Raw genomic sequence first — 72089 nt, forward strand, 5'->3', positions numbered from 1 at the left:
TGTTTTCCAGAAATTAAGAATACATGTCAATTAATAATTAATTGAATGCTAATGGGTTAATACCATTTATTGTTTAATTGTCCTTTAGGAAGTTTCTACTGTTTTTGTGGATGATAACTGGTGTTATCCATAACACAATTCTCTTATGAAACCCATGTTCCTATACATCACTATTCCCTTCATGATAACTGGATTTCCAGGATGCAAGTATTAGCCTGAAGTGATATTCAGACTACCCCAACGAAGTTTTCTTTGCCAGGCAGTGCTTTCATCCTGCCATTGCCTTCTGAATCCAGTCAAATGTGTCTTCTGGCATCATCTTTTTGATTGAGCCAGAGTGAAGATCCTTCAAGTTTTGTCTTTTCTGAAAACTAGCTCTAGCTACTATGACATCAGAATGTCTCCACCAAAACTAACCTTTCTAGCCTTGCACTTTCTGTACCAGTGTTACTGTACTGAAACGTGTGCCACCTTTTGCCTCAGAAAGCAAGCAATAGTCATAAAATTCCAACCAGCACAATGAACGATGTACTGCTGTAAATCGTCCAAACAAGTGACAGTTCTTCATTAGTATCTTTCCGAAGACAGAAACCGCTTATTGACCACAGCATTCCATTGCCTGTACTTCTGCAAAGCTTCTCAGTACAATTTTTAGTGGAACACCACATGCTTTGGGTGATTCAGTCTGTTGTTCCAATGCTATTTCACCCCTTCTGTCATTATCTTGAAGCCTGTGAAAAAATTCATATCCCTCATATGTGACTACCTCTCAAACGAAATAGCAATACTAACCAATGCACATCACTGCTCTCTTTGCAGACACTTCCACGCAATAATGACACAACCAAATGCTGGTTACTGTGTAGCACTAAAATTGCGAAACCATTCCAGAAACAGCACAAATTAGGCACAGTATTGCCACATGAATACTCTGAAGGACAGGTGTGGATTTGAATGTCATTACTTCATCCAATGTTACCCAAACAGCACTTGTAGCAGAAAGAATACTGTGCCAATGCTGTGAGCTTAGAATCAAAGTCAAGTCAGGCTACCCCAAAGTCTTCCCTCTGTTTATCAGAACCCAAGGGAAGATGAGGGGGTGAGAGAACTGACCTACACCACACCACCCAAGTGGCACCCTAGCTGATATCTAGTACATCAACAAATGCCAACAAAAGCGAATAAAAACCATTTTAAATTCATTTAAACAAGGGCGTACCATGCATGATAAATATCAGGTCATCTGGATGCCCAATTGTATGCTCGGTTTTGAAAACTAACCCACTGAGAAACATCAGAAAGGATTTTTTACACCTAAACAAATGTATACCCACATTAACTGAGGATGTAAAACAAACAGATAAGTAGCTTTGTACAGCCAACTTCAATAGTTTTCAGTGCCATTCACACATGGCAATGGCAATAGTTCTGTTACATTTGTTGTACCAATCTTCACTTTTGCATACCACTGATGAAAGTAAATTATCAGGAGCTAGAGCTAAAATCTGTGTCTTTGACAAGAGAAGCTAGTGTTGAATGTTTCCTGCCTTTTCATCAAAACATCCTAACCAGCACTTGATGACATTTCTCTTAATGTAATATTGTTGTTACATAGATCAAGTAGACCACTAGGAGATGCCAACTTCCCAGAATCCGGTGCAAGTAGAATACAGTGAACATTGCCTTCCTTACAGTACAGCAATTCTGTGAAGTACCAGAATACCTAGAGGTCATAACTGGCAATTTAACAGTGGGACAATGAAGCACTTGTTTTGAAACTGAAGAGTTCTGACTGTATACTCCGCAGCTAAGAGCTCAGTTTCATGAGTGATTGAACAATACACGAACACTAAAGAATTACCTCCATTAGTAGAAACAGAGTTTCTTATCTAAGTATACATATCACTCACTGTAGACATAGCAATAAACTTACTCATAACAACAAATCTTTTCTTATTTCACAATTTCAGTGTTTAATAGTTATCTCATAATGAAAATAACTTTATGTTGCCACATAATATAATTAGCACTGCCAATCAGGCAAACATGAAACAAAGCATCAGAAATAAGCTTAATAAACCACTATATTACACAAACCATACCTGACATCCACCAAGCCCTCAGCAGTACATCCTGGACGTACTGCTTCCAGCCTGCTCTGCAGAATAGATGACCTCGTCTGCACACTGCAAAAACAATGTTAACTGTTAAAGCAGGTTTTTTCAGTGCAGCAACAGAAAGAGAAATTTTGTAGAAAAATCCGAAAACTCAGTTTAAGGAAATCCCAGTTTAAGAAGTGGTACCTTGCAGCTGCGGTTCTGAAGATTTAGTGAACAATGAAAAAAAATGGGACATGCATTACACTGAAGTGTCACGAATATACAGGAAAGTTCTGCTGGCAAGTCAAAAATAGCTCATTGCATATTAAAGCTTTATTCAATTTTCTACAGCATCTACATTAGCTATGGGCAGGTAGCTCTAATGAAGTGTAAAAAATACAAGGAAAAGCAGTATCAAGTCTTTTCCCCCCACGGCAAGCTGCCTTCCCAGCACTCAAAATGCTCAAAACAATAGTATGGTATGTACCTTACACAAATCACTTAATATCCACAATACAATTGAAATTATCACAAATCCAAGACAAACACCACCAACATGCACGTTTCATGGACATTTCCCTATCAGTGGATTCCCTTTACACTTGTAACTGCATTTACTGTCATCCACGTAACTGCCTTGTTGCAAGTGCAGCTTATGCCCTTGTATCATTGCCATTTATGCCGTTACCACCCTCTCATGCATAATAAATTATAGCCAAACATACATAGCGTCACTGTTTATGAAATATTCAACAGCTCCACCGTGTTTTATTCGTACATGATCATTAAACGAGAAAGCAGACAATCTGATCATTTCACATACAGAATGTGTGTTAGTAGTTCGTCGAGTCGTGGAAATGTGGATGCCAAAAACTACAGACCAACTGCACTTCACTTCAGGCGTATACATGAACAAAATGTGGTATTATGGAAAATGAAATTCCTGATGGTTAAATTTCACTAGACGACGTTCGGATGAAAAAGAAAAATATTGTCTTCTGTCAAGGAACAATCCTTCCCCCAAAATTTATTTTCAAGCAAACCTGGGCACAAAAAGTACGATTTAAGCTCAAGGTAAATGCTTAAACCTGGCATACCCAGCATAATTAAGCCCTCGGATATAGCAAAATTTTTATGCGTCACATGGATTGGAGAAAACTTTTCAAAGCTCCTGCTTCATTCACAACACGAACAACTCATGGTAAAATACTGGGATCAACTGACAAGCAGGGATGCAGTTTTCCATCCTGGGCAGAATCTATGAACGCACTACCCACAATATCAATGTTTTGGTTTTGCATTTTATCCACAAAGTCAACACAGGTTGTGAATTATTGCACCAGGTCCACAATGTACATTGATCTCTATATCAAATATGGAACATTGACAATAAGCAAAGCTCAGTATCAGCAAAAACACTAATATTCTGCCTTAACATTAGTCACACTTAGATTAACTGCACTGAGGTTCAACAGCACAACCAATACTGCATTAATATACTACAGAAAGACAAAACACAAAACATGGAAAACAGTAACTAACAGATGGAGAATGGAAGCAGACAAATATAAATTCACCATTTTATAGCACAAACACACTCCCAAAGCAAAAATGGGACACTGTACCTTCATTCTCCGTACATACCACAAGTGGCTCCATTTGAGCTGACAGACACAGATTTGGGTTGGCTTGGTGGCAGAATAGTTTAGATTTTGACACAGAGTGTAAAAATCTGAAATGAAAAAATTCTATTACCTCCTAAACTAACTTAAGAGGCAACAGTTCCTATGTATGTTACACTAAAATAATATTCCACTATTAACATCCAGTATCTAAATGTTCTCCAGACACAAATTGTCTTAACACAGCGATCCCCCATTTTGGTAGCTGCAGCATCTTGATGTCAGCCTGTTTCATCGAATATGTTACAGCACAATATTCTGGTGCAAGATGGTAACATCTCACATGCCACATTGTACCAAGGACATAAAAAATAAACATCCTTGCTAAAGGCTGATTTAAAGAAGTACTGCCCAATACCACTTTACAGTATGAAAAGATCTATACTTTCCCCAGCACAATAAAAAATTGTGATGTTCAAATTCTACACACTATGAAATATTCCTATCAACTGTCTGTGGAAAACAAAAAATACTGCTGAATATCCTACTGTTTCTATACACTACTCATCAGACTCATAGCATCTTAATATTACAGTTATATATGCACCAGTACTTACAGGAAGCTGTGACTCATTCCACATACAAGCCTGTCGCTTACACAAATGACACTACAAATAAATATCATTACAGGTAATATCATTAATTCCATTGTTTGGATCTGGAATATCAACTCGAGCAACCTCCTGACATAGCCAAGACCTCAGACTAGGTGACATTATTGTCTCCACTAAAAGAGGAAAAGGAACAAAATAGGTTAACTGATAATTCATCCAACCTAATGTAGAACTATGGTTTCAGTACACTGCGTCACAACATCCTCAAAAACAAAAAAGATAAAGCATGCTTTCACTGGTGGTAGAAGAACAGCGTAATGATGACAAATGTAGCAAACATCTCAAATAAATTTTAACCCCCCCCCCCCCCCCCCCGCTTTCTCACAGGATTTAAACGATATTGTAAACACAAACAAAATACATCTGGCACTACAGATACTTGCAGAAGCCTACAAAAGGCACTTCGAAGACTATACCATTGAACCACGTCATTTGCTAGATAAGCAAAGACAGTTAAATGGACTGTCCTGCTTCTGCATGTAGACGTCACATGCCATGTTATATCACACATCAAATCAGAGGTCCAGTACTGTTGGTTGGACTCAAGAACAGGTACCTGTTCATTTGCTACACATTTAAAGCCAAATCTATGGTAAGCATACTGTACCGAACAAAGATCTCCAGCCATTCAGGTAGATTACAGCACGGGCAGTCATTCTCTGAAGAGAAAGAAAAGAAGAACATTAATTTTCGGTGAGACTTCAAACAATGTATTTTAAATAATAATTCTTACATCATTTTGCAAAATTCCAAGAGATTAAAAACTATCAGTTATGACGTGTTCTTAAGTATGTGGCAATTAATTTACTGCGATGGCCATATATTTTCACATTAAATCTAGTAACACTACATAGAGCACTTTTTTCTGATTTGTTCCGAAATGCTTTCAAAGAAATAGTTGAGTTTATTTTATTGCGCATCATATGTATTTGGTCAAAGCAGACGGGCGGGATCGGACGCTTCCGTATTTAAAATTATTTGGTAACGAAATTCTATGTGGCATGAACAAAGGATAGAGTGGCATAGCCAAGTAAATATGTAACACGTGTAGCATATCCACAGCAGAAGTAGACGTTCTAAACTTAAGCATGAAATTTAGGTAGGATAGTGTAGCCTTAAACCTGTTTCCGGTGGCCCGATTTTGAATTAAAACCATATTACAGATTCAACATAGCGAACACGTGGAAAGGCAGTACACGTAAAATGGCTCCCGCTATTCATATTAAACTGCATACGAAACGGAAACCATTTTCTCGATGTTTATTTCACTGGGTAACACTTCTGTTCCGCATCGTGCTTAAACTCTTGCGGTCCTGAACATAAGTAAGTAGTAATGCTAGCAATCTACCACGATCCTAAATCGGAAATAACCACGTGTTTACCTATGCCGCTTTAAGCTAACGTACTGTGCACAAAATGCAGGCGTCTGTGCAGGGAAATACGTCACAACATAAAATACCAGATACATGCTACTTAAATCGACTAGCAATGCATTCTTCATCACTCAACAGACTCTGCCGTCTTAACTATTTGTAAAATACTATTTGCAAACGCTTACCGTCAGCCATTACAGATGTTCGATTATCAAACACTCAAACAGCAACTACACCTGATACAGCAAGAATAGAACTGCGCTCGTTGTCTCGCCTGAGTGACTCATCATTGCTTTAGCTGTGCCAACATATACGACTTTCTTACGCCATATTTCGTGGTGTAATCGATTACATGCTGGATTATTTTGCACCAACAATAGGTAATGAGCATCATAAACAAATTCGACAACAGAGCAAAAAATAACTGATGACAGGAAATTCACAGAACATGAAATTCTGCTTTAAAGACTTAAACCCAAAAAATATCCGTAGCGGTAACGGAATAATAGTGAAGTATTTTGTCGATTGTTCTACCAGTTTCCGAAAAATGGTACAATTATCAACATTTCCTCAAAAAAATTGTATGTAACGGAAACAATAGCAATAGTAAAACCATTTAAATAACGAGCAGTGTACGAGAGATAATGTTATGGCCCGATTAAATTTTATGTACCGCAGCCACGACGTAGTGTGATGAGGCCCATGTTGTCAGCGACCCTTGAATGCAGGAAAATATGTGGCATTTGTGTTAATTTTTCGTATACCCGCAAACGATTTCTTATAAGATGTTTCGTTGACGAGAATAATTAATTTACTGAGATGACGATGGTTTGCCCAATGAGCTATTTGTAAACAAAGGCGTGAGTGCTGATACATATGACAAAAGAAAATTGTGCATTTTCTTTTCTCGAAAGATCAAGAACGACCAACACGGGTGTAATCGACAGATAAGCACCATAGAGGCCACTGACAAATTTCTTAAATACAATCCGGCGTGGGTGTCATACGATAGCGTGAGAAGGAAGTTTATCTGAAATCGGCCACGTGACGACCCTCGCGCTGTGGAGAGAGATCTTTGTCTAGACCACCGAATTCGCGAAAATGTTGCTAAGAAATAAGATTGCTATGATACATCGCAACGTATAAGTTCTCGGGTATGAAGTACGATACAGTTAACTGTGTAGTTTTTCTAATAAGAATTAACTGACACATATACAAGACCTCTTAAAATTTTGATGATCTGCGTTTTATTTCAGATTATAGTGGAAATAGGGATTTGTGGAAGGCACTCTGCGGAATATATGGTTTCAATTTTACAATCAGGAAGGATTTGTACAGACATTTGAGATCTTTCCATGAAATCGACGTAAATTAAAAAGCAAATAATGAAATAAGTTAACATGCCAGTATCTTACAATATGTTTACGTACAGTGTTTCCCTCGATCGCCACTAGAAAACGCATATGCCAGCTCCTCAAACACTACTAAAAGAAATGTGATACAGTATTATAGTGTAATGTTGGTTTTTTGTTTCAGATGTATATAATTTATAAATTTTATCAGCACGTGTTTCCCACTCAATAAATAACATGCTTATAGTTTTACATTTCTTACCACACTTTTAAATAATTGTACACAGAGTGGTGTTTTTTTACATGCGTGCCAGAGAAGAGTTAAAACGGAATGAATCTGAAAAAAAAACAAACAAGAAATGTAATTTGATTCGTTGGAACAAAAATGGAGAAATCTGCTCTGATCTTACGCCTTCGAAGATAATATACATAGGACAAATTGACTGAACTGTTTCAGATATGAATATGCTGGGTATCCAATACATTTAGTGTACTGTCACAAAGTCTTTTGTAATCAGCTGCAGTAAATCAAGCTCACTAATGAGTGTGTCTGTTTTTTAAAAGAATATTCACATTGTAAGGCTAATGTCCTCCCTTAATATTAATTATTAGCGTTACAAAAATTTTAAGATTTGAGTAAGTCCTAGCAAGGCTGTAAAGTTCTAAAAACTTTTATGATCTACTGGCTGTGTCATAACATCAGCTTGTTGCTCATTTGTGCTAACATACATTAACACAACTTCTTCACAAAAGCTTTCCCCCCCACAAGCAAAATTTTGACATATATATGCTTAAGTTTGATGGAGCTGTGGGGTCTTGCAAAAGATTGTTACGGGCACATTACCTTCATGCAGTACAACAGCTCTTTGACTGCCAGAAACACTATGTTACATAGTACTGTGCTGACAGCCTTCACTATTCGTCATACTTAAGGCTAAAACCCCCCCATGAACCATGGACCTTGCCGTTGGTGGGGAGGCTTGCGTGCCTCAGCGATACAGATGGCCGTACCGTAGGTGCAACAACAACGGAGGGGTATCTGTTGAGAGGCCAGAAAAATATGTGGTTCCTGAAGAGGGGCAGCAGCCTTTTCAGTAGTTGCAGGGGCAACAGTCTGGATGATTGACCGATCTGGCCTTGTAACATTAACCGAAACGGCCTTGCTGTGCTGGTACTGCGAACGGCTGAATGCAAGGGGAAACTACAGCCGTAATTTTTCCCGAGGACATGCAGCTTTACTGTATGATTAAATGATGATGGCGTCCTCTTGGGTAAAATATTCCGGATGTAAAATAGTCCCCCATTCGGATCTCTGGGCGGGGACTACTCAAGAGGATGTCATTATCAGGAGAAAGAAAACTGGCATTCTACGGATCGGAGCGTGGAATGTCAGATCCCTTAATCGGGCAGGTAGATTAGAAAATTTAAAAAGGGAAATGGATAGGTTAAAGTTAGATATAGTGGGAATTAGTGAATTTCGGTGGCAGGAGGAACAAGACTTTTGGTCAGGTGATTACAGGGTTATAAATACAAAATCAAATAGGGGTAATGCAGGAGTAGGTTTAATAATAAATAAAAAAATAGGAGTGCGGGTTAGCTACTACAAACAGCATAGTGAACGCATTATTGTGGCCAAGATAGACACAAAGCCCATGCCTACTACAGTAGTACAAGTTTATATGCCAACTAGCTCTGCAGATGATGAAGAAATTGATGAAGTGTATGACGAGATAAAAGAAATTATTCAGGTAGTGAAGGGAGACGAAAATGTAATAGTCATGGGTGACTGGAATTCGTCAGTAGGAAAAGGGATAGAAGGAAACATAGTAGGTGAATGTGGATTGGGGGGAAGAAATGAAAGAGGAAGCCGCCTTGTAGAATTTTGCACAGAGCGTAACTTAATCATAGCTAACACTTGGTTCAAGAATCATAAAAGAAGGTTGTATACCTGGAAGAACCCTGGAGATACTAAAAGGTATCAGATAGATTATATAATGGTAAGAGATGGATTTAGGAACCAGGTTTTAAATTGTAAGACATTTCCAGGGGCAGATGTGGATTCTGACCACAATTTATTGGTTGTGAACTGCAGATTGAAAGTGAAGAAACTGCAAGAAGGTGGGAATTTAAGGAGATGGGACCTGGATAAACTGAAAGGACCAGAGGTTGTAGAGAGTTTCAGGGAGAGCATAAGGGAACAATTGACAGGAATGAGGGAAAGAAATACAGTAGAAGAAGAATGGGTAGCTATGAGGGATGAAGTAGTGAAGGCAGCAGATGATCAAATATGTAAAAAGACGAGGGCTAGTAGAAATCCTTGGGTAACAGAAGAAATATTGAATTTAATTGATGAAAAGAGAATATATAAAAAGACAGTAAATGAAGCAGGCAAAAAGGAATACAAACATCTCAAAAATGAGGTCGACAGGAAGTGCAAAATGGCTAAGCAGGGATGGCTAGAGGACAAATGTAAGGATGTAGAGGTCTGTCTCACTAGGGGTAAGATAGATACTGCCTACAGGAAAATTAAAGAGACCTTTGGAGAGAACCACTTGTATGAATATCAAGAGCTCAGATGGAAACCCAGTTCTAAGCAAAGAAGGGAAGGCCGAAAGGTGGAAGGAGTATATAGAAGGTTTATACAAGGGCGATGTACTTGAGGACAATATTATGGAAATGGAAGAGGATGTAGATGAAGACGAAATGGGAGATAAGATACTGCGTGAAGAGTTTGACAGACCACTGAAAGACCTGAGTCGAAACAAGGCCCTGGGAGTAGTCAACATTCCATTAGAACTACTGATGGCCTTGGGAGAGCTAGTCATCACAAAACTCTACCATCTGGCGAGCAAGATGTATGAGACAGGCGAAATACCCTCAGACGTCAAGAAGAATATAATAATTCCAATCCCGAAGAAAGCAGGTGTTGACAGATGTGAATATTACCGAACTATCAGTTTAATAAGTCACAGCTGCAAAATACTAACGCGAATTCTTTACAGACGAATGGAAAAACTGGTAGTGGCGGACCTAGGGGAAGATCAGTTTGGATTCCGTAGAAATGTTGGAACACGTGAGGCAATACTAACCTTATGACTTATCTTAGAAGAAAGATTAAGAAAAGGCAAACCTACGTTTCTAGCATTTGTAGACTTAGAGAAAGCTTTTGACAATGTTAACTGGAAAACTCTCTTTCAAATTCTGAAGGTGGCAGGGGTAAAATACAGGGAGCGAAAGGCTATTTACAATTTGTACAGAAACCAGATGGCAGTTATAAGAGTCGAGGGGCATGAAAGGGAAGCAGTGGTTGGGAAAGGAGTGAGACAGGGTTGTAGCCTCTCCCCGATGTTATTCAATCTGTATATTGAGCAAGCAGTAAAGGAAACAAAAGAAAAATTCAGAGTAGGTATTAAAATTCATGGAGAAGAAGTAAAAACTTTGAGGTTCGCCGATGACATTGTAATTCTGTCAGAGACAGCAAAGGACTTGGAAGAGCAGTTGAACGGAATGGACAGTGTCTTGACAGGAGGATATAAGATGAACATCAACAGAAGGAAAACGAGGATAATGGAATGTAGTCAAACTAAATCGGGAGATGCTGAGGGAATTAGATTAGGAAATGAGACACTTGAAGTAGTAAGGGAATTTTGCTATTTAGGGAGTAAAATAACTGATGATTGTCGAAGTAGAGAGGATATAAAATGTAGACTGGCAATGGCAAGGAAAGCGTTTCTGAAGAAGAGAAATTTTTTAACATTGAGTATAGATTTAAGTGTGAGGAAGTCGTTTCCGAAAGTATTTGTATGGAGTGTAGCCATGTATGGAAGTGAAACATGGACGATAACTAGTTTGGACAAGAAGAGAATAGAAGCTTTCGAAATGTGGTGCTACAGAAGAATGCTGAAGATAAGATGGGTAGATCACATAACGAATGAGGAGGTATTGAATAGGATTGGGGAGAAGAGAAGTTTGTGGCACAACTTGACTAGAAGAAGGGATCGGTTGGTGGGACATGTTTTGAGGCATCAAGGGATCACAAATTTAGCATTGGAGGGCAGCGTGGAGGGTAAAAATCGTAGAGGGAGACCAAGAGATGAATACACTAAGCAGATTCAGAAGGATGTAGGTTGCAGTAGGTACTGGGAGATGAAGAAGCTTGCACATGATAGAGTAGCATGGAGAGCTGCATCAAACCCGTCTCAGGACTGAAGACTACAACAACAACAAGCCTAAAAATTCTGATTCCGTTGACAACAGAGGCACTGTAGGCTGTTTCGTAGATGCCCAAGAAACTCTGCAACCCAAAACTTTGAAAAGACAACCACTTGTGGACTTGTATGTCCTCTGTGACCAGCCCAGTCAGAGTGAACATAACCAATTATGGTATCAGTACAGTTTTTATCCTCAGCACACAACAAGCTCATTTTATGGTTCACGTAATTTAATGCAGCACAAATTTTAAAACATTCCATAAACACAGACTAGCTTATGTTTAGTACCTGGTCACAATACTTATAGCTACATGAATATCTAGTATGGAACCTAATGTGACATACATCAATGATCCCATTAACTTTTTACATCAGTTCTCAATGTCTTCTTTTTTCTTTTTTTTTGGTTAGCAGACGAGCCAACACCGTGTTACGAATGGAGGCCGAAATGCATGTGTTTTAGCTCACACTGGCTGGTCTGAGGAGGGAAGAACTACACTGACGTGAGGTCTGGAACATGACAAGGAATGAGAATTCAGAAAGCGGACGTAATTAGTTTGATACTTAATTTTAATCCATTAATGATGAAAGTCGCTCTTGACGGTACATAAGTCACAATATTATCTGTTCAGAATACATTCTTGAAGAAATTATAGTAACTGAATATGGCGCCTTGTAAGGTCGTAGCAAATGACGTAGCTGAAGGCTATGCTAAACTGTCATCTCTGCAAATGAGAGCGTATGTAGACGGTGAACCATCGCTAGCAAATTCGGCTGGACAACTGGGGCGAGTGGTAGGGAGTCTCTCCAGACTAGACCTGCCATATGGCAGCGATTGGTCTGACATATACTAATGGACTGCGGCCGATTTAAAGGCTACCACCTAGCAAGTGTGGTGTCTGGTGGTAACCCCACATTCCTCCCCTGCAAATCAGCGGATGATTGTGGTATAAGGCCTCGGCCCGCCGTGAGGAAGACCCCATGTTGACGTATGCGACGAGGTGGGGAGCCTAACAACAGGAGAGGCAGTGCCTCCCACACCCTGTCATTTGGACTGTGGGGAGCTAGGGAACGCCTGAAAACCTACTCCAGGGTGCACGCCAACATGCAGTGTATGTGCCCGTAGAGAGACAGGAGGGACGGAAGGGTCAACCTCCATCGGCCCGGGGCACCCGACAGGCGAAGACGACATATGGTCCGGAGCGGGCAAGGGTTCCATGTTGGAGGACAACTGGTCACGGGGAGCGATCAGCGGCGTGTGACCCAGGGGGGCGCCTGGCGGATGCAGCGACGCATCCACTGTGGGCATCCCTGGCAGGAGAACAGGCGGCAGTGGTGGCGCATCGCCATGGGTCAAAATGGAAGGCAGGGTCGGTAACACATGGGGCTGAGGCGAGCCAGTAGATGCGTCCCCAGGGCGCTGACCGTACAGCACCATCGCTGAAAGCAGACGGCAAGCGACAGATCCCGTGCGACGGCAGAGGCGCAGCTGATTGAGATGCTGGCGCACCTCACCAGAGGCCCCCAAAACCAGGTACATAGTGCGTCCGAGGCAGCAGAGAATGCGCCCTTCGAGCCAATGCCGTGAACCATGATAGTGACGGTAGTAGACAATGTCACCTTTGGCAAAAGCAGGTGTCTGCCCCTCAAAGGAACCGGATGCGGTGGATGTAGCAAAGACATCAAGGTTTGATGATGGCAACCGTGCAGCAACTTAGCCAGCGAGCGACCATCTCGGGGCTGAGAGCAATACGAGGACAAAAAGAGCAATAACGCATCCTCCCGAGAATGTGACTCTTTAAACTGAATCATCTGTGAATTGAAAGTCTTGACGAATCAAACAGCAGCACCATTTGACTGTGGCGAAAACGGCGCGGACATCAGATGTTGAATACCATTGGCCTTGCAGAATGACTGAAATTCTGCAGACATGAATTGTGGGCCATTGTCGGAAACAATTGTCTGTGGAAGTCCTTCAATGCAAAAGATAGCAGATAACACCTGTATGGTGGCAGATGATGTCTTGGAAGACATCCAGGCAACAAAAGGAAAATTCCTGAATGAATCTATCACAGCCAACCATCGAGCATTCCAAAATGGACTAGCAAAAACGATGTGTAAGCGTTGCCAAGGGAAAGTGGCTTTTGGCCACGCAAAAAATTTCTGTGGTGGTGCTGATTGTTGTTCGGCACACACTATGCAAGAAGGGCACATATTCATAATCACAGGATCCATTCCGAATCAAGTACAGTGCTAACGAGTAAGTTGTTTCGTTCTCACTATACCCCAATGTCCTCGGTGGAGAAGCTTTAAGACAGAGGACTGTAACGAACGTGGGACCGTGACCCTGGACTGATCATTATCAGAACACAACAGCAAAACACCACGTTGAACAAAAAGTCTCTCCTTGTGAGCAAAATGTCGGCCAACCAACAGGTCCCTGGTCCATAACTTTGACAAGGGCCATTCTGTAGCAACAAAATGCAGAACGGTAGCAAGGACAGGGTCGGCAGTTGTGGATGTAGCTACACGACGAAAATCAATTGGAAATGATTCAACCACGTCATTGGTTTCCGAATCAATGAACATGCAAACAAGTTCGGAAGAATCGAATGCCCTATTCTCATCAACAGGGAAACGGGACAATGCATCGGCGTTTCCATGCTTAACAGTGGACCGATACAAGATATCGTAGTGGTACTGCAAGAGTAAAATAGACCAGCGAATGAATTTCTGTGCTGTACATAAAGGTACAAGCTTGTTTGGATGAAAAAGTGATGTCAAAGGTTTGTGGTCTGTGATTATGGTAAAGTGACGACCATACAAGAAGTCATGAAACTTTGTAACACCAAATACGAGAGCCAATGCTTCTTTCTCGATCTGTGAATAATTACTTTGCGCAAACGAGAGGAATTTGGACGCAAAGGCAATAGGGCGATTGTGCGAGCCATCTTTGTGCGCCGGCCGGTGGGACCGAGCGGTTCTAGGCGCTTCAGTCTGGAACTGCACAACCGCTACGGTCGCAGGCATGGATGTGTGTGATGTCCTTAGGTTAGTTAGGTTTAAGTAGTTCTAAGCTCTAGGGGACTGATGACCTCACATGTTAAGTCCCATAGTGCTCAGAGCCATTTGAACCATCTTTGTGCACGAGCACAGCACCCATCCCGGAATCTGATGCATCCACCATCAACAAAAGGGGCTTCTGGGGATCGAATGGCGTAAGGCAAGTATTGGAAAGCAATGCCGATTTCAACCGGCGAAAGGCACATTCGCATTCCGTCGTCCAGACGAACGGAACACCTTTACGGCATAAGCGATGAAGCAGAGCTGAAATGGAAGAGACATGCAGCACATATCTGTGATAATAGTTGATTTTTCCCAGCACACACTGTGGCTGCTTCAAATTCTGCGGCGAAGGCAAGTCTTGTATGGCACGGATGTGTGTGGGACTGGGATGTATGCCTTGCGCATTGAGTACATGGGCCAGGTAAGGCAAGTCACGAGCAAGAAACACACATTTGTCCTTCCGTAAGCGAAGACCATTATGTCGCAAGACCTGAAATAATGTTCTGAGATTGGCTAAATGATCTTCTTCCGTCTTTCCGGAGATCACAATATCGTCCAGACAGTTTGCTGCAGTAGGGACCGACACACAAACAGTTTGTAGATATTGCTGAAACAATACAGGGGCGGATGCACACCCGAATGGCAGTCATTTGAATTGATACAAACCAAGATGCATGTTAACCACCAAAACGCGCTTAGATTCTTTATCCACTGGCATTTGCAAGTACACATCTGCTAGGTCCAACTACGAAAAATATGTGCCTGGGCACAGTTTGTCAAAAAGATCTTCCAGGCGGGGTAAAGGAAAATTTACAATCACTAGTTGTGGATTCACTGTTGCCTTGTAGTCCACACAAAGTCTCAATTTTCGGAAGTTTTTGGCAAAAATACTAAGGGTGATAGCCAGAGAGAAGCCTGCACACGTTCAATTACACCTTGTGATTCCAAATCATGTAGGCATAATGTTTGCGCGCTCTGAAATATTTCAGTTGCGCATTTACTTTCAGTTCCAGATATGCTTTATAGTTCTTAGTGCAACCGAGGTCCAGTGCAAAAATGTTTGCAAATTCTTCACATAGACGAGAAACACTGTCTGAAGCCATAGTCTGGTTCACTGATAGGATCTTATTTATTATAGACAAACAACTGAAATAAATCGAAACCAAACAAGTTCACTGCAGAAGAAGAACAAAGGACGTAAAATGACAAAAAATGTGTTTGTCCTTTGTATGTTGCAAGAAGGCTGCACTGTCCTAACACAGGGATCTGAATAGCTAGTTATTACAAAAGTTGCGGCACACAACGGAGGTGTGCCCAGCTGTTTGAAAGTGTCGTGATTGATCAGTGAAACTGCAGCTCCGGTATTGAGCTGGAATGGTATCACTTTGCCGTTAATGTCCAAGTTGAAAAAAAGTTTATTTTCCAGCTGACGAAAAGAGCGACTGTCTCACGCAACGTGAACGGACACTGGTACAAAATCACTTGCGACTTGACGGGAGTTCCGGCGATGTCAATGCACACTATTTGTAGTATGAACACAGTCACTGTTAGAGAGAGTGGCACTGGGCAGAGTGGAATGAATGACATGAATTTCCATGGGCGAAGTTTCGTGAGCCTGAGTATCCCTGGTTCGGTTCCGGCTCCGGCGCGAAGCAAAGGGCCTGGAATGGTTTTGAGTTTCCGATCTGAGCTTTTTCTGGCAAACAGTCTGAACATGTCCTTTTTTATTATAGTAAAAGCAAATAGCTTGGCATGACAGGCAATTCTCACGTGAATGTTTAGTAGCACACCACAGGCATGATTTGAGCACTGTATTTGCTTGCCGGCGCGGCACACGTGGCTGAGAGCCTGGCGGCAGCAGTGCGGCCGGGTGCGAGGGCTGTTTACTGCTCTGTGCAGCTCGCCCGGCAGGCCGATTAACCTGACACATGGCTGGCGAAATTTCGAATGATTCTTAAGCAAAGTCAAGTGTGTCCTGCCTATCCAATATGTCCATCACTTGTTGAAGACAAGGATTGACTAGTTTCAAAATCTGTTCCCTTAAATGAACATCAGAAACGTTCTGTGCAACTGCATCACGTACCATAGTATCTGAATATGGGAGTCCACATTGACACTCAAAAGCACAATCCCTAGTAAGGCCTTGCGAGGTTGCAACCCACTCTCGCTTAGTATGACCTCCCGTACGTTTTGTATGAAAGAAGGTATACCGTTTCGCAACTACATTGACTGATTGTTTGAAATATGCATCTAATGCAGACAAAATTTCTTCGTAGGACAGAGTTGCTATGTCACGTCGGGGAAATAAATTGACTATCACACAGTAGGTTTGCACACCGACGGACGACTAAAGAAAAAGCTGCCGCTCGTTACTTTGAATTCTGTAGGTGGCGAGATGGAATCCAAATTGGCGTGACCACTCTGTCCAGCTTTCCAGTGCAGCATCAAAAGGTCTGAAGGTTGGTGCAACTGTGTGTTGTGGCTGCATTAGCGGTGGAGCGGCGGCTGCCGCATCGTTTTGCATTGCACGTTGACCCTGGATGAGTTGTCCAAGGGCATCCAGTAATGCCTGCGTCTGCTGATTCTGTAAGCGATAAAATTCGGACAGTACATCTGGAGATTGTGGTGAAGCCATTACATTAAATCAGGGCAGTCTCAACGACATATGTCAGTATAGGTAAAACACCATTTTTACTCCTCGTCACCAATTTTGGGTTAGCAGAAGAGCCAACACCGTGTTACAACTAGAGGCCGAAATGCACGCGTTTTAGCTCACGCAGGCTGGCGTGAGGAGGGAAGAACTATACTGACATGAGGTCTGGAACATAACAAGGAATGAGAATTCAGAAAGTGGACGTAATTAGTTTGATACTTAATTTTAATCCATTAATCATGAACGTCGCTCTTGACAGTACATAAGTCACAATATTATCTGTTCAGAAGACATAGTAACTGAATATGGTAGATCGTAGCATATGACATAGCTGAAGGGTATGATAAACTGTCATCTCTGCAAATGAGAGCGTATGTAGATGGTGAACCAATGCTAGAAAAGTCGGCTGTACAACTGGAATGAGTGCTAGGATGTCATTCTAGACTAGACCTGCTATGTGGCGGCGCTCGGTCTGCAATCACATGATGGCGAAACGCAGGTCCGATGTATACTAATGGACCACGGCCGATTTAAAGGTTACCACCTAGCAAGTGTGGTGTCTGGCGATGACACCACAACTTTCATATTATTCTCTTTTCAAACCACTTTATTACATGATAATTGAAACAGAAGTACATTAATATATATCAAAAACTTTTAATACTTTTTCAAGACAGGAACCTTCACAATTAGTAACAGTACCCTTCAGTAAATTTTGAAAAATTTTCATTTCCAAAAAGTTCTTAATCAGACCTTAATCCTTAATTCTGAAGTTATCACTTGCTAACATCTGTAAGGCATCCATTCCAATTAGGGAAGTTGAAGCTATCAGCAGATCATCAATGTAAACAAGTGCGTTTTATTGCTCTTTTCAGACTTGAATACAAGCAGTCCTCATAACCCCTGCTCACAGATCCTAACTCAGCTATTGCCTTTTTCAAATTTAACATCCATAATTTGAGGGAGTGCTTTAAACCATACAGAGCCATGGATCGAAGCAGCTAAGCCTAAATGACAACAGGTTTCTCACCCAAGAAAAGCTAAATTGAAATGGACATACGTGTTTCTACATCTGAACAAATTTATGTACAATCTTGAATTAAAGTAGCAGGAACTTGAGTTGATTTACATGTATTCCTGAGGTAACTGGAGTAGTTGAGATACATTTATCCTGTAAAATCTGGATTCTTCTTAACTGTCAGCCTCCAGATTCTTCTTAACTGTCAGCCAGCAACATTTTGCTGAGTTCTATAGCCTTCTACAGGTTATTCTCTCTAAATTTTACAACAGAGACCATGTTACAGGTATTGTTATTTCAATGATAATGTATGTGAAAATGGGAGAGGGAAGGAGAAGATGTCATGTATAAATCCATCATTCAACCATCACTTGAATATTGTTTCTTGTTGTGGGAACTTTTCCTAAGTTAATTAACTGTAGGGACAGAAAAATTCAGAGAAGAGTTGCTGTGCTTGTCTCGTGTTTGCTTGGGCAGCATTTGAGTGTCACAGGAATGCTCAAGAAACTGCATAGGGAGACTTCACAACAAAGACATCTAAGCAAAAGAAGCCTTACTCTTAAAATTCCATTAGCCCTACTACATGTTCCAAAATGAAAACAGACATGTGTTATTCCAGCATAAATACAACATAATGAGACTGCCCTCAAAATTAAAATAACTCAGGCTACATCTACATCTACATCTACATTGATACTCCGCAAGCCACCCAACGGTGTGTGGCGGAGGGCACTTTACGTGCCACTGTCATTACCTCCCTTTCCTGTTCCAGTCGTGTATGGTTCGTGGGAAGAACGACTGTCTGGAAGCCTCCGTGCGCGCTCTAATCTCTCTAATTTTACATTCATGATCTCCTCGGGAGCTATAAGTAGGGGGAAGCAATATATTCGATACCTCATCCAGAAACGCACCCTCTCGAAACTTGGCGAGCAAGCTACACCGCGATGCAGAGCGCCTCTCTTGTAGAGTCTGCCACTTGAGTTTATTAAACATCTCCGTAACGCTATCACGGTTACCAAATAACCCTGTGACGAAACGCGCCGCTCTTCTTTGGATCTTCTCTATCTCCTCCGTCAGACCGATCTGGTACGGGTCCCACACCGATGCGCAATACTCAAGTATAGGTCAAACGAGTGCAGTGTTGTAATGACACTCTTTGTATATTACAGTAATATTACTTTTCTGGTCATTCATTTAAAAGGAATGATTAGAGAATATTGCTTACCATTCGGAACGTGAGTTAGAATGTTAACTTTCCAAGAGAATTACACAGAAAAGAAATATAACAATATACAACATTTTCGTTAAGTAAACATTTAATCAGTGACATAAATGTTATCCAATAGTGAATTATCTCTCTGACCATGATGCACAACTAGTCAAACTAAATTGTATCATACAAAACATATGAATAAATGACCAAACAACAGAAACTTTCAATGCAGTCTTACAAAAGATTGATTAGAAAGATGTATGTAATGTGAAAGACATCAAATCCAACAAGGTGAATGTATTTATATACTGGATACGATGAAGCTCTAACAGCTGCTTTCCCAGTGAAATGACATAGTATGGATCAAATAAGCCCTGGATTATAAAAGGAATCAAAATATGAGCAAGGGAAAGGAAAATGTTTGAAATGATAAAATAGGACTGACTTTGTATTGGGAGAAACACTGTACTGTACTCAAGAAAGTGATCAAAAATCTCTGTATACTGACTGAAATCAACACCTGAGATAATAAAATTAAATCTATTGAGCAATAGCTAAAGGAGAAATCAGTTAAGCAGTGTGGTGACTTTAATAACAAAGAAAGTAGTCCATTAATACAAGATAGCCAGAGAGGCAATGTTCTTAACAATCACTCCCTTGAAGTAATGAGTGTTGATCGAAATGTAAGGTTCCCTTCATTTTTACAAACAGACGACATTGATTTTTTTCGTAGAAATTTACACTGTTAGAAAGAAGAAACTTTTTAGCTCTATTTTTACACTTAATTGTAACTTTTTCCATGCATTTTTTTAGATGGTGCTCCAGTTTCTGATTCCCCATGCCGTAGAACTCCGCCACCAACCCACTGAGGCACTTCACCTCTTCTTTCACTTCATTGGCACTCCAGAAGTGGTAGCCATCTTCATGATCCTTTAACTTGGGGAATAAGTGTTAATCGCTAGGCACATGGTCTCCACTGTAAGATGGGTGGGGCATGTAAGTCCAACTAAAGTTTGTCTTAAGTTCTTGGGTTTGGTGGGAGACATGAGGTCCGGCATTATCGTGAAGCAGCATTACACCCACTACCAGTTGCCCTGTCTGGTGGTTCTGCATAGCTTGCCTGAGTTTCCCTACTGTTTCAATATAACTGTATGAGTGACTGTTGTCCCAGATTCCTTGAAGGCTAATACCAGTATCCCCTTACAATCCCAAAAGACAGTCATCAAGAATTTGCAGGCAGAAGGAGTTTGTTTAAACTTCTTTGCATCTGTTGACCCTGAGTGATGCCACTGTTTGGATTTTTCTTTCGCTTTGGGAGTGAATTAAGCACCCACATGGTGTATTCCATGACTACGGAGTCCAACAATCGGTCCTTATCTTCTTCACACTGTAGAAGAAACTGGTCAGCACAGCAAAGTCATATATCCTTGAGTTCTGCCATCAGAATACACAGTACCCATCGAAGGCAACAATTGTGATACCCCAATTTTTCCCTCAAAGAGCTTTCAACTGTACCGTAAGAACTCCCAGTAAAATGTTTACAGGTGCACTGAATGGACATACACTTGTCACCATACACGTGCATCAGCTGACAATGAATATCAATGCATGAAGTCCCTTACATGTGCAAAACCGAATTATGAATGAATATTGCACTTCCTTTGCTGATGGCTCTTTAGCCAATACAGCTGCACACAGCAGTGTTGACAGTTTTTCCTATCACCTTCCAGTGCAGTTGGAGATCTTTGGGAACGTTACTTCAGGATCAACCCTCATAGTTCATAAGATCTGCATGGAAAGTTCAATACTGCAATTCCATCTCCAAATTTCTTCTTGCTTCCCTATACCCCTTGCTCAATATACAAACTGAACAACATACAGGATGGGATACAATGCTGTCTCACCCCCTTCTCAACCACTGCTGCTCTTTCATGTCCTGTGACTCATAGCTACAGTCAGGTTTCTGTACAAGTTATAAATAACTTTTCACCTTCTGTATGTTATCACTGTTACATTCAAAATACCGAAGAGTGTATTCAAGTCAACATTGTCAAAAGCTTTCCCAAACTCCACAAATGCTATAAATGTATGTTTTCCTTTCTCTAACCTGTCTTTTTCGACAATTTGTAGAGCTGGTATGGTGTCACATGCTTTCTACACTTCTCCAAAACCCACACTGATCTTGCTGAAGGTCGGCTTCCATCAGTTTTTCTATTCTTCTGTAAATAACCCACATCAATATTTTGCAACAATTACTTATTAAACTCTTAGATCAGTAATATTAACACTTGGCAGTATCTGAGTTCTTTAGAATTGAAATTATAGTAGTCTTCTTGAAGTCTGTCTTGTATATCTTGCACACCAGGGAAATGAATATTCAAAGCCCTTATCATCACAGTATAATTTCATATTGTAACAGTACATTACACCTACATCTACATCTAATCTCTGCAAAGCACAATTGGGTCCATAGTGGAGGATATGTCCAATGTACCAGTTATTACCATTTCTTCCTGTTCCATTAACATGTGAAGTGTGGGAAGAATGTCCTATCTGGTATGGGTCCCACACACTCAAGCAATATTCCAGAACCAGTCACACAAGTGATTTGTAAGAAATCTCCTTTGTAGATTGGTTGCACTTGCCCTGTATTCTATCATAAACTGAAGTCTCCACTGCTTTATCCATGACTGAACCTATGTGATCATTCCATTTCATACCCCTACAAAGTGTTACAGCCAGGCATTTGTATGAGTAGGCTGACTCCAGCAGTGAATCATTGATATTATACTCATAGGATGACTCTCCACCCAAATCAGCATGCTGCGTCCTCCCTACCACAAAGTCCTCAATCCAGTCACATAATTCACTTGATACCCCATATGATCATACTTTTTGCAAGTATAGATATGGTATCAAGTGAAATGCTTTTCAGATGTCAACAAATACTGCATTTACCTAATTGCCTTGATAGAAAACTTTCAGTATGTCATTGGAGAAAGTGTGAGTAGGGTCTCACATGATTAATATTTCAGGAATACTTGCTGGTTACATTGATGGGACCATCCTGTTCAAGATATCTCATTACGTTTGAGCTTCAAATATATTCAAAGATTCTACACAAATCAATGTTACCTCCCTTCTTGTACATGGGTGTGACCAGTGCATTTTTCCAGAAACTGGGCAATGTTTCTTGTCAAGTGATCTACAATAGATTATAATTAGAAGAAATGCGTGGTGGTGGTGGTGGAGGGGGGAAATCATCTGAAAGTTCTGTATAGAATCCAACAGGGATTCCATCGAGCCCAGGATCCTTGTTCATTCTTAATGATTTCAGCTTTTTCTCAACATCAATGACAGTAATACTTATTTCACTCCTCTTTTTATTTGTACTAGGATTATACTGGGGTAATTCTTCTGGGATTTCCTTTGTAAAGGAACATTTGCAAAAAGAGTTAAGTGTTTCAGCATTTGCTTTTCTACCCTCAGTTTAAGTTTCTGTCACATTCACTAGCGACTCGACAATAAGTTTGGTGCCACTAACAGCCTTTACATATGACCAGAATTTCTTTGGGTTCTGTGAAAGATCACAGGTCAGTATTCTGCTATGGAGCTAAAGGCTACATTACCCTCTACACAGCCAAATACGTTTCATGCTGTATCTCACTATCTATAGCCCTACGCTTCGATTTACACATTTTATGCATTAATCTCTGTTTTCTTATGATTTTTTATGTAGTTAACAGGACATACACAAATATTTCTGCTTGTTTTAGTTGTTCTTTGTTCTTCGGTAATCATTGTTGCCACAAGTGCAAAATGGTCACTGATACAATTTCTGATGTGAATCTCATCAAATGGGTCAGATCTACTTGTTGCCATTAGATCCAATATATTGACATAATGAGTGGGGTTCCAAACCATCTTTTCTCAGCAGGTTTCAGAGAAGGCATTTAGTAAAATTTCACAGGACATCTTATCATGCACACCACTAATTAAACTGTAATTTTCTCAATTAATTGTTGGGAGATTAAAGTATCTGCCAATGATTACAGTATTATTGGTGAACTCATACATAAACAAACATACAACATAACTAACACAACATTAGTACTGAATATTATTTTGTGGACCAATATTGAATTCTCACATTGAATCAAATGCCTGCTGTCTAAGCCAGTTATTTGTCGTGTTTTGAGTACAGTGTCAGACCTCACACATGTGCTAGCAGTCTGTTAATTATTAGTAACTGTAAACCCAAGTGTATGTAACCAAGTGTGGCAGATGGGATGTCTGTCTGCTGCTTTTAATTCCTCTGATGTTGATGAACTGTCATTGTTCATGAGGTGTTCCCTTCCTATGAGTGTACTGAACAATTTAGAATAAAGTGGGACATTACTATTTGTACTCTTTTTTTTTGTAGTATGGTGTACAATTCTTCAATTTTCAGTCTAGAATTGTATCTGATTGCCTTCTTTTGCCAACTAAGAATTGTTTTCTTGTTTGTCGGGAATTCTCTATTACAGTATTACACTATTAGATTAGAGAGGACAGCAGAGAAAGGCATCTTTTCTACACGAGAGAAGAGAATACTAACATTGTCTTCATAACTAACTGTGTACTGACTGCTTCAAGGTGATTTTCACTTTGATACTTGAGTGTGGCTAAGTCTTTTCCAGCTATAACATATATTGTGGCATATACGTATAGAGTGGACACATACAAAATACCACTTCACAACAAAGCTGCTAATCAATCAACACATGTAATAAAAGTAGAAGCAGCATGTCCCCATATTTCGCTATAGCTGTGCACCCTATTTGTGTAGCACTGTAAGGGTTATATGGTATGGTAGCCCTTTCTTCCCACATCCATGAAAGTGGTTTTGTTTTGGAACTGCATGAATAGGTTTAAAAGATATAGATGCCAAATGAGAGCTTCATATCAATGCGATTATTACAGAATGGTGCAAAGCAGCTGGGAATCGAGTGCCAAAGTTTCTGTGACTGGCCAGAGTGTTCCATAATGGCTTAGAATGTTTTGGAATACTGTAAAGTCTTCCAGAAGGTTTGAGAATCTTCCACAATGTTTCAGTACATTGTAGAGCAATATTGAACATTTCATCACCCTGCTTTGTGTTGGAGGGGATCTCTAGGTCACACCCAAACCTCCAGATGTCAGACACTGAGATCAGTACGAAACATTGTGTGTCGATAAAGTGTCAACCAAAACATCGACTTAGTTTGTACTGTATGCTACCATCCAGAAGAAGATGTGTAAACAGTCTAGGCAAACAGTATCTATAAGCTCTAAACATGAATATCTCTGGAAGGTGAGTTGGTAAAGTGTCAGATCATTCTAGTAAAGATCATGAGTTCAGAACCCTCTAATGGCAATTTATTTTAACAGATGACATGTGAAATTGTTATATGGGAGAACATATTTCTGCTATGTAAAAGGATTTTTCAGAGTATGTAGCAGTGTTTTTTTTGGTAGCCCGCTTTTCCTTCGTTAGTTGAAAGTAGCAAACCTACAGAGTTCATTTTTATAAATAGGTGTGATTATCCGTACATATATACACTATAGGTTTAGTAGTTTGAACTAATGAAGGTCAGTGCTACAAACTCGAAAATGTCCTTTCCCTATCCCTTACACAGGTATGTCTTGCCTATACTCTATACTTTTGATTTTACTATTAATTACTGTTCATGCATCTTCTATTGGATGACAGCATACATCACAACCAAATCAGTGTTTTGGTTGATACTCTATCAACACGCAATGATTAGTACCAGTGTGTCTGACATCAGGAGGTTTAGGCGTGTGAGAAGTGTATATATAGGCAATGGTGAGACAACTGCTGCATGAGTTAACATCTGTCAAATTCTTCTGGATTCAGTAAAAGTTATGGACTCTGACCAGACACTCATTATGTATTCATTACGGTAGTTAGCAGCCTTACCAGTGGAGTATTCAGGTCGGCTCGAGGATAAAAGCACATTTTCACCTTCTCTTCTGCATCACACAATGACTGACTTGTACTGGATAACATATTAGTGATCAAAATAAACCTCATACAAATAATGCAGTTGACTACTGTAAAGTTGTTGTTAATTGTATATTTAATGTTCAGACCTATTCCGCTGTAAGTGGTCAATGGTGAATAAACTGAATAAACTAAACTGAAACTGAATTGGGTGTTCATGTCGTCTACATTCCTTTGAGCAGTGTATGATGCAGTGCACTTGTGGTGATGCCAGATGCAGCTCAACTATACTCAGTGCTGCACAAAGCTCAATAGGAATATTACAGACAATCAGAACAACAGGTTATAACCCAAAGAAACCATCATTTCAAGCAGAAGTAACTTTATTTCTCTAGACAGTGATGATGCCCCACTTCTCACAAACATGAAGTTTGTCATGGTCACTTATATTCTATGTTCTATGATGGCAAGGGACTTTCTGATCAGTCCAGTAATTTTACTCAGGATTATTACTGATAACACCACAGAAAATCTTGTATCCTCTCACTGTGTAACTGTATTTTTGGAAATCTATTATGGTCAATCAAGGGAAAGTGAAAATGAAATAATGTTAAGTGGAAGTGGATTGTTCAAGATAGTGAACTGTGTAGTAAGTGGCATTTTAGTGTGTTGTGCAAGATTAACATTTATCAGGATGCTGTTATGTAACAGCAGAGAAGATACTGCCTGTGGTGAACTGACAAGAAAGAAACAGAGCAGTGAAGAAATGAAACAAATCAAGAGTGTGAAGTGTGTTTAGCTTCAAAACCTAAGAGAATGAACAGACTGAGAGAAAACAGATGAACAAAATAAATTAGGAATGAGGATCAAGTGAGACACTCAGCAATCTGACACGGAGAAACTGCTGAAGAAACAACATTATGAAACAGAATAAGTATGGTTACAATGAGTTAAGTTCATGAAACACATCATTCACAAGCACAGGAGCAGTATATTAATGTATGAGAAATGAAAAGGAGATGTTGAGATTATAATTTGGCAGATGGATCATTCCATTATGATACCACTTAAGACTACAGACACAAACAAATCACTTGCATAACGGATCAAGTGATTCAGGTCTGTGGCACCAAGAAATACTTTAGTGAAACACCAGGAATGTGTTCCTTGAGCAGAAAATTTCAATTAATACCACTGAAGGTGTCTTTACAAGAATTATACGATGTCTGGGGAAAATACCAAGTCAGAACATTTTCTATAAAATATGAGAGCAAGCAATACCTCCTTTGAAATAGCATCATTTTGTGCTACTTACATGATCAGTGAAGAACATAAATTCATCACTGTTTTCAATTAATGGGGAACTGTCATGGAGTGAGATCAGACCATTGCCAAACAAATATTATACATTTTTGAACGAATATTCCAGCGGCAATGAGCAAATGGAAATTCCACTGCTCACTCTATTTCACAATTTTACCATTTTATGTATGAACATTTTGCAATGTTCCTGAATGTTTTAGGATGATCTAAAATATTTTGCAATATTCGTGTTGTTCTATAAAGAAATGTGTAACAACCAAGTAGTACACAAAAACAATTCAAGTAACACAAATATGGTTTTATTCATAACCTGTAACAATAACAGAAATAAGTCTCAATCCACATGTAACAAGACACAGAACAAATGATGTGAGTGGTACAACTAGAAGAACAGAGAGGATCACTCAGTGTTGATCTGCCCATTTATATGCACAAGTCCCCAGCAGATGGTGCACTGGAGACTGCATGGTACCCAAACCTCCCATAGGGGGCCTCCAGCGGCTGCCCTGGGCTGATACATTTGACGACTAATTCAAGCACACATGCACAGTAACATGATCTCTCCATAGTCATGCTAACTAGTAGCAGTTTACAGAATACTTCATTTCAAATTAGGTTACTGTAATTTAATTAAGTGGATTTAACAGTACTTAGAAATAGTACGACTTTCTTTGGGGAGCTTGTTTGCCAGTAGGACACCTTGAGATCAAGTATACTGAAGTATTTTGTATTGTAATACTTTAAAAGCTGTAGGTCCAAGATGTCTGGTCTCATGCACACTGTTAAAAAAATCTTATTGATACCTCTAGCATCAAGAACTAAACTTACAGACCCATCTGGTTTACTTACTGGTAATATAGTACTCCAATAGGGTGAAAACGAAGAGTATATAATTTCCCATTTGATCATATGATTGATCTCGTCCCTTACTGCCTCTCGTTTTGCCCATGGAGTAGGATATTACATTACACAAAATGTTTCATGTGGTTGAACTTCAAATTTATATTCATAGTGTTTGATTACTACAGACTTCTTACTGAAAACATCTGCATACTTAAAGAACAACTTTGAAAGTTCTTGTCGCTGCATATCATTGAGCATCAGTGATTCACGTAGTGTATGCTCTACCAATTTGTCACTAACATCAGTGTTTGCTTCTCGTTTGGGATCAAATTTGTAAAATTCAGATTTGGAAACGAATATTGTACTGTTACATTTGAATCTGGTGTGTTTTTATTACTTTTATCAGGTTTTTTGACTAAATCAACAGAAAAAATCTAATCCTTTATGTAAAAGTGGCATTTACCATTACCTATGTCAATCTGTGTTCTGTATGTTCTAAATGTGTCCGTGCCAATATGACAACGAGAAGCTTGTGAATTATAAGAAAGTTGCACTTGTCTGTAAAATGTTCAATTTGTAATGGAATATGTGCCTGATGTGTCAGCAATTTTGTATTACTGCCTGTAGCAGTTCACACCTTGCAATTCTGCACAGGATAAGTTGGAAATTGCCTCTCTTCTTTAATTCACAGAAAAATGATTTTGACATTAGGTTTGTATATGAAACTGTATCTAAAATTAACTGTGTGTCAATATTAATTATTTTCAGCTTAATAATTGCTTGTACTTGTTGTCCCTGCATATTATTCATTATATCTAACTCAAGCTGATGGAGAGCATCCTTGACGTTCCTTGTTTGTCAAATCTTATGAAACAAGTTTGTAGTTTTCCTTTGCTGTACAGCATAAAGCATGTTGTAGTTGGCACATGTCGGCCACTGCTGTGGCTAACTGTTTGTTTGCATTTGGCGTACGGCATTGTGATGGTGAATTGTAATTTGAACATGTATTGAAATTACTCCTTTTTCAAAATTTCTTTTAAATCTTATGTATTTTCCATTCCCATACTCTTTACTTCTGGGTATGTAACTGTACTGTTTTGCGTACCATCACCGCTGTGTGTTTAGATTACATTGCATGGCCTGATGTACGTAACTATACAATTGTGCCCGATTTTCTGTTGCTCTATTCAGAACAGGTCTTTCTTGATATATTAAGTCGATAGGATGAACCACTGACAGAAAATATGCAGTGTCATGCTCTGGCATTGACTAATTTTTCTCTTATGTTCCATGCTAGACGACTTTTCAAAATTTTTAATATTTCTACCTGTGATATTGGTTTCATCCAGTAGAGTGTCTTGCTCAGGTATTCGTGTAGACTACCTTACTTGGCAATGAATGATGCGGGGTTGAAAACCTCGGGTGTCAGTCTGTCCTGTACTGCCTCAGACCAGTATTTGTCAAGGAAAGCTCATTCAAATTGTATGCAAGTGCTGGAATGTTTGGCTATTTCAGTTTCCCATGAAAGTAAATAACCTCGTGTATACGCCACAACAAATCTGATTTTCTGTGCTTCTGTCCAGTTGCATGGGAATACAGAAAAAAAGCACTGATAAATACTACCTGATTCTTTCTTTTACCTTTGGTAGTGAATGTAGGAAACTGTCGATGTATCAGCAAACCTTCATCTGCAAAAATTGTTGATAGACATGTGGCATTTTTGGTCATATTTATGTTGTTATTGTAGTTACCTGTAATTCCAGTTGGTAATTGCTCAAGTGTTGGAGTTGTGGTTAAGTTTACATTTAGCGCTATACTACTTCATTTATGGATAAATACCGACAGGTTGTGGTGTGCTCCCTAGCCTGTGGCTTATTTACATGCATATTGCAAGATCTGGTAATATTTTCTTCTAAAAGATTGCAGATCCTACTTTCCATGGCTTATAGGCTAATGGTCAATGTTTACCTTGCTCACTATTTCATTTTATTTTTTCTGAATAGCTTGTTCTACTACATCTATGTATAACTTACAGTCAGTTACTAACAAATGTGTAGAAGCCGGTTAATTGGTAGGAACATTTTGCATGATGTGATTCTTCTCTAATTAGTAAATATAACAAGTGTATTGTTAACATTTGATACCTAAGTGTTTATATACGATACAATTAATAGAGAGACTAGAATTGATCCATGTGTTTAATATATAAGAGTCTAGGTAATCATTGAAATGTGTCAAATAATCATTTTTAACAAAGCTGAGGATTGTTAAGAAAGTATAAATATTTACAGTCATGTTGGCAATGATCATGAGTAACTATTAACAACCCCATTATTACGAGTAGTTAAGAATGTTATAATTGGCAGAGGAGCTGGGATACAGTGTAATTATGTAAACTAATCTTGTATTTTGTTTCAGAGTTGGCCCGTTTGTTGAAATAATAGTCCATTTTTGAGACCAGTACAAAGAAAAAGTGAGTAACACTACAAAGGACGTAATGATACTTATCTGAAATTGCAACTTGGAGAACCAACTGTAAGTACAAAAATTATTTACATTTTTATTTTTTGAAATTGTTTCTCATCTGCATTGTCATTATGGAGGAAAACGGGGAGGTGAACAACAATAGGTAAGTTGATGGTAAGGAGGAGGTTAATGGAAACTTGCAAAGCAGCATAGATATTATTGATAATAATGTAGTTGATCGAGAAAATGAAATCGAAGAGGATAGTGATCACAGCAGGGCCAGCGCAAGGCACTGTGGCAGGACTGTCATGTTTACGCCGGAGGAACAGAGAGGGAGAAGCAGTTTGGCGTACACGACAGTATTCTTATGAGTGAAGCACTGCCAGCATGTTACGCACTGTGTGTTTACTCACAACTAATTTTGCAGAAGACTAAATCTAATTTGGAAATTCGAATGCAGCGTTTGATACTGCTGTTACATGTTTAGCCTGAAGCAATTTTGCTAAGCTCTTCAATGGCAGTTTCCAAGTGTTTTATTCTTCCCGAATTATGGAAAAAAATGGTTGAGCATTGCTACAGTCAAAGATGTCCAACACCTACAATGGCTAGAAGTATTCAGAATGGTAAATACACTGCAAGTAATTTCAAGGGATGAAGTCATTGCTAATAAGCCTGGCATAAGTTGGGTTTTGACGTATTTTTGAAAATTTTTGCTAACCGTTGCTGAGTGATAGCCGGACATTTTGGTTTCTGAGCCATGAAACACCTGTCTCTGCATGCATGAACAACAGACTCTGACCAGCACTTTTGTTTGACAAAACTACTCACACACTATCTCTTTGCCAATATTTATTTACTGTATAATCCATGAGAATCCATGTTTCATTTTAGTTAACTACTGGTTGCTAAGATTCTGATGAAAACCTGAGAAGGTATGGTCTTTTAGCAACAATGCCCTCTTGTCCACACAAAACAAGATGTTAATTTTGACACCTTCTAAAACGAAAATCCATAGACAGAATATTGCTTCTAAGGGTTTCCTAGCTAGCTTTGAAACTCATTTCTGTTTGACAAAAGTTGTGCAGCTTTCACAAAGTTCATATTTCCTTCTATTGTTCATAATGCCATAGAAATTGCTGCCTGATAATACATTTATCCATATCATCAGTCACATACTGATTGTGAGCTTCTTCTTCTTTGGCGCTAGTTTAACTGTAGCCTCGCTGTACCTCGTCATGTGACCTGCCGCGTCAACACTTCGCCTTTCTAGGCAATAGGTATTGTTGCGTTCTCTGCAACGAAAACTACAGAATTCGTTTCGGTAGTTGTTTGAGGGAGTCAGGACTAGACAGAAGCACTTTCATTGCGTTTCGTACGAACAGAATAATTTGTGTGTCTGAATTTCTTGCAGCTTGGGATGTAATAGGTAAATGCTTTTCGTATACAGGGTGTTTCAAAAATGACCGGTATATTTGAAACGGCAATAAAAACTAAACGAGCAGCGATAGAAATACACCGTTTGTTGCAATATGCTTGGGGCAACAGTACATTTTCAGGCGGACAAACTTTCGAAATTACAGTAGTTACAATTTTCAACAACAGATGGCGCTGCAAGTGATGTGAACGATATAGAAGACAACGCAGTCTGTGGGTGCGCCATTCTGTACGTCGTCTTTCAGCTGTAAGCGTGTGCTGTTCACAACGTGCAAGTGTGCTGTAGACAACATGGTTTATTCCTTAGAACAGAGGATTTTTCTGTTGTTGGAATTCCACCGCCTAGAACACAGTGTTGTTGCAACAAGACGAAGTTTTCAATGGAGGTTTAATGTAACCAAAGGACCGAAAAGCGATACAATAAAGGATCTTCAAAATATCCACGGGTGTGCTGCCGGTCTATAGTGTCCAACGGGCACAATATTTCGGCGATCATACATGTCGCCATCATCAGGTGAACTGATGGACTGAGCTCCTGTGAACGTGCCGGCACGGAGATCCGTACGCTATGGCTGCTCAGAGAGAACTGGGTTCGGTCGCGGCAGCGGCCGATTTAAATACCCTCCGCCCGCGGCGCGCTCCCTCCGCCGTCCGCGCCCCGCGCCACGGTCGCGCGGTGGAACAGATTGCGACGGCGTCTGAGATGACGTCGGAGTGATGGCTCTGTCCGCCGTGGTCGTCACAACTATACATTTGCTCGATTTACTCTTGATTAACCCGATCGCTGGTTCCCAAGCCTTGCTAAGATTATAGCCACAGTCACGGTTTATGAGGTCGTCATTGGTGCGAATTTCGATGGCCTCTCTAACAACGCTGTCCCAGTATCTCAACGTCTGTACCAGAATCCTCGTGCGGTCATATTCCATGGCGTGATTTTCCGACAAACAATGTTCAGCGACCGCCGACTTGCTCGGATACATCAGGCGAGTGTGCCTCTGGTGTTCACGGCATCGATCCTCGACGGTACGCATCGTCTGACCAATATACGACTTGCCACATTGACACGGAATCTGGTACACGCCGGCCTTCCTCAAACCGAGGTCATCTTTGGCGCTCCCCACCAGTGCACGAGTTTTATTTGGAGGACAAAACACAGTTCCGACCCGGTGTTTCTTCAGAATGCGATCGATTTTCCCCGAGTGCGCCTGTGTATGGAATAAATGCAGTGCCTATCAAATACGCCGGGAGAAACTCAAGAATCACAATAAAGGATCTGTTTGAAAAATTTCAACGGACTGGGAACGTGACGGATGAACGTGCTGGAAAGGTAGGGCGACCGCGTATGGCACAGAGGGCAACGCGCAGCTAGTGCAGCAGGTGATCCAACAGCGGCCTCGGGTTTCCTTTCGCCGTGTTGCAGCTGCGGTCCAAATGACGCCAACGTCCACATATCGTCTCATGCGCCAGAGTTTACACCTCTATCCATACAAAATTCAAACGTGGCAACCCCTCAGCGCCGCTACCATTGCTGCATGAGAGACATTCGCTAACGATATAGCGCACAGGATTGATGACGGCGATATGCATGTGGGCAGCATTTGGTTTACTGACGAAGCTTATTTTTACCTGGACGGCTTCGTCAATAAACAGAACTGGCGCATATGGGGAACCGAAAAGCCCCATGTTGCAGTCCCATCGTCCCTGCATCCTCAAAAAGTACTGGTCTGGGTCGCCATTTCTTCCAAAGGAATCATTGGCCTGTTTTTCAGATCCGAAACGATTACTGCATCACGCTATCTGGACATTCTTCGTGAATTTGTGGCAGTACAAACTGCCTTAGACGACACTGCGAACACCTTGTGGTTTATGCAAGATGGTGCTCGGCCACATCGCACGGCCGACGTCTTTAATTTCCTGAATGAATATTTCGATGATCGTGTGATTGCTTTGGGCTATCCGAAACATACAGGAGGCGGCGTGGATTGGCCTCCCTATTCGCCAGACATGAACCCCTGTGACTTCTTTCTGTGGGGACACTTGAAAGACCAGGTGTACCGCCAGAATCCAGAAACAATTGAACAGCTGAAGCAGTACATCTCATCTGCATGTGAAGCCATTCCGCCAGACACATTGTCAAAGGTTTCGGGTAATTTCATTCAGAGACTATGCCATATTATTGCTACGCATGGTGGATATGTGGAAAATATCGTACTATAGAGTTTCCCAGACCGCAGCGCCATCTGTTGTTGAAAATTGTAACTACTGTAATTTCGAAAGTTTGTCTGCCTGAAAATGTACTGTTGCCCCAAGCATATTGCAACAAACGGTGTATTTCTATCACTGCTCGTTTAGTTTTTATTGCCGTTTCAAATATACCGGTCATTTTTGAAACACCCTGTAACATACAATTAGTATTGTGCATGCATGTTACTCATAAGTTAGAATTTTTCTCATTCAAGATTGCAGAATAGCAAAATATATTTTTCTTATGATCTGTTACTTCAAAAATTGACAAGTCAGCAAATAAGCACGTATCGTCCCAATAGCTAGAATGAAAATAAAGCGAAGAAAAGTGAAATGATATGGCGATGACTAATTTGTTACCCCTTATTCCATGATCAGACAGGAAAGAACCGACACCTGGAACTTACAACAGTGTCGAGTGTCAGTTCTTTGAAATGAAAAACCACAGTTCAGCGAGTTAATATATTTTGACCTGCATTAGTACCCATCAATGTCCCGGTGTGTATTTATTACGTTATTATGTTACTCCATCTCCTTATTCTTCCTCTCTCCATTGTCTTCCACCCAACTCTTTGAGCAGTTCACCTGTGTCTGTAGCGAAATTTGGCAATTCAATTTCACGTGGCTCAGTTATTATGACTTCATCTCCTGAACAATGTATCCTACAGTAATATAATTTTCCATTCACATGCAGTGGGATATCAGGAAATTGTCTGCGAAGTGTTGCAAGTAAAGTTAGTACACTAACATCAACAGTTTCTATACAAACTCACCCTCTTCCCCTTTCTGATTTGGACAAATAGTCCAATTGTACAGTAACAGTCTAACAAACTAATTTAAACACGTAAATTTTAACCAGAAACAGTAATTTCATAACAGAGGTGAATGGAAATATGTAGTTGTGAAAAAAAGTCACGAAGAAAATAATTATAGAATCGTAATTACACTAATGTGTAGAAGTCTGTTAATTGATAGGAACATTTTACATGATATGAATCTTCTGTAATTAGTTAATATAACAAGTGTATTGTTAACATTTGATACCTAGGTGTTTATACACGATACAATTAATAGAGAGACTAGAATTCAGTCATGTGTTTTTAGTATATAAGAATCTAGGTAATCATTGAAATGTGTCATTTGTTTTAGGATGGGAGTTTTATTTGTTAGTTAATAAAATAATCATTTTAAACAGTGCCGAGGATTGTTTGGGATTGTTAAGAAAGTATAAATAGTTACAGAGATGTTGGCAATGTAGGTCAGTCTTGTTTTGGTATTTGTGCAAGCTCCTTTTGTATTGGAAGTATTGTAGGCTAATGGAGTAGAACTCTGATTTTGTTTTTAAGTATAATAAAAATGATTAAACTTAAGGCAGGATTGAAGTAAATTAACTCTCCAGTAGTTAATTTACAGTGACTGTCAATGTACTCAGGACGTTGACTGCGGCAGATGATGAGTAACTATGAACAACCCCATTACTATGAGTAGTTAAGAATGTTATAAGCTAGAGGTACACCTTCATGGTTTGTTTATTTTGTTTAACAACATGGCAAATTTTTTTACTGTCAAGCACAACTCATTTTGTGTTGCTTCGATATACGTCTTCACATCTGCAATTTTCTTTATCTGTTGCTCTACTAGTTGTGATGGTCATTAAAAGAATCTACCTTCTGTTTGAACTCCGTAATGTTATTTTTAACTTCAGAAAGTACTTCAAACTTTGCTTGTTTTTCATATCATTCAATATTTCGTCAATTTCAATGTGAACATTCTTGGCTAAGTCGCTGAACTTCTGTGGGACTGACTCGCAAATACTTGTTTTTGTTCTTGTTTCATTGTATTTAGATCTTATGTAACACTTTTGTTGCTAGTTTACTGTGTTCATATCTTGTGTCAAATTATCAATTTCAGTATTCGTATCTTGTTCCATATCACTGAAATTGGTGTGCACATTATCTAATTTCATGTTTATGTTAGGTAATAACTGTCATAGCAGTCCATCAGTTGTACTACTGTGGGTACTGTCAGCTTTGTAACACGTTGTCCAGATTCATATTTGTATTGTTCTGTTTCATTCGTAAGCAGTATGTCTCTCTGGGAGCTGCATGACATTTGTCTTGTCAATTGTAAACATTGTGTTGTCAAAGTTATTCTGCTGTGGAGTGTCGCTATCATTTGTCACACCTGGGACACTCATCTCTGACCTACTTAAACTTTTTGCAGTAGACATGCATGGCACCTGAACTTCAATTGTTCGTTTGCACAAATCTATACCACCTCAGCCGATTGTGTTTTCTCTGTTGCTATCATCAATGGGCATATTTTTCTGCCATGTATGAATACGCAAAAATAAAAATTTCCCAAAAATGCTAAAATTTCAAATGCTAATTATTGCACTTAATTGTAATTTACATGATGTCAAATCCTGTTTTACATCTATTATGATATGCAAACTATTGTGTCATAATTCTTTATGTTTCACTGACAGCATGTAACACACTGGAAAATTCCAATGAATTTTCCACAATAAAATTCAAGGAAGGGAATAATAAGGACAAGCTATGTATTTACATTAAAAGAGGTGCTACCAAGTCTAAGCATATAAGCAACTTGCAAAGCCATCCTATCTTTGCTGCGCCGAACAAAACTGCTTACTCTGGAAAATTTCACATAACCAGGGTCCAGTTCTTATTTCTCTCCAAAATTTTGTTCCTTTTTACTTTACTTGCTCCCCGTGTGATTAATGTAAACAGAAAATACAGATGATTAGTTTTTGTGACTAATAACAATGTCACAGAAATCTCTTTCTATAACAATAGTTAACAAACCCTACTTACACAACTGGCAGCCTGAAGTAGTGGCACTTATCTCACCAGTTTTATTATAACAATAATAGAAATGGAAAAAATTAATGGATAGTACAATTGCATTTTTTAGTAAATGATCTGTGTGTACGAAATTGTGCTAGTCTTCCTTCAATTTACCTTGCGTCCCTTCTTTTTTTGTATTTTAATTATGTCGTATTCTGAAAGCTATTATACTTCTGTTTATCTTATGAAATAGGACCGTGGACTTCTTCTCACATTTCATTTCAATTGTAGATGCAGGCAGCTGACTCCAAGGACACCAGTGCCTTTCAAGATGACGGAAATCCTCCCAGCTGCGCTCCATTTCACTTCAATAAAAATAATTAATGCTGTTATTAAGTCTTCTCTTATTCCGAATCACACATAATACAAAGCACTCATTGCACATCTTACTTCAAGCAACACATTGAAGCAATTCTGCATACGAGAGAGTGAAACAAAAAAAATGTACAAAGAAAAGTGAATAATGTTTTTTTGTTCATTTGTCTGCTCCTTACTGACCACTCATAATTAATGGCTTTGCTGACATACATAGTCAGTCTTTGCTTCTGTCATAATCAGTATTTCATTTTTTGTTCTTTAATGTATTCTAACTTTACCACATCCAGAACATCTTTCACCATGTACCTACACACTGTTATCCTGACAAACTTTTGAAGGCATGACCTCAATTAATTAAAGCTTATGAGCTTCCATGCAATCAATCGAATGGTATAAGAACAAACAGAAGAAAAACAAAGATGTATTTGTCTTTATAGTTGTTGTATTTATGTATGAATGAATAAAGTCAAAACTAGAAAATTATTCACAACACAGTAATATAAGACAACCAGTCATGCAAACTAATCCTTTCCACAAACTGCTCTCTGCACATCGCAGTTTGCTGCACTGATACTGAAAGTGTTTCAGTTCTGTGGCAATACTACTGGAATAGACATATTAAAAGGCATTGTCACTTTTTAAAGTTTCCAGCTTTCTCTTCTTGCTACCTTTTGACTGAGTGCCTGGTGTGTATTTTTTATTACACCAGTAACAGATTTGTTGCAACACACAATAATTTTCAGAATGTTTTCAATCATTTGATCGTCACACAAATTAGGCTACTCAAAATTTGATGAAAAATTACACAATATCAATCCCTCAGCGTGTCTGGTTATACTCCTGCAATATGGGCTTTTCATAATAAAGATGAACAAGTTTGAAACAGTGATATAGCTGTAGCCTGCATTGCAACCTTAATGATAAATGGCCTTATGCCAAGGAAGCTACTTCTATCTGAGTACCTTATATGCGTAACAAACTCTTCAAAAATGTAGACAATCAGTTTTTTCTGCGCTTAAAAGTATTTGCCTGATCGATACATGTCAATGTGACCCAGCCAATTGTTGGCTTTCCAAAGTGGTCTTCAAGAAGATCAGTGTGAAATTTTCCAGGCTAAGTGGATTTCACATACACAATATCTGTAATCTCAAGACTGGAACATGTAGGCAACTTCAGAGCAGATAATGTTTCTTTTGTAAAGACTGACATGCCTCTTGCCTCCCCCTCCATTTATCAAGATGAGCTAGAAAGTATTTGAGTTAATGAGCTGCTCATCTGTCTTTAACAATGCAAAATCCAGGACGGTATATTGACAATTTTATGAAAAGGATGTTGCTACTCACCTTATAGTAGAGATGAGTGGTGCAGTCAGGAGGAGCAGGGCAGGGTGGGGCAGGGGCGGGGGCAGCGTGAAAGGAGAAGAAAGAAGACCGTGCGCACTTGTGGAAGAGTGCTGTTTAAGTGCTGTAGTGGGATCAGGAAAGGGGATAGGAGGGTAAGGATATTCTATGGTGACATGACAAGCAACAAGCTGTCTGCATCAATGGTCACCAACAAACTATGGCCAAGAAATAGCTGGACCACCCAGTTGTGAGCATGCTGCCAACACAACCTCCTTCATTTCAAGGACTGCTTCACAGTATCTGCCAAGTGGATTCTACCCACCAATACCAGCTTTTCTGAATTACACAGGTGGGAACTCTTCCTGCAACATCTCCTGTGTCTTTGAAACCCTCATAGCCTCAACCTGGGTCAGTCACCTAAAATGTTAACATCTGTCTTTGTGAAAGTTCTTTTAGTATTCAATGCAATAACATTTTTGTTTATGAAGTTCATGCTTGCTAATTATTTGATCAATGTGTAATCATAATCAGTTTGAGTTTCAAAATATCCAATATTTATTGGTCACAGCAATAATGAGCCATCCCCATTGGCTACACTGTCTCCTACCACAAGGAGTGTGTGCTTCTTGATTGCAATAGATCTGGATCCTGTCAGGAAAATGATTTATTTAGACAGACAAAGATACCAATACTGCTTTCAGAAGAATTTCTTCTCTTGGCAGACGCAGTAGCTTATTTGCTTTATTTATTTATTTTCGTTGGATCAATACACAACATACATTTTATGGATCCAGTCAAATTTGTATTGCAAGAGTTGAAGTAGTATAATATGCTTAATAACTAGCATTTAGCAAATTATGACTGTATACATCACTATTTGAGTACCATACCATACCTTTTAATTACAATTTGCTTACGTCATCTAAAAGTTCTGGTTGGTTGGTTTGTTTGTGGGATTAAAGGGACCAGACTGCTATGGTCATCGGTTCCTTTTTCCAGAACTTAAAATACCCACATAGAGTAAAAACGACAATGGAAAAAAGACAGACGACACAGGACAAGAGAAACTTAGACAAAGACCAGACAAGACGAACTAAAATCACACAGAGTGTGATGGTGGTTGGCCAACCATAGAGACAAAAAAAGGAAAAGCCAACCACCGAGAAACATATTAAAAAATCAGACTAAAATCGTAGGCCATAGGCCAGAATCAACACAAAAAGACAAACACTTACATTAAGCGAGAAAAGCCCCCTGCCCGAATAAAACGCAAAACTAAGCCCGCCATAGCAGTGTCATCAGTTAAAAGGGCAGGGAGCGTATCAGGCAGCGCAAACGTCTGCCTGAGCACACTTAAAATTTGACAGTCCAACAAAATGTGGACCTCTGTCAAAGCCGACCCACACTGACATAGAGGCGGGTCCTCATGCCGCAGTATAAAGCTGTGTGACAAGCGGGTATGGCCAATGCGGAGCTGGCAAAGGACTACTGAGACCCTGCGAGTGGCTCGCAGGGATGACCGCCACACAGTCGTCGTCTCCTTGACAGCACGGGGTTTGTTAGGGGTGGTCAGATTGTGCCATTCAGCGTCCAAAAGCATGAGAACTGCACGGCCTAAGACTGCCCGCAAATCAGTCTCCGGGAGGCCAAAGTCCAGAGATGGATTACTGGTGGCCTCTTTCGCCATGCGGTCTGCATGTTCGTTGCCGGGTATCCCAACATGGCCTGGGGTCCACACAAGTACCACGGAGCGTCTGCAACAGGCAAGAGCATGGAGGGACTCCTGGACAGCCATCACCAGACGAGAGTGAGGGAAACACTGGTTGATAGCTCGTAAACTGCTCAGGGAGATGTTACAGATAACGAAGGATTCACCTGAGCAGGAGTGGATATACTCGAGGGCACGAAAGATGGTGACCAGCTCAGCAGTGAAAACGCTGCAGCCAGCCGGCAAGGATCGTTGTTCGTAATGGCCCCTAGAGTTAGAGCATAACCGACACGACCAGCAACCATCGAACCGTCAGTGTAAAAAACGCCAAAGCCCTGATACACGCCTAGGATGGAATAAAAGCGGCGGCGGAATGCTTCCGGAAGGACAGTCCTTCGAGCCCCGTGCCAATTAGAGCCAAAGGCATGGGTGAGGCACACACCACGGGGATGTACGCAGAGTGGCCCGGAAAGGAGGTGGAAGAGGGAAAACCGCAAGCCCAGAGAGAAGCTCTCTGATGGGGACCGTGATCGTACAACCCGACCGGGGCCGACGTTCTGGGAGATGGACATGCGCCTGGTAGAGCCGTAAGAGGGTAGATCGGTCGGCACCCCAGCTGGTGTGGCTCAAGCATCGCAGAGCATTTAGATGCCACCAACACATCTGTATAAGCTGCCGAATATGAGGCAGCCAAGTCAACCGGGCATCAAAAACCACTCCCACAAACCTATGTGTGTTCACCACAGCAAGAAGTTTGCCAGCAAGATAAAGCCGCGGCTCCGGGTGAACAGTGCATCGCCGGCAGAAAAGCGTAATGCAGGTATTTGCTGCCGAAAACTGGAAGCCATGCGCTACAGACCAAGACTGCGCCTTGCGGATAGCGCCCTGCAGCTGACGTTCAGCAGCTGCAATGCCAATAGAGCTATAGTAAAAGCAGAAGTTGTCAGCACACAAGCAAGCTGAGACAGACGGTCCCACCACCACAGCAAACCCGTTAATTGCTATTAAAAACAGGCAGACACTTACAACAGATCCCTGTGGCACCCCGCTCTCCTGAACTCTAGAGGAACTATGGGAGGCCGCAACTTGCACACAGAAGGTTCGATGCGACAGAAAATTTTACGTATACAGTTGCACAGAGATATTCACTTATGCTGTAATAAGTTCTTTATAACAGTTTTACATTTATCCTCATTTTCCAGCTCTTTGATATGTTTTGGTAGTGCATTAAAAAGTTTGATGCCTTGATTACATACATGTTTCTGACTTCGGGTCCTTGTTACAGCTTGACAGATCTAGATTTATCCCAACTACACTATTTCCTTCTTCCAATTTAGTGATTATTTCTTTTGTGTATTCCAGTACAACTGTTTCGGTACTTCTTCCAACTTGAAATCCATGCTGATTACTGTTTATCGGAATGTGGATATTAAGATAATGTGTGACACTATATTTCATTAGTACCTCTAAAACCTTAAGAGAAAGTTGGGAGAAGTGAGACAGGTCTGTAGTTTTCTATTTTATGCTTATCACCCTTTTTCAACAGGGGAACGACTTTAGAAATTTTCAGTTTCTGTGGAAACACGCCCTCAGCCATTGACAAGTTTGCTATGTGCACCAGTGGTTTCGCTATTTGATTAGCTGTTTTCTTTACTAGTATTACTGGCACCTCATATACTCCAGCTGACATCTAGGACTTGAGACTTTTAATCACTTTTAAAACTTTCTTTTCATTTGTTGGAACTGCCATCATGCTGCTGGTTGCCTTGGGTGCTTCCATCTTAATCTGCTCCCCAAAATTCCTGCTTAATGTCTGGTGTACATTTAAAAAGTAATTTATATAACTAGGCATGGCATATTTATCTACCATTTTATTCTCCTCATCTTTTAGAATAATTTCCTTGTCTTTGATAGGCACCCCAGTTTCTTTTCTCACAATTTCCCATGCTGTTTTAGTTTCATTTCTGGACTGTTTTATGCCCATATCATTACTTAGCAACTTTGCATTTGCAATTACTCTGTGGTATATTTTCCTTTACCTTTTAACGTATTCTATAAAATCAGTATCTGTACACTCCCTCAACTCTGAATTCAGTTTTTTCATGTTTTCACATGATTTCTTAATGCCAAGAGGCATCCAAGAACTTGACTTTGTGTATCCAGTAGACTTGACTCTGGTCAGTTTCTTTGGAAAACACATCTCAAAGTTCATCATATAAATCAATGCAAATATACAATATGCCTCATCTGTACTTGTTTGTTTCATAACATCTAACCAAATTTTATTTTCTAAGATACTTAAGAACTGTGACAGCTGTCCACAGTGAAGTTTCTTTTGTATATATTATTTACACCTTGATCTTCCTTTGACCTTAAAGGGATTTCTATGGTGAGAGCACTGTGGTCAGATAATCCTAAATCTATGTTTGTTACCTCTATGTCAGTTGCTGACATATTTGAGAAAATGTTATCTATGAGGCTATTGGAGGTGTTTGTTATTCTAGTTGAATTGTTTATGTGTGGTCACAACTTCCAGTAGGAAAAACAACAGAAACAAGAAACCTGTGGTACAACAGGATTTTTGGTATCCGGTCATAATGAAAACTCCACGTTAACAGTGTTAAACGAAAGGAGAAATACCATTGGTGCTCACTCCCCTGTTCTAATGATTATGACTAAATGTGCAATGCCTCAAGAAAAAATATTGTGAACTTTAAATAGCAGTAAGTAACACCCGACCTGATGTCTTGTTTATTACTGAACATTGCTGTAAGGACCATGATTTATTAGTATTCATATTAATCCATTTAAACTGGCAAATCATTAAGAGTAGGAAAATTGGAAAAGGTGGTGGAGTCAGTATTTACCTTGGACAAGAGTTAGAATTTAAAAAGAGATGTGAAGTAGAGAATTTAAGTATGGAAAAGTTTTTTGAAGCAGGTGCTGTCCAGCTATATGGCCTGATGAAAAAAGTCAGTCATAACAGTGTATAGGTCACTATGTGGAAACATAGAAGTCTTTTTTGATAAATTAGAATTGTTGGTAAATACATTTTACAAAAAAGAAACTCCAGAATGAGATTTTCACTCTTCAGCAGAGTGTGCGCTGATATGAGATACTGGCAGAAGTAAAGCTGTGAGTACCGGGCGTGAGTCGTGCTTCGGTAGCTCAGATGGTAGAGCACTTGCCCGCGAAAGGCAGAGGTCCTGAGTTCGAGTCTCGGTCGGGCACACAGTTTTTATCTGCCAGGAAGTTTCAAAAAGAAACTGATTATTCTTTGTGGTGATTTCAATATTAATCTTCTAGTTGAAAGTCAACACCTCAGAAGGAAGTTTAGGAAGTGCCTCTGCTAGTTAAATCAGACGAACAAACAGATCACGAGGCTGGACAAGAACTTGCCAGCATCAGACATGGATTATATGACAAGGTCATCTGTGACAACAGTTACAGATGCCACTTAGAGAAGCATAATGAACTTGTGTACCATACATACTTATGATTCACTAGCGTAGCAATTCTGCTCATAATATTCAGTAAGCTTTCATGTGGCAATAGTTGTCTGTTTTAGTTACTTTACTTTTTGAACATTAAAAAGAACTTTTTGGTGCAAAAGCGATACTAGTCCAATTTCTTCAATTCATTAAATAGGGAATTATAATTGCGTTGGTAGTCTAAATAAGGTTGGATGAAGACAACACCAGTTAATGAAGTTCTTCTATTTCAGGAATTAGTGTTTTACTTTGAAGTATGAAAAATGTAACTTATTTGGTTATTGCACCAATGCATTCATCTGACTGTGCATTTGAAGCAGGAACAGCAAAAGTGAAAAAAATGGTCCTAGTATTACGGTACCTAAAATTTCTGTTGTTGCAGAGGGTATTAACCATGTTATACTAAATTTCATGTTCTTAACAAATTGCCCTTAAATGAATTGCAATTTCTTCCTACATGGGGTTGAAAGTGATTGCCAACACCTCCGTGAGTTTATGCATGACATATGTACATCAGCCAAGATACTTCTCAGGAACTACTCTTCTACTCTATACAGGTTTTCTCAATTCACCTGCCAGTTTCAGTTTTTATAATGAACAGTGCATTGTATATGGCATAAATGTAGACATCAAGCTATGATACAAACCAAATTGCAGTTTTTAACCACAATCATTACTTCCATATCAGATTTGTTGGCTGTGCAACAATTTTTTCACCTTTCAAACTTATCTATACCTGGGTCTGAACTATGGATTGGTTTGTCACCACAACCACAAAAAAGGAGAAATTAGTGAGCTTGCACACTGAACCCCACATGTAGTTTCTGATAATCAAATTAATTTGGCTCTGGCACTTCAATAAACAAAGCTGATTTAGAGGAACATGGCACACTGATAATCTCAACAATTATTGATGCTAAGTGACTAATCATGAGTGTCATTACTGCTACAAGAGCAAGATCAATGTGAATCCAGGCATTTGGGTCAGTTAATAGCCTTTCACAAGGTCAGCAGTCAGTGACTTTCAGGAGTGGCTCTAAACTGGCAGAGGCTGGTAGCACCACTTCTGAAGGTTCTACAGAGTAAGATAACCATAATACACTGATCACTTTATACAGAAACTCTCAAAATGAATACTTCAACTGTTTCACTTTATTATTGCAGGTGGCAGAATGAAAGCACCACCAGGTGATCCATCATGTCTAGAAAGTTACCGGAAGCATCCATGCAGTACTGTAAATACATATTCCATCTTGTTATGCAAGTATTCCCTTAGGCAGATGAAAAAAACATTTACACAGGCTAAAATATCATTAACTTTATGAATGTGTAAGAAATAGCTTTTGGACCAATGTTACTGGAGAATGGTGAAAGTTTTATGAATAAATTTAACAGCTAGGGAGGTGGTACTGAATCTAGTTGAGGAGAACAATTTATGGCATAATATGACTAAAAGATGAGATCAATTTATAGAACAACACTGCAGCACAGTGTATAGACCTGCAATGACGACAAACAATGTATTACAGTGTTCACAATACACTTTTTTATGGGACTTCAGAGGATACTTACACCTTTCAACAGCAGTGAAGCCACTGTCACTACAAAATACTCAGTCCAGTTAATACTGAAAATTAGCTATGTATTTCAGTTGAGGCTTGTTAGTTACACATAATAGGATAAAGATGTGAACAATGAAGGTGAAGAGAAACATGTACACAAATTATTTACCTTATTAACACCACTTGGATTTCCACATCACCATAGAGGTACCAAGAATGATGCGTTACTCTATATTTTACATGGTGAGTTCCCCAGTAGGCCTATGAACCATGGTAACACACAATCAAGAATATATGTGTTTTGAAGATACAAGAAAATACCATGTATCAGCAAAATGTGTCACCAAATATGAATAAGAAGGGACAAAATTAAATATTTTCAGATGTTATGGCTACGTTGAAAATCAAATACAAAGTAACTGGCATTAACAAGCCTTGTGACCTACAGGAAGCACTAAAACATGTGAGACAGGGATGAAAAGGATTCAATGATCATTAATGGCAGAGCAAAAGTTGTCTATAAAAATCCAAACAACAATGCAAACAGGGTTCCAAAAGGAACTTCTGAAAGAATTCCACATGCAGCAAGTGTTTTTTCTTGTAAGCATTCCACACAGGCATGGTCTAAATGAAGCCTGGCGTGTTAATAAAGACTAACAGTACAAACAGAAAGTTCAAGAATACACATAGCTATGTCTTCTCCTGGAGCTACAAGCTCAGAAAAGGAACATTTCATGGAACATGTCCTGCACAGGAATGACTTTAAAAAACCATGCTGTGCAAACGAATGCCAGATAGTATAAGCTATCCAAGAAAAGAAATACAGATCAATCCCACAGTCAACAATGAAAGAAACAATCTATATCAGAATGACAACCACCACTGACTTAGGAAAATGAAGGAGAAACATCATCAGCCCATGTAGAAGAAGGCATCACTGATACCACCAGAAAAAGCATTATCATTCACAGAGCACATGGCAGGAAATTGGGGGAGGAGGAGAAAGAACCAAGAAACACAAAAATCTAGATGACTAGGTTTTCTGCACCAGCCTCAGGAGGGGTGGGGGTAACAAAAATATAGATAGAAATACAGATGTTCTACTATTGAAGTTTAACACTACAGTATACAGTATGCACGGAGTGAAACAGATGAAACAGAAGTAACAGTAGCAGCAGCACTAACAAATTTCAATATTATAGTACATGAATATTATTTAATAACAAACGGAACTATAAAAAGGTGGCCGATTTTTGTAGGCATGAATAGAAGTGTGGAGGGACTGCAGCACATGAAAGGAGGAATTGCATTCCATGATCAGCGGACAAGTGAAAAGAAATGTAATAATTTGAATTAGCAGTAATACTGACAATGCTTAAAAGAGAAAAGTGTTTGACATCAGGGCTAGGGTTTCTGAAGGAGCTAGAACTGTTCTCACCCATGACGTCAGTGAATTCTCTTGCATAATGGCAGCAGGTGATCTAAACATGAACTCATTGGAAGACAACTGTGATATTGAAACAGCCCTACAAGGTGCAGTCAAATTACAGACACACAGATCACTAATTATCAATTTACCACATTACAGTCGAGTTACAGGTCTTAAATAGAGCCACTGCAGACGGCATTCACGAAGATACAGGAAATTACAGACCAGTAAATATTACATCAACATTATCTAAAACAACACAATGTAATTAAAGCCAATAGTTTATTTTATAGGAGAAATATGCCCAGCATGGCTTCAGGAAGTGTAGAACTACCAGAACAACAACAGCTGTCTGTTTAGTTTTTGTAACTAAGGCACTAGGTAAACAGACATTTGTGGCATATTTCTTGAATATTCAGCAGCCTTTGTGTGTGCCACAACATTACTACTAGATATTGTCCTTGACTGTGTACTGGGGAAAGGAGCTGGTATAAAATTATCAATGGAAAATGAAGATGTGTGGAAAGAAAAGTGAACAGCTCTATTACAAGTATCTGTTAAAATTTTTAATTTATTTAAACAGTGTAAATCCTAGGTCAGAATATAAACATTATTATGGAAAGGATACATTGGTACTCACTGTGAAGACTAATCACTGAGATCCAGATAGACATGATGGAAAGACTGACATATCAGTTTTCAGCCAAAACCTTCTTCAGAAAAGACACACACTGAAGTCCCTATTCCACAATGCGCCTAAACAATAGACCTGTGCACCAGCATCCCAAGCGTGTATATCTGTAACTGCAGGACGGTTCACGTAGACCTATTACAACATCCTAGCGTTCATGCTCAGTAGATAGTGGTAATGCACGAAATGTGAACAGATGCGTCATCCGTTTGAATTATTCAGAAGAAAATGGATATCATTACTTATTAAGTAACAGTTATTCTCTCATGTAGGTTACTACCGTTCTGAATTAAAGACTAAACAGTTAGTTTTATATTACGACACTCAGTTGCACAGGTACACGTATTTATACAACATTTTGCACATGGAGTACCCATCTGCGTTTGGAGCTATTGCCCTGGTAGTGACAGTAAATCTTCAGATTAGGGCAGAACGACGACAAAAATAGAAAGCCAGACATCGAGTTCAATCCTGGCTGAAAAGAAGGGACAAAGTCAGGGGATTATATTCACTGCTTATGAAAGAACTGGGGGTCTAAGATCTGCACGAATTTCAGGGCTTCGTGAGGATGGACATGACCTGTTTCGAGAAGCTGCTGTCTATAACAGAAGATGGAATTACCAAGTGTGACAGTCATGAGGAAGGCTGTCTCACATTCTCGAAAATAAGAATTAAATCATATGCTTATACATTTTGTGATTTTACCAACCTAAATCATGAATAAAATACATTATGTTTACAGGCAACTGGGGAATCTTAAGAGTCTGGCTTGTAGCCACAGAATAGCACAGCACACTATTTCAAAAGTCTGTGTGGGTGCTACTCAGTTTCGCAGTCATCTGTCACACTAAGTGAAACTGCAAGGACTTTCTCCCTTTCACTGCCAGTTTCCCTTCTCTGGCATGCTGAAATAAAGGACGAGATGCAATCTAATCAAATATGAGCTTTCATAAGATAAGGTATTACGATACAAATCGAAAATCACCCTGTAACATTACACACATACTACTCGGAAAGAAATGATTTTCTACTACCTTATTAGGATACAGTGGGTCATGCATACACCTTTCCTCACTGTATGCCTGGTTTAGGACACTTAATGCCTCTTTGCTCCATTTCATTTCTAGAATATGAAGCTATTAATGGAAAAAATCCTTTTGCAAACAGCTAGTATGAGAGCATCTACTGCAAAAAAATTCAGACGTAGCAATCATGTGTACACACGTCTGCTTTGGTGAATGAGTGCAAATTTCTTTTTTCTGATGAATGCTTTGACTGAAAGCTTATATATAATAGTCTTTTCATCATGCCTACCTGGAAATCAGGATGTCATCTTTATAGTGAATAGCAATCTATCCTTTCTATTCTAAGTTTGAATTTCTTTCATTCCTCGTCTTACACATCTGGTTCTGTAGGACAAAAAGGAAGAGTGAATCTCCAAGTCATGGAGTGAGTCAGTACATCAAACTGACATCCGATAATTAATGATGGAAAATTAAAATGTACACCAATTCTATCTAAACAATATTCTGCTTGTGTATATTAGCACAATCAACGTAGTAACACTAGAATCAGTTTAATCATTCTTCAGCAATTTCCCAAGGATGTGTGCGAGTACTTGACCTACTACCTTTCTTTTTACATGCAAATGATGTGCCTCAAAGTAGGTGGAAATACTTCATTTCTAGTAATTTCAGTTTAACAGTCGACTTACAAACAAAACATTCTCAAAGTATGAAACTGGGAACAGTCACTTCAATAATATTTATCTTTTATAAAATATTAACAAATCCACACGTAAGCAAATACATGCTACCAAAACAATTTGAATTCTTGGATGTGGTATGGATATGTACTCGAGATGGGACAATAATAAATAACATCTGCCGTGAATTGAGTTCAACAAAATTTCTGATGACAAAATGTCACTACATCATACACATGGACGCTACTAACAGCGTACCATGGGCTACTTAATTCACAACTATTTTATGGTATCGTGGCCTGTGGAAGTTCCACAAATACACTCATATAAACATACGTGAAGTTAAAAAAGAAAGCTGTAAGATATACTAAAATATGACTTTTTAAATATACTCAATGGCATAGATTTAAGGAACTAAACGTTAAGGCTAAAGGGCACTTTCAGTGACAGCAGCTCCCGCATTGTGCGCAGATGTTGGCAAATTGTGAATGTTGGTCACAGCCAAACAGGTGATTGTATTCAAGAGCCAATGAGAATGGATTCCTTCAGTGGAACACACAAATTAATTACATTTCTTTTTGATATGCAGAGCACCAGAGTAATTTTTGCTCATCTGGTTATTAGGAATTGCAGATTTGGTTAATGTTTCATGTACTTTGTTAAGAAGAAAGTGCTGACAAACTGACCAGTAGCATAGCCTGAGGCCTATGTTACGTTTGAATGTAACACTCTGGTTGAGTTACCGAGAGCCAACAAGTCAACAAGAATATGTGAGAGTTCTAATAGCTTGACATATAGTGCAGCTGGAGAGAGATGTTCATCATTGCAATAACGTACTGCCACTTCTTATTTCTGATTTTGCCTCAAATTCTAACAACTTAGTCAAATTCTAATCTACTGGAACAAAAACCAGTTAACTTTACTGACAAACTATTAAATATAGGTATGAGCATTCAGGTTGGCTATTGACAACTGACTCCTGATCCATCAGATTCAGTTCTCACTGTTTATCAAGAGAGTTGTTACCGTCATCAGTACACAATGCAAACGCCACCAACAACCTAAGTGCAAGTTCACTAAAGACTAAACAGTATGATCACTGCACTTTAAGGAAACCAATATGTATGTAAAAACTAAGAGTGATGCAGTATTAACCACATGCTTATGATTTTAACAGAAGGGAAAATTGTAATCACACTAAAGCAAACATGCTAAAATTGGCCGACAGAATCCATGAACGCAATGTGCTTCCTACACAGTAATCTGCCATTGTACGTACAGATGAAACAAAATATGGTTGTTTTCAAAGAAAATCTTTAATCCAGTGGGTAACAGTACCTGGAAGCTAACCATTATGTAACATACAGAGAATCACTTATTTTCTTTATATATTCATGTAACTAATTCTGAACTACATTCAGTCATGATGTGTCAAGTATCATTATTTGAAAGAAAAATGATAATACTAATTGTGCACAAAAATCAAGGTCATATTGATTTAATTCTTACCTTATGTGTTCAGGATGAACATCCTTCGTCAGTACTTTCCTTTCACATGCGCACTAGAGAATGTGGCAAAAATCCCTCATGACAGAGATTCATCCACATCCTCTCTGCTTCAGTGTGGGTGGAGAATCCAAAATCCATTTTACACTGACAGAGGCCACCATTTACCTGCAACATTGCACTTGTTACTTCAACTGCCATCAAATCAGGAACTACCAATAACTATACCTTATCTTTCAAATAAATAAATAAACTTTTTATATAATTCCATCATCCTGGGTGACAGGATATGGCTGAAGCAAATTACAGACTGGAATTTTTGATATGTGTAACATGTGGGAAAGATAGAACTAATATGTTTGGGTGATTATTCTGTGCCATTTGAATTTGGAGGATATATTTTGGCCACCCTGTGTATCCTCTCATACTGCATAATTGACAGCAGGACCCATTTTAAGAATGATCAGACACCTTTAGTACATGTTTTATCTCACGATATTTTGATAAAACTGGCAACCTCTCATCAGTTGTAGTCTTAACAAATATTATTTGAAAACTGAGCAATTTACTGAATTCTAATGTCTCCCATGCATTAACTCATTCATGTTGATGATGATTATAGACTTTTCATATGACACGAGAAACATTGTACATGATACATTAATGTAACATCACCATGCAGTGTAGGTAAGAAATTATTAATGAAGTGCATAGAGGTAATGCATACTAAATTTATGAATCCCACTGGTATCTCATACAGATCAGTCACGAACACTGTCTCACTGTGATGGAGCGGAATTGGAGGTATGAAGGTACAAAGGAGAAGCAGCAACTATTTGTTCAGTTAAACAGCTACATAACAAGCAAGACTAATATGGGTATTTTCAGCGACCAGCGATGTGTTGACAGTCCCACTACCCTCAGTACAGGTTTACAACAGTGCGGCAGAATGAAAAAACTGCCCCTTTGTTTCTCAGGTTCTAAGCTCTCAGTTGTACATGCACACACACCAACAATAATGGTCATGTATCGACTGTGCCCAGCAAGCTGCAACCTCAGCAGTATAGTAACATCTGCGAGTCACTGACTAGCCTGTCATAACTGTCTCCTTTTGTACCTCGTGTCCCACTTCTGAAGTATGGGTTGCTTGTTAAAATTGTCTTTCACATTTACACCTCATCCTGAGCCTCAATGTCTGAATGATCAGTACCCAACTTGAAATGTCACTTTATGGTTCAGTTATTTTACTGAAAGAATAGGGGTACTGTTTGACGAGCAACTATCAATGATGCATTGAACACAATTATACTCTACCCGTGGAAAACTGGTGCCCATGGATTCAAGTTTGACACTGGATAAAGGTTACTGGATGTCCATCTGTCTCGCTGAGTGCACTGTAAAGACATAAAAGTTGCTGATATTAATTTGAGACAGTTTATCAACAGAAAATTCTATTTGGCAGTTGACACTACAATTACAGTTGAAGAGTAGCACAGCATCAAGTATGATTAGTAGGTGGACAAGAAGAGATTTAATTATATCAAACATGTGTATACTGTACCTCACGAAAAAGGGTGCCTCTGGATTCAGGACGTGTTTCTTTTTTGTCTCTCTTGGACTGAAATTGAAATATTTGTGTTACATTAGAAAGCATCATTACAACCAAATTGATGAAATGAACATATTTTAACATACAATCAAGTAACTACTTACATCTGTAATAGGGAAACAAAGATAGCAAAGTCAACATAAATATAATAGCAATTCACACCATTGTCTCACATGCCATAGGATTTCAACAGTTGGACAGATACAGGAAGTTATAAAAATAGATACATGATTGATGCATGGATATAGACAAATACAACTTCAGATTATATGTAGACAGTTCTTGCACCATTCATTATGCTGATAACATAGCTGTAATCATTTCCGAGCATGAAGCTGTGTCCTTAGTTCTTGGACTTGAATAAGCAGTACTTCAACAGAGAAGGATGGACAGAAGTATTACCTTTGATATGGGACCTTGAGGAACAGCTGCAATGAAATGCCTTTTTGCCATACACATATTTTGTGGTATCCGTAACATGTAAGATCATTCACTCAAGCTAACCAACATCCAACAATTCCTTTTATCCAAAATCAGCTGATTTTTTGTCTAAACAAGCAATTCCATGATTTGGAAAAATATCTATGCTGAGGGTCACACAAAATTGGACAGTAACAAACCATTACATACGTGGGATCATTCATTGTTAACACCCTCAATTGTGCAGACCACAATAGTAATGAAACTAAATTAAGAGTGATCAGACAGCATCACTCTACGCTCAGTACGTGGCACACCAACCAATACAAATATAAAATTACACAAATCCACAGTGTCTATTCCTTCAGACATGTTCAAAAGAACACACCGCACAGTCATAACTGATTTGCCTCAATGGCCAATAGATCCACCTGACTCAGTGTCCGATCTCCTTTGGGAATCGGAAAGTAGTGAGCATGGAGGAAATGAACAGGGACTGTAGACAGGTGGCACAAGGTAGGAAGAGGCGTGCCAAGATAGCTGCAATAAACATTGCGTCTGGGTGGCGCTGCGGTTCCCAACTTCGAATCTCAGGCCAGCACTCATATTCACTCATTGGCATTGATGCCGAGCAGGGTCCTGATGCAGCACATGTCAATATTCCTTTCCCTCCCTTTCTTCCCTCTCCTTCAATTTACATAATAAACATAAAAGACACTGAATGACTCCATAAAATGAAGTTTGCCGATGTAAGTACGAGGATTAAGAGCACAAACAGTTATTGTAAAATAAACAATAATAGTGAAATGTTTTCAGTTTATTATTATCAAATTCCTTATACTACCCATTTTCCTACAAAGCAGTGTAAGGTGATAACTGCCAAGCACTCAACATTCTCAAATGAAAATGGCCCAATTTTTTTTCTTTTATGCCCTAAGTAAATTAAATTTACTCATATTTCCATAAATTGAGTCACCAGGATACTGTTTTCCAGAAATTAAGAATAAATGTCAATAATAAATTGAATGCTAATGGGTTAGTACCATTTATTTTTTAATTATCCTTTAGGAAGTTTCTACTGTTTTTGTGGATGATAACTGTTCTTATCCGTAATAACACAAAACTCTCATGAACCACAAATTTCAAAACCCATGTTCCTATACATCACCATTCCCTTCCTGATAACTGGATTTGCAGGATGCAAGTATTAGCCTAAAGTGATATTCAGATTATCCCACTGAAGTTTTCTTTGCCAGGCAGTGCTTTCATCCTGCCATTACCTTCTGAATCCTCTCATATGTGTTTTCTGGCATCACCTTATTGATTGAGCCAAAGTGAAGATCTTCCTTCATGTTTTGTCTTTTCTGAAAACTAGCTCTAGCTACTACAACATCAGAAACTCTCCATCAAAACTAACCTTTCTAGCCTTGCACTTTCTGTACCAGTGTTACTGTACTGAAACATGTGCCACCTTTTGCCTCGGAAAACAAGCTATAGTCATAAAATTTGAATCAGCAGAATGAAAGATGTACTGTTGGAAATGGTCCAAGTAAGTGACAGTTCTTCATTAGTATCTTCTGAAGACAGAAACCACTTATTGACCACAGCATTCCATTGCCTGCACTTCTGCAAAGCTTCTCAGTGTGATTTGTAGTGGAACACCACATGCTTTGGGTGACTCAGTCTGTTGTTCCAATACTATTTCACCCCTTCTGTCATTATCTTGAAGCCTGTGAAAAAATTCATATCCCTCATATGTGACTACCTCTCAAACGAAATAGCAATACTGTGTGGTCTTCAGTCCTGAGACTGGTTTGATGCAGCTCTCCATGCTACTCTATCCTGTGCAAGCTTTTTCATCTCCCAGTACCTACTGCAACCTACATCCTTCTGAATCTGCTTAGTGTATTCATCTCTTGGTCTCCCTCTACGATTTTTACCCTCCACGCTGCCCTCCAATACTAAATTGGTGATCCCTTGATGCCTCAGAACATGTCCTACCAACCGATCCCTTCTTCTGGTCAAGTTGTGCCACAAACTTCTCTTCTCCCCAATCCTATTCAATACTTCCTCATTAGTTATGTGAGCTACCCATCTAATCTTCAGCATTCTTCTGTAGCACCACATTTCGAAAGCTTCTATTCTCTTCTTGTCCAAACTATTTATCGTCCATGTTTCACTTCCATACATGGCTACACTCCATACAAATACTTTCAGAAATGACTTCCTGACACTTAAATCAATACTGGATGTTAACAAATTTCTCTTCTTCAGAAACGCTTTCCTTGCCATTGCCAGCCTACATTTTATATCCTCTCTACTTCGACCGTCATCAGTTATTTTGCTCCCCAAATAGCAAAACTCCTTTACTACTTTAAGTGCCTCATTTCCTAATCTAATTCCCTCAGCATCACCCGACTTAATTAGACTACATTCCATTATCCTTGTTTTGCTTTTGTTGATGTTCATCTTATATCCTCCTTTCAAGACACTGTCCATTCCATTCAACTGCTCTTCCAAGTCCTTTGCTGTCTCTGACAGAATTACAATGTCATCGGCGAACCTCAAAGTTTTTATTTCTTCTCCATGAATTTTAATACCTACTCCGAATTTTTCTTTTGTTTCCTTTACTGCTTGCTCAATATACAGATTGAACAACATCAGGCAGAGGCTACAACCCTGTCCTACGCCCTTCCCAACCACAGCTTCCCTTTCATGTCCCTCGACTCTTATAACTGCCATCTGGTTTCTGTACAAATTGTAAATAGCCTTTCACTCCCTGTATTTTACCCCTGCCACCTTTAGAATTTGAAAGAGAGTATTCCAGTCAGCATTGTCAAAAGCTTTCTCTAAGTCTACAAATGCTAGAAATGTAGGTTTGCCTTTCCTTAATCTTTCTTCTAAGATAAGTCGTAAGGTGAGTATTGCCTCACGTGTTCCAGTGTTTCTACGGAATCCAAACTGATCTTCCCCGAGGTTGGCTTCTACTAGTTTTTCCATTCGTCTGTAAAGAATTCGTGTTAGTATTTTGCAGCTGTGACTTATTAAGCTGATAGTTCGGTAATTTTCACATCTGTCAACACCTGCTTTCTTTGGGATTGGAATTATTATATTCTTCTTGAAGTCTGAGGGTATTTCACCTGTTTCATACATCTTACTCAACAGGTGGTAGAGTTTTGTCAGGACTGGCTCTCCCACGGCCGGCGGTAGTTCCAATGGAATATTGTCTACTCCGGGGGCCTTGTTTCGACTCAGGTCTTTCAGTGCTCTGTCACACTCTTCACGCAGTATCGTGTCTCCCATTTCATCTTCATCTACATCCTCTTCCATTTCCATAATATTGTCCTCAAGTACATCGCCCTTGTATAGACCCTCTATATACTCCTTCCACCTTTCTGCTTTCCCTTCTTTGCTTAGAACTGGGTTTCCATCTGAGCTCTTGATATTCATACAAGTGGTTCTCTTATCTCCAAAGGTCTCTTTAATTTTCCTGTAGGCGGTATCTATCTTGCCCCTAGTGAGATAGGCCTCTACATCCTTACATTTGTCCTCTAGCCATCCCTGCTTAGCCATTTTGCACTTCCTGTCGATCTCATTTTTGAGACGTTTGTATTCCTTTTTGCCTGTTTCACTTACTGCATTTTTATATTTTCTCCTTTCATCAATTAAATTCAATATTTCTTCTGTTACCCAAGGATTTCTACTAGCCCTCGTCTTTTTACCTACTTGATCCTCTGCTGCCTTCACTACTTCATCCCTCAAAGCTACCCATTCTTCTTCTACCGTATTTATTTCCCCCATTCCTGTCAATTGCTCCCTTATGCTCTCCCTGAATCTCTGTACAACCTCTGGTTCTTTTAGTTTATCCAGGTCCCATCTCCTTAAATTCCCACCTTTTTGCAGTTTCTTCAGTTTTAATCTACAGGTCATAGCCAATAGATTGTGGTCAGAGTCCACATCTGCCCCTGGAAATGTCTTACAATTTAAAACCTGGTTCCTAAATCTCTGTCTTACCATTATATAATCTATCTGATACCTTTTAGTATCTCCAGGGTTCTTCCATGTATACAACCTTCTTTCATGATTCTTAAACCAAGTGTTAGTTATGATTATGTTGTGCTCTGTGCAAAATTCTACCAGGCGGCTTCCTCTTTCATTTCTGTCCCCCAATCCATATTCACCTACTATGTTTCCTTCTCTCCCTTTTCCTACACTCGAATTCCAGTCACCCATGACTATTAAATTTTCGTCTCCCTTCACAATCTGAATGATTTCTTTAATTTCATCATACATTTCTTCAATTTCTTCGTCATCTGCAGAGCTAGTTGGCATATAAACTTGTACTACTGTAGTAGGTGTGGGCTTTGTATCTATCTTGGCCACAATAATGCGTTCACTATGCTGTTTGTAGTAGCTTACCCGCATTCATATTTTCCTATTCATTATTAAACCTACTCCTGCATTACCCCTATTTGATTTTGTGTTTATAACCCTGTAGTCACCTGACCAGAAGTCTTGTTCCTCCTGCCACCGAACTTCACTAATTCCCACTATATCTAACTTCAACCTATCCATTTCCCTTTTTAAATTTTCTATCCTACCTGCCCAATTAAGGGATCTGACATTCCACACTCCGATCCATAGAACGCCAGTTTTCTTTCTCCTGATAACGACATCCTCTTGAGTAGTCCCCGCCCGGAGATCCGAATGGGGGACTATTTTACCTCCGGAATATTTTACCCAAGAGGACACCATCATCATGTAATCATACAGTAAAGCTGCATGCCCTCGGGAAAAATTACGGCTGTAGTTTCCCCTTGCTTTCAGCCGTTCGCAGTACCAGCACAGCAAGGCCGTTTTGGTTATTGTTACAAGGCCAGATCAGTCAATCATCCAGACTGTTGCCCTTGCAACTACTGAAAAGGCTGCTGCCCCTCTTCAGGAACCACACGTTTGTCTGGCCTCTCAACAGATACCCCTCCGTTGTGGTTGCACCTACGGTACGGCTATCTGTATCGCTGAGGCACGCAAGCCTCCCCACCAACGGCAAGGTCCATGGTTCATGGGGGGGATAGTAACCAACACAAATCACTGCTCTCTTTGCAGACACTTCCACGCAATAATGACACAACCAAATGCTGGTTACTGTGTAGCACTAAAATTGCGAAACCATGCCAGAAACAGCACAAATTAGGCACAGTATTGCCACATGAATACTCTGAAGGACAGGTGTGGATTTGAATGTCATTACTTCATCCAATGTTACCCAAACAGCACTTGTAGCAGAAAGAATACTGTGCCAATGCTGTGAGCTTAGAATCAAAGTCAAGTCAGGCTACCCCAAAGTCTTCCCTCTGTTTATCAGAACCTAAGGGAAGATGAGGGGGTGAGAGAACTGACCTACACCACACCACCCAAGTGGCACCCTGGCTGATATCTAGTACATCAACAAATGCCAACAAAAGCGAATAAAAACTATTTTAAATTCATTTAAACATTGGCATACCATACATCATAAATATTGGGTCATCTGTATGCCCAATTGTATGGTCAGTTTTGAAAACTCACACATTGAGAAATATCAGAAAGGATTTTTACACCTAAACAACAAATGTATACCCACATTACATGAGCATGTAAAACAAACGGGTAAGTAGCTTTGTACAGCCAACTTCAATAGTTTTCAGTGCCCTTCACACATGGCAAATGCACCAATTACAAATTCTCTTCTGAAAGACAGTCCCATCTACTGCAATATCCAACATCAAACCTACGACAAGATTATAAAAATGTAAACCCTTATGCACACTGGTACGACACAAAGCTACAATTTTCTAAATATACCCCAACAGACTAATCACAAAGATAATTCTGTTACAATCGTACCAATCTTCACTTTTGCATACCACTGAAGAAAGTAAATTATCAGGGGCTAGAGCTAAAATCGGTGTCTTTGACAAGAGAAGCTAGTGTTGAATGTTTCCTGCCTTTTTATCAAAACACCCTAACCAGCACTTTGTGACATTTCTCTTAATGTAATATTGTTGTTACATAGATCAAGTAGACCACTAGGAGATGCCAACTTCCCAGAATCCAGTGCAAGTAGAATACAGTGAACATTGCCTTCCTTACAGTACAGCACTTTTGGGAAGTACCAAAATACCTGGAGGTTGTAACTGGCAATTTAACAGAGGGACAATGAAGCACTTGTTTTGGAACTGAAGAGTTCTGACTGTATACTCCGCAGCTAAGAGCTCAGTTTCATGAGTGATTGAACAATACACGAACACTAAAGAATTACCTCCATGAGTAGAAACAGGTTTTCTTATCTAAGTATACGTATCACTCACTGTCGCCATTGCAATAAACTTACCCATAATAACAACGCTTTTCTTATTTCACAATTTCAGTGTTTAATAGTTATCTCATAATGAAAATAACTTTATGTTGCCACATAATATAATTAGCACTGCCAATCAGGCAAATATGAAACAAAGCATCAGAAATAAGCTTAATAAACCAGTCTATTGCACAAACCATACCTGACTTCCACCAAGCCCTCAGCAGTACATCCTGGACGTACAGCTTCCAGCCTACTCTGCAGAATAGATTGTCTGGTCTGCACACTGCAAAAACAATGTTAACTGTCAAAGCAGGTTTTTTCAGTGCAGCAACGGAAAGAGAAATTTTGTAGCAAAATCCGACAACTCAGTTTAAGGAAATCCCAGTTTAAGAAGTGGTACCATGCAGCTCCGGTTCTGAAGATTTAGTGAAAAATTAAAAAAAATGGTACATGCATTAAACTGAAGTGTCACGAATATACAGGAAAGTTCTGCTGGTAAGTCAGAAATAGCTCATTGCATATTAAAGGTTTATTCAATTTTCTACACCACTACATTAGCTATGGGAAGGTAGCTCTAATGAAGTGTAAAATTACAAGGAAAAGCAGCATCCAGTCTTTTCCCCCCACGGCAAGTTGCCTTCCCAGCACTCAAAATGCTTAGAACAATAGTATGGTATGTACCTTACGCAAATCACTTAATATCCACAATACAATTGAAATGATCAAAATCCAAGACAAACACCACCAACATGCACGTTTCATTGATGTTTCCGTATCAGTGGATTCTCTTTACTCCTGTAACTGCATTTACTGTCATCCACGTAACTGCTTTGTTGCGAGTGCAGCTTATGCACTTTTATCATTGCCATTTATATAGTTACCACCCTGTCATGCATATGAAATTATAGCCAAACATACATAGTGTCACTGTTTATGAAATATTCAACAGCTCCACCTTGTTTTAATCGTACATGAACATTAAACGAGAAAGCAGACAATCTGAACATTTCACATACAGAATGTGTGTTAGTAGTTCATGGAGTCATGGAAATGTGGATGCCAGAAACTACAGACCAACTGCACTTCACTTCAGGCTTATACATGAACAATATGTGGTATTATGGAAATGAAATTCCTGATGACTAAATTTCGCTAGACCACGTTCGGATGAAAGAGAAAAATACTGTCGTCTGTCAAGGAACAATCCTTCCCCAAAATTTATTTTCAAGTGAAGCTGGGCACAGAAAGTATGATTTAAGCTCAAGGTAAATGCTTAAATGTGACATACCCGGCATAATTAAGCCCTGGGATATACCAAAATTAATTATTTTTATGGGTCGACAGAAGCGTCCGATCCCACGCGTCTGCTTTGACCCGTGACGTAAGGGTGCTGACGTGTGTGACGTCATGATGGCGCGGAGTTTGGTTAGAGTGTGGCTGTCTCCAGTTCTGTTTTATCTTATTTTATTTACATTTCTGATCTGTTCGTTCTATCTCGTGAGATTTTTTTTTTTTAATTTAAAAACACTTATTACCTATTTTAATTATCTGTTTCCTCCAATTTCTGTTTTAGTTTATTATATTTATCTTTCTGATCTGTTCGTTCTATCCCGTGAGATTGTTTTTTCTCAAAAAGACAAAAAACACTAATCAGCTACTGAAGCACCTTTATCTTCTATAGGTTGCACTGGTTACGACCCCTGGGGAGGTGGGTGGGTATTCATGCATGGCTGTCTTCACTTACACGTTGTAGCTACCCAACGTGCCTAAATTTGTTTATATTTAGTTTGCCCCCCACCCAAAACACCCCATTTCCCGCGCTTGTCCGTTTGTGTCATTAGGCTTCTTGTTGGAAGTGTGTGTGTTTGTTTTTGTTTCTGCCATATTTGTGACGTCATGGGTCAAAGCAGACGGGCGGGATCGGACGCTTCCGTATTTCCATATTTATGCATCACATGGATTGGAGAAAACTTTTCAAAGCTCCTACTTCAAACACAACACGAACAACTCATGGTAAAATACTGGGATCAACTGAGAAGCAGGGATGCAGTTTTCCATCATGCGCAGAATCTATGAATGCACTATCCACAATATCAATGCTTTGGTTTTGCATTTTATCCACAAAGTCAATGCAGATTGTGAATTAGTGCACCAGGTCCACAATGTACATTGATCTCTATATGAAAAACACTAGTATTCTGCTTTCACAATAGTCACACTCGGATTAACTGCACCGAGGTTCAACAGCACAACCAATACTGCATTAATATACTACAGAAAGACAACACACAAAACATGGAAAACAGTAACTAACAGATGGAGAATGGAAGCAGACAAATATAAATTCACCATTTCATAGCACAAACGCACTCCCAAAGCAAAAATAGGACACTGTACCTTCATTCTCCGTACATACCACAAGTGGCTCCATTTGAGCTGACAGACAGATTTAGGGTGGCTTGGTGGCAGAGTAATTTAGATTTTGACACAGAGTGTAAAAATCTGAAATGAAAAAATTCTAGTACCTCCTAAACTAACTTAAGAGGTAACAGTTCCTATGTATGTTACACTAAAATAATATTCCACTATTAACATCAAGTAACTTAATGTTCTCCAGAAACAAATTGCCGTAACACAGTGATCCCCCATTTTGGTAGCTGCAGCATCTTGATGTCAGCCTGTTTCATCGAATATGTTACAGCACAATATTCTGGTGCAAGATGCTAATGCAAGGTTGTACCAAGGACATAAGAAATATACATCCTTGCTAAAGGCTGATTTAAGGAAGTACTGCCCAATATCACTTTACAGTATGAAAAGATCTATACTTTCCCCAGTACAAAAAAAAAAAAAAAAATTGTGATGTTCAAATTCTACACACTATGAAATATTCCTATCAACTGTCTGTGGAAAACAAAAAATACTGCTGAATATCCTACTGTTTCTATACACTACTCATCAGACTCATAGCATCTTAATATTACAGTTATATATGCACCAGTACTTACAGGAAGCTGTGACTCATTCCACATACAAGCCTGTCGCTTACACAAATGACACTACAAATAAATATAATAACAGGTAATATCATTAATTCCATTGTTTGGATCTGGAATATCAACTCAAGCAACCTCCTGACATAGCCAATACCTCAGACTAGGTGACATTATTGTCTCCACTAAAAGAGGAAAAGGAACAAAATAGGTTAACTGATAATTCATCCAACCTAATGTAGAACTCTGGTTTCAGTACACAGTGTGACAACATCCTCAAAAACAAGAAAGGTAAAGAATGCTTTCACTGGTGGTAGGAGAACAGCGTAGTGACGACAAATGTAGAAACATCTCAAATAAATTTATGAGCTATCAAACGTCACGAACAACAGATACCCCCCCCCCCCTTTCTCACAAGATTTAAATGATATTTTAATTTTAAACACAAACAAAATACATCTGGCCACTACAGATACTTGCAGAAGCCTACAAAAGGCACTTCGAAGACTATACCATTGAACCACGTCATTTGCTAGATAAGCAAAGACAGTTAAATGGACTGTTCTGCTTCTGCATGTAGATGTCACATGCCATGTTATATCACACCTCAAATCAGAGGTCCAGTACTGTTGGTTGGACTCAAGAACAGGTACCTGTTCATTTGCTACACATTTAAAGCCAAATCTAAGGTAAGCATACTGTACCGCACAAAGATCTCCAGCCATTCGGGTAGATTACAGCACGGGCAGTCATTGTCTGGAGAGAAAGAAAAGAAGAACATTAATTTTCAGTGAGACCTCGAACAATGTATTTTAAATAACAATTCTTACATCATTTTGCAAAATTCCAAGAGATTAAAAACTTTATCAGTTATGACGTGTTCTCAAGTATGTGGCAATTAATTTACTGCGATGGCCATATATTTTTACATTAAATCTAGTAACACTACATAGAGCACTTTTTTCTGATTTGTTCCGAAATGCTTTCAAAGGAATAGTTGAGTTCATTTTACTGCGCATCATATGTATTTGGTTTCATTTTTTCCTCCATGGATTATAACCGATAATATTTTCAAATTTTTCCTGGCTAACGTGAACTTTGTGAAAGTTCTCAGTATGGTTACAGCAGAAAACCGAAGCAAGCTTTAGTATATGGAACAAAATGCCTTCTCTTTGCAAAATCATCTACCGATTATACTGTATGAATAATTTGGTAACGAAATTCTATCTGGTATGAAGAAAGGATAGAGTGGCATAGCCAAGTAAATATGTAACACGTGGAGCATATCTACAGCAGAAGTAGACGTTCTAAACTTAAGCATGAAATTTAGGTAGGATAGTGTAGCCTTAAACCTGTTTCCGGTGGCCCGATTTTGAATGAAAACCATATTACAGATTCAACATGGCGAACACGTGGAAAGGCAGTACATGTAAAATGGCTCCCGCTATTCATATTAAACTGCATACGAAACGGAAACCTTCATTTTCTCGATCTTTATTTCACTGGGTAACACTTCTGTTCCGCATCGTGCTTAAACTCTTTCGGTCCTGAACATATGTAAGTAGTAATGCTAGAATTCTACCACGATCCTAAATCAGAAATAAACCACGTGTTTACCTATGCCACTTTACAGCTAACGTACTGTGCAGGGAAATATGTCACAACATAAAATACCAGATGCATGCTACTTAAATCGACTAGCAATGCATTCTTCATCACTCAACAGACTCTGTCGTCTAAACTATTTGTAAAATACTAACTGCAAACGCTTACCGTCAGCCATTACAAATGTTCGATTATCAAACACTCAAACAGCAACTACACATGATACAGCAAGAATAGAACTGCGTAGACTTGGCCACTGTTTCTATGTTTCGATACAGTGTATCGATACGTGGAACTGTTTCAGTGTTTCGGAACGGCTGTGGTTCACTGTTTCGAAACAGTAGTGTTTCATTCCGCCCCTGTCTCGGACCAGATTCGATCTCACTGTGGTTCACTGTTTCGAAACAGTGGTGTTTCATTCCGCCTCTGTCTCGGACCAGATTTGATCTCGAGCCAAACACAGATACTGTATCGTTGTTTCAAAATAAGGCTGTTTCAGTCCACCTGTGCTTGGAACGGACTGATTGTATTGAAACAGTGATGTTTCATTCCGCTCTGTGTTGGACGTGACTCGGGCTCGGCACAGGTACTGAAACACAACATACCACTTCATGAAACACTTTCAAGAGTGTCGAAATCTTTTTGACAAACAATAGCATGAAGCTTAAGATATCCGAAAATAAAGCTTCGTTTCTAGCTGACTGTCCAATTTCGAAATGGCGTAACATCTACTTTATAAACACTAACCAACAATAAAACAACGCATACTATTCACATTCAAAATAATGAATATGTGAAAATCATTCAGTTAAATTATACTTTTTTTATAACATACGCTTCAAATGCAGGAGTAGGTTTAATAATGAATAAAATAATAGGAGTGCGGGTTAGCTACTACAAACAGCATAGTGAATGCATTATTGTGGCCAAGATAGACACAAAGCCCATGCCTACTACAGTAGTACAAGTTTATATGCCAACTAGCTCTGCAGACGATGAAGAAATAGATGAAATGTATGACGAGATAAAAGAAATTATTCAGGTAGTGAAGGGAGACGAAAATGTAATAGTCATGGGTGACTGGAATTCGTCAGTAGGAAAAGGGAGAGAAGGAAACATAGTAGGTGAATATGGATTGGGGGTAAGAAATGAAAGAGGAAGCCGTCTTGTAGAATTTTGCACAGAGCATAACTTAACCATAGCTAACACTTGGTTCAAGAATCATAAAAGAAGGTTGTATACCTGGAAGAATCCTGGAGATACTAAAAGGTATCAGATAGATTATATAATGGTAAGACAGAGATTTAGGAACCAGGTTTTAAATTGTAAGACATTTCCATGGGCAGATGTGGTTTCTGACCACAATCTATTGGTTATGATCTGCAGATTGAATCTGAAGAAACTGCAAAAAGGTGGGAATTTAAGGATATGGGACCTAGATAAACTGAAAGAACCAGAGGTTGTAGAGAGTTTCAGGGAGAGCATAAGGGAACAATTGACAGGAATGGGGGAAAGAAATACAGTAGAAGAAGAATGGGTAACTCTGAGGGATGAAGTAGTGAAGGCAGCAGACGATCAAATAGGTAAAAAGACGAGGGCTAGTAGAAATCCTTGGGTAACAGAAGAAATATTGAATTTAATTGATGAAAGGAGAAAATATAAAAATGCAGTAAATGAAGCAGGCAAAAAGGAATACAAACGTCTCAAAAATGATACCGACAGGAAGTGCAAAATGGCTAAGCAGGGATGGCTAGAGGACAAATGTAAGGATGTAGAGGCTTGTCTCACTAGGGGTAAGATAGATACTGCCCACAGGAAAATTAAAGAGACCTTTGGAGAGAAGAGAACCACTTGTATGAACATCAAGAGCTCAGATGGAAACCCAGTTCTAAGCAAAGAAGGGAAGGCAGAAAGGTGGAAGGAGTATATAGAGGGTTTATACAAGGGCGATGTACTTGAGGACAGTATTATGGAAATGGAAGAGGATGTAGATGAAGACGAAATGGGAGATAAGATACTGCATGAAGAGTTTGATAGACCACTGAAAGACCTGAGTCGAAACAAGGCCCCGGGAGTAGACAACATTCCATTAGAACTACTGATGGCCTCGGGAGAGCCAGTCATGACAAAACTCTACCGTCTGGTGAGCACGATGTATGAGACAGGCGAAATACCCTCAGACTTCAAGAAGAATATAATAATTCCAATCCCAAAGAAAGCAGGTGTTGACAGATGTGAAAATTACTGAACAATCAGTTTAATAAGTCACAGCTGCAAAATACTAACGCGAATTCTTTACAGACGAATGGAAAAACTGGTAGAAGCTGACCTCGGGGAAGATCAGTTTGGATTCCGTAGAAATGTTGGAACACGTGAGGCAATACTGACCTTACGACTTATCTTAGAAGAAAGATTAAGAAAAGGCAAACCTACGTTTCTAGCAATTGTAGACTTAGAGAAAGCTTTTGACAATGTTAACTGGAATAATCTCTTTCAAATTCTGAAGGTGGCAGGGGTAAAATACAGGGAGCGAAAGGCTATTTACAATTTGTACAGAAACCAGATGGCAGTTATAAGAGTCGAGGGGCATGAAAGGGAAGCAGTGGTTGGGAAAGGAGTGAGACAGGGTTGTAGCCTCTCCCTGATGTTATTCAATCTGTATATTGAGCAAGCAGTAAAGGAAACAAAAGAAAAATTCGGGGTAGGTATTAAAATTCATGGAGAAGAAGTAAAAACTTTGAGGTTCGCCGATGACATTGTAATTCTGTCAAAGACAGCAAAGGACTTGGAAGAGCAGTTGAATGGAATGGACAGTGTCTTGAAAGGAGGATATAAGATGAACATCAACAAAAGCAAAACGAGGATAATGGAATGTAGTCGAATTAAGTCGGGTGATGCTGAGGGAATTACATTAGGAAATGAGACACTTAAAGTAGTAAAGGAGTATTGCTATTTAGGGAGTAAAATAACCGATGATGGTCGAAGTAGAGAGGATATAAAATGTAGACTGGCAATGGCAAGGAAAGCGTTTCTCAAGAAGAGAAATTTGTTAACATCGAGTATAGATTTAAGTGTCAGGAAGTCGTTTCTGAAAGTATTTGTATGGAGTGTAGCCATGTATGGAAGTGAAACATGGACGATAACTAGTTTGGACAAGAAGAGAATAGAAGCTTTCGAAATGTGGTGCTACAGAAGAATGCTGAAGATAAGGTGGGTAGATCACATAACAAATGAGGAGGTACTGAATAGGATTGGGGAGAAGAGAAGTTTGTGGCACAACTTGACTAGAAGAAGGGATCGGTTGGTAGGACATGTTTTGAGACATCAAGGGATCACCAATTTAGCATTGGAGGGCAGCGTGGAGGGTAAAAATCGTAGAGAGAGACCAATAGATGAATACACTAAGCAGATTCAGAAGGATGTAGGTTGCAGTAGGTACTGGGAGATGAAGAAGCTTGCACAAGATAGAGTAGCATGGAGAGCTGCATCAAACCAGTCTCAGGACTGAAGACCACAACGACAACGCTTCTCTGTTCATGTACATTAATCATATTAAGAAACGCAAGTAAGCCTACAACATTTTGAATAAAAAAAGGCGTAGACTGACAGTTATTAGACATATACGTAAATTTGATGTAGGTATAATTGCAAGCAATCTGTTTGACATATCACTGATAGTGCAATGGTGAACAGGAAGGGCTGGGAAGCATGATGAATTTATAGGAACGGTTCGGAACACCTTGAAAGACCAAAATTTTTTTGTTATATTTTGTTATTTATTCGAATTATTTGGCGTTATTTGTGAGTCTACAGTCACTGTGCCTATTATCCACAATGATTCTCTTGAGTGCGTGGAAATAAGCAGGATGGGTTGTTTCTGCAGTTTGCTCCCATCTCCTGTTCCGTTCGTGGTGGCTCTTCTGTCTTCAGCTATGCCTGTCCTCAGCCAATTGAAAAGTATGAAAGTCACAGGACACGAAAGCAGCGCATTAGCTGCAGGAAATACGAAACTGCCAAGACGTCTAAGTGATAGTTTCACACTTTCTGCGATATGATTATCGCTCTCGCACCTCATTTGTGCTTATATGGACATACTTATACAGTAGATATTCAAGATGATAAAATGTGTAGGTTTATTAGATTACAAAATACAAACTGTTTCACTGTTTCGAAAATTTCGTATCGAAACATTAGATTGTACTGTCTCATTTGTTTCGAAACAGTTACGTGTTTCGGTTTGCCCGTCTCTGGCCCAACTGCGCTCATTTTCTCGCCTGAGTGACTCATCTTTGCTTCAGATTTGCCAACATATACGACTTTCTTATGCCATGTTTGGTGGTGTAATTGATTACATGCTGGATTATTTTGCACCAACAATAGGTAATGAGCATCATAAACAAATTCGACAACAGAGCAAAAAATAACTGATGACAGGAAATTCACAGAACATGAAATTCTGCTTTAAAGACATAAATCCCAAAAATATCCGTAGCGGTAACGGAATAATAGTGAAGTATTTTGTCGATTGTTCTACCTGTTTCCGAAAAATGGTACAATTATCAACATTTCCTAAAAAAATTGTATGTAACAGAAACAATAGCAATTGTAAAACCATTTAAATAACGAGCAGTGTACAAGAGATAATGTTATGGCCCGATTAAATTTTATGTACCGCAGCCACGATGTAGTGTGATTAGGCCTATGTTGTCAGCGACCCTTGAATGCAGGGAAATATGTGGCATTTGTGATAATTTTTCGTATACCCGCAAACGATTTCTTATAAGATGTTTCGTTGATGAGGATAATTAATTTACTGAGATGATGATGGTTTGCCCAATGAGCTATTTGTAAACAAAAGCGAGAGTGCTGATAGATATGACAAAACAAAATTGTGCATTTTCTTTTCTCGAAAGCTCAAAAACGACCAACACAGGTGTAATCGACAGAGAAGCACCAAAGAGGCCACTGACAAATTTCTTAAATACAATCCGGCGTGAGTGTCTTACGATAGCGTGAGAAGGAAGTTTATCTGAAATCGGTCACAACTTCTTCACAAAAGCTTTCCCCCTCACAAGCAAAATTTTGACATATATATGCTTAAGTTTGATGGAGCTATGGGGTCTTGCAAAAGCTTGTTACGGGCAGATTATCTTCATGCAGTACAACAGCTCTTTGACTGCCAGAAACACTATGTTACATAGTACTGTGCTGAGAGCCTTCACTATTCGCCATACTTAAGGCTAAAAATTCTGATTCTGTTGACGACAGGGGCACTGTAGGCTGTTTCTTAGATGCCCAAGAAACTCTGCAACCCAAAACTTTGAAAAGACAACCACTTGTGGACTTATATGTCCTCTGTGACCAGCCCAGTCAGAGTGAACATAACCAATTACGGTATCAGTACAGTTTTTATCCTTAGCACACAACAAGCTCATTTTATGGTTCACGTAATTTAATGCAGCACAAATTTTAAAAAATTCCATAAACACAGACTTGCTTATGTTTGGTACCTGGTCACAATACTTATTGCTACATGAATATCTAGTATGGAACCTAATGTGACATACATCAATGATACCATTAAATTTTTACATCAGTTCTCAATGTCTTCATTTTTTTTATTTTATTTATTTATTTTGGTTAACAGAAGAGCCAACACCGTGTTACGAGTGGAGGCCGAAATGCATGTGTTTTAGCTCATGCAGGCTGGTCTGAGGAGGGAAGAACTATACTGACTGAGGTCTGGAACATGACAAGGGATGAGAATTCAGAAAGCAGACATAATTAGTTTGATACTTAATTTTAATCCATTAATGATGAAAGTCCCTCTTGACTGTACATGATTCACAATATTATCTGTTCAGAATACATTCTTGAAGAAATTATAGTAACTGAATATGGCGCGTTGATAGGTCGTAGCAAATGACGTAGCTGAAGGCTATGCTAAACTGTCATCTCTGCAAATGAGAGCGTATGTAGACGGTGAACCATCGCTAGAAAATTCGGCTGTACAACTGGGGCATGTGCTAGGGAATCTCTCTAGACAAGACCTGCCATATGGCGGCGATCGGTCTACAATCACATAGTGGCGACACGCAGGTCCAACATATACTAACGGAGCGCAGCCGATTTAAAGGCTACCACCTAGGAAGTGTGGTGTCTGGTGGTGACACCACATTCCTCCCCCGCAAATCAGCAGATGATTGTGGTATAAGGCCTCCGCCCACCGTGGGGAGGACCCCATGTTGACGTATGCGACGAGGTGGGGAGCCTAACAACAGGAGAGGCAGTGCCACCCACACCCTGCCATTTGGACTGTGGGGAGCTAGGGAACGCCTGAAAACCTACTCCAGGGTGCACGCCAACATGCGGTGTATGTGCCCGTAGAGAGACAGGAGGGTCGGAAGGGTCGACCTCCATCGGCCCGGGGCACAAGACAGGCAAAGATGACATATGGTCCGGAGCGGGCAAGGGTTTCATGTTGGAGGACAACTGGTCACGGGGAGCGATCGGCGGCATGTGACCCAGGGGGGCGCCTGGTGGCTGCAGCGACGCATCCACTGTTGGCGTGCCCGGCAGGAGAACAGGCGGCAGTGGTGGTGCGTCGCCATGGGTCAAAATGGAAGGCAGGGTTGGTAACACATGGGGCTGAGGCGAGCCAGTAGATGCGTCCCCGGGGTGCTGACCATACAGCACCATCGCTGAAAGCAGACGGCAAGCGGCAGATCCTGTGCGACGGCAGAGGCGCAGCTGATTGAGATGCTGGCGCACCTCACCAGAGGCCCCCAAAACCTGATACGTAGTGCGTCAAAGGCAGCAGAGAATGCGCCCTTCGAGCCAATGCCCTGAACCATGATAATGGCGGTAGTAGACAATGTCGCCTGGGGCAAAAGCAGGTGTCTGCCCCTGCACAGGAACCGGATGCTGTGGATGTAGCAAAGACATCAACGTTCGATGATGGGGACCATGCAGCAACTTAGCCGGCGAGCGACCATCTCGGGGCTGAGAGCGATACGAGGACAAAAAGAGCAATAACGCATCCTCCCGAGAATGTGACTCTTTCAACTGAAACATCTGTGAATTGAATGTTTTGACGAATCGTTCAGCGGCACCATTTGACTGTGGCGAAAACGGCGCGGACATCAGATGTTGAATACCATTGGCCTTGCAGAATGAGTGGAATTCTGCAGACATGAATTGTGGGCCATTGTCAGAAACGATTGTCTGTGGAAGACCTTCAATGCAAAAAATAGCAGATAACACCTGGATGGTGGCAGATGATGTCTTGGAAGACATCCAGGCAACAAAAGGAGAATTCCTGAATGAATCTATCACAGCCAACCATCGAGCATTCCAGAATGGACTAGCGAAAACGATGTGTAAGCGTTGCCAAGGGAAAGTGGCTTTTCGCCATGCAAAAAATTTCTGCGGTGGTGCTGATTGTTGTTCGGCACACACCATGCAAGAAGGGCACATATTCATAATCGCAGCATCCATTCCGAACCAAGTACAGTGCTGACGAACAAGTTGTTTCGTTCTCACTATACCCCAATGTCCTCGGTGGAGAAGCTTTAAGACAGAGGACTGTAACGAACATGGGACTATGACCCTGGACTGATCATTATCAGAACGCAATAGCAAAACACCACGTTGAACAAAAAGTCTCTCCTTGTGAGCAAAAAGTCGGCGAACCAATGGGTCCCTGATCCGTAACTTTGACAAGGGCCATTCTGTAGCAACAAAATGCAGAACGGTAGCAAGGACAGGGTCGGCAGTTGTGGCTGTAGCTACACGACGAAAATCAATTGGAAATGATTTGACCACGTCATCGGTTTCCGAAACAATGAACATGCAAGCAAGTTCAGAGGAATCAAATGCCCTATCCTCAGCTACAGGCAAATGGGACAATGCATCGGCGTTTCTGTGCTTAGCAGTGGACCGATACAAGATATCGTAGTGTTACTGCAAGAGTAAAATAGACCAGCGAATGAATTTCTGTGCTGTACATGGAGGTACAAGCTTGTTTGGATGAAAAAGTGATGTCAAAGGTTTGTGGTCTGTGATTATGGTAAAGTGACGACCATACAAGAAGTCATGAAACTTTGTAACACCAAATACGAGAGCCAATGCTTCTTTCTCGATCTGTGAATAATTACTTTGTACAAACGAGAGCAATTTGGACGCAAAGGCAATAGAGCAATCATGCGAGCCATCTTTGTGCGCAAGCACGGCACCCATCCCGGAATCCGATGCATCCACCATCAACAAAATGGGCTTCTGGGGATTGAATCGCGTAAGGCAAGTATTGGAAAGCAATGCCGATTTCAACCGGCGAAAGGCACATTCGCATCCCGTCGTCCACACGAACGGAACACCTTTACGGCATAAGCGATGAAGCAGAGCTGAAATGGAAGAGACATGCAGCACATATCTGTGATAATAGTTGATTTTTCCCAGCACACACTGTAGCTGCTTCAAATTCTGCAGCGAAGGCAAGTCTTGTATGGCAAGGATGTGCGTGGGACTGGGATGTATGCCTTGGGCATTGAGTACATGGGCCAGGTAAGGCAAGTCACGAGCAAGAAACACACATTTGTCCTTCCGTAAGTGAAGACCATTATGTCGCATGACCTGAAATATGTTGTTGTTGTGGTCTTCAGTCCTGAGACTGGTTTGATGCAGCTCTCCATGCTACTCTATCCTGTGCAAGTTTCTTCATCTCCCAGTACCTACTGCAGCCTACAGCCTTCTGAATCTGCTGAGTGTATTCATCTCTTGGTCTCCCTCTACGATTTTTACCCTCCACGCTGCCCTCCAATGCTAAATTTGTGATTCCTTGATGCCTCAAAACATGTCCTACCAACCGATCCCTTCTTCTAGTCAAGTTGTGCCACAAACTTCTCATCTCCCCAATCCTAT

The 72089-nt window shown here is 39.8% G+C and overlaps 1 long non-coding RNA gene across 1 annotated transcript; it reads left to right on the forward strand.

The window, feature by feature from the left end:
• The first annotated feature begins 6055 nt into the window (after positions 1-6055).
• On the forward strand, positions 6056-36825 carry LOC126425321 (uncharacterized). The gene is made up of 3 exons (XR_007576281.1): positions 6056-6148; positions 29852-29968; positions 36679-36825. It is a non-coding gene; the product is annotated as an uncharacterized LOC126425321 (long non-coding RNA).
• The last annotated feature ends 35264 nt before the right edge of the window (positions 36826-72089 follow it).

The sequence above is a fragment of the Schistocerca serialis genome, chromosome 10 (assembly GCF_023864345.2).
Source record: "Schistocerca serialis cubense isolate TAMUIC-IGC-003099 chromosome 10, iqSchSeri2.2, whole genome shotgun sequence".
In the NCBI taxonomy this organism is placed as follows: domain Eukaryota; kingdom Metazoa; phylum Arthropoda; class Insecta; order Orthoptera; family Acrididae; genus Schistocerca; species Schistocerca serialis.